The 72089-nt window shown below is 36.6% G+C and overlaps 5 protein-coding genes and 1 long non-coding RNA gene across 9 annotated transcripts; 4 read left to right on the top strand and 2 right to left on the bottom strand.

Annotated features, from left to right (window-relative positions):
* The first annotated feature begins 571 nt into the window (after window positions 1–571).
* On the top strand, window positions 572–1998 carry LOC120283890 (WAS/WASL-interacting protein family member 3-like). Its single transcript, XM_039290681.1, has 2 exons — window positions 572–1511; window positions 1585–1998. The coding sequence occupies exons 1-2, from the start codon at window positions 815–817 to the stop codon at window positions 1890–1892; spliced, it is 1005 nt and encodes a 334-aa protein (XP_039146615.1). The 5' UTR covers window positions 572–814; the 3' UTR covers window positions 1893–1998.
* A 32057-nt stretch (window positions 1999–34055) lies between these two features.
* On the top strand, window positions 34056–37851 carry LOC120250007 (ras-related protein Rab5). Its single transcript, XM_039258735.1, has 8 exons — window positions 34056–34225; window positions 34302–34379; window positions 34463–34630; window positions 34718–34766; window positions 34852–34925; window positions 36300–36393; window positions 36943–37051; window positions 37481–37851. Exons 1-7 carry the CDS (start codon window positions 34187–34189, stop codon window positions 37041–37043), a joined length of 603 nt encoding a protein of 200 aa, XP_039114669.1. The 5' UTR covers window positions 34056–34186; the 3' UTR covers window positions 37044–37051; window positions 37481–37851.
* A 4618-nt stretch (window positions 37852–42469) lies between these two features.
* On the bottom strand, window positions 42470–44520 carry LOC120283773. Its single transcript, XR_005543341.1, has 3 exons — window positions 44387–44520; window positions 43352–43411; window positions 42470–42578 (listed from the first exon to the last, which is right to left on the bottom strand). It is a non-coding gene; the product is annotated as an uncharacterized LOC120283773 (long non-coding RNA).
* A 12397-nt stretch (window positions 44521–56917) lies between these two features.
* Window positions 56918–58178, top strand: LOC120283696 (defensin Ec-AMP-D2-like). The gene is made up of 2 exons (XM_039290412.1): window positions 56918–57080; window positions 57668–58178. Exons 1-2 carry the CDS (start codon window positions 57008–57010, stop codon window positions 57832–57834), a joined length of 240 nt encoding a protein of 79 aa, XP_039146346.1. The 5' UTR covers window positions 56918–57007; the 3' UTR covers window positions 57835–58178.
* Window positions 58179–58509: 331 nt separating this feature from the next.
* Window positions 58510–59310, top strand: LOC120250296. Its single transcript, XM_039259095.1, has 2 exons — window positions 58510–58913; window positions 59052–59310. The coding sequence occupies exons 1-2, from the start codon at window positions 58735–58737 to the stop codon at window positions 59212–59214; spliced, it is 342 nt and encodes a 113-aa protein (XP_039115029.1). The 5' UTR covers window positions 58510–58734; the 3' UTR covers window positions 59215–59310.
* Window positions 59311–62062: 2752 nt separating this feature from the next.
* On the bottom strand, window positions 62063–67491 carry LOC120249813 (beta-catenin-like protein 1). Of its 4 annotated transcripts, none has more exons than XM_039258477.1 (9): window positions 66357–67491; window positions 65251–65335; window positions 64614–64710; window positions 64438–64501; window positions 64303–64359; window positions 64147–64184; window positions 63948–64029; window positions 62691–62833; window positions 62063–62599 (listed from the first exon to the last, which is right to left on the bottom strand). In XM_039258477.1, the coding sequence occupies exons 1-8, from the start codon at window positions 67428–67430 to the stop codon at window positions 62738–62740; spliced, it is 1593 nt and encodes a 530-aa protein (XP_039114411.1). In that variant the 5' UTR covers window positions 67431–67491; the 3' UTR covers window positions 62063–62599; window positions 62691–62737. The 4 variants fall into 4 exon arrangements, with proteins under 4 accessions (XP_039114411.1, XP_039114410.1, XP_039114413.1 ...); XM_039258476.1 differs by having other exon boundaries at window positions 62063–62596; XM_039258479.1 differs by having other exon boundaries at window positions 62706–62833.
* Between the last annotated feature and the right edge of the window lie 4598 nt (window positions 67492–72089).

The raw sequence follows: 72089 nt of genomic DNA, 5'->3' as shown, positions 1-72089 counted from the left end.
TATGGCAAGTTCTTGGAGGGGTAAAAGTTGGTATTGTAACAAAGCTAAAGGATATATAATTGATGCTCCATATTAAGTATTCTTCCTAGAGTGCTAGTAACAATACCATACATGGATATATATTATGGTTCAATATGCAGAAATAGTAGCATAGGAGTTTATGCTATTATTTAGCGTTTCAAAACGCCACATAGCAGAAATATATATATATATATATATACAATGAAAAACATATTAAACACCAAACAACTTTGTAACGCTAAAGAGATATATAACTTAACCAGTCATGGTACTGATTAAACAAATGATGTGATGACCCAAATAAGATTATTTTCATAAATAATATGGCCCAAGACTATTTAAATCATTAAAACAATATTATTTAAAGAAATTGACATTGATTAATTGTTTTTTGTGTTCTTTTAGGACATTCCCAAAACGATAAATAAATAAATAAAAACTCTACAAGTTTAACCAACTCTGAATCAAGTACACTCATTCAATAATACAACCAAACACCCAACTCCAACACAAAAACACTACTCGTCCCCTCCTCCTCCTCCTCCTCCTCCTCCTCCTCCTCTCAAATTAACCAACTTTGCATTAAGGACACTGAAACATACAACCACACTCACCTTCAAAAGCAAATTTGGGCACTCACCTTCTTCTCTTCCCACTCTCTCACTCTCTCTCTCTCTCTCTCTCTCTCTCTCTCCATCCACCTAATAAAACCTAGCAGCAGTGTCCACTGAATTCTTTCTCTCTTTCTCACAAACTAAAAAAACCCAATCCTAAAACCGGAACCAATGCCCCAATGTCAGACCCATCATCATCCACCAACATCCCTCCTTCAGCCATTGTAGTCCTTACCGAGCCACCTTCCTCCCCTCCTCCTCCTCCTCCTCCTCCTCCACCTCCTGCTCCTCCTTCTCTTTCCCGTGACTACCGCAAAGGCAACTGGACTCTCCACGAAACCCTTATCCTCATCAACGCCAAGCGTCTCGACGACGAGCGCCGCTCCCGCCCTTCCTCCCCCTCCCCTTCTCCTCGCTCTGCCGACCTCCGTTGGAAGTGGGTCGAAAACTTCTGCTGGAAAAACGGCTGCCTTCGCAGCCAAAACCAATGCAACGATAAGTGGGACAACCTCCTCCGTGACTACAAGAAAGTCCGTGACTACCAAGCTCGTATCTCCTCTTCCTCCCTTCATACCTCTACTGCTACTACTAACAATAATGCTTCATCTTCCTCCTCCTCCTCCCTTTCTTACTGGTCCATGGATAAGCACCTCCGCAAGGATCTCAACCTCCCTTCCAATCTCTCTTCTGAGATCTTTGAAGCTCTCAACGACGTTCTTTCCCGCCGTAACTCTCTCCGTTCTAGCTCCAACCCTTCTCCTTCCCCTCTCTCCTCTCGTCTTCCTCCTCCTCCTCCTCTCCCTCCACCACCTCCTCCTCCTCCACCACCACAACCGCAACCACAACCACAACCACAACCACAACCATCCGTTTCAGGTACGTACTAATATGAAGTTTGGAATATATTATGATGGTTTTGTATATAATGTGAATTATTTTGTTCTTATAGGAGAGTTGTCGGAGTCGTCGGAGACGGCGGTGAATGAGCCGGAGGGAAAGCGAAGGAGAAGAGGGAGGGGAATGCTGCAAGGAGCGAGAGTGCTAGCCAGAGCTTTGCTGGAGTGTGAGGACCGGCGGGACAAGCGTCACCGTGAGCTAATGGAGTTGGAGGAGCGCCGCCTCCGCATGGAGGCGGACCGGACGGAGATGAGCCGGCAAGGCTTCGCTGGACTTGTCTCCGCCGTCAACAACCTCTCCGGCGCCATCCACTCCCTCGTCTCCCACCACCTCCATCACTCTACCTCCGGCCAACGCTAAAACACACCACCACCACCCTGGCTTATCGAGTTTCGGGTTTCGGATTCTCTGTAAAACGGATTCGGGTAGAGATTTTTAATCCCCAAAAAAAATTAATAATAATAATAATAATTCTTGTCAAATCCCTTTCGCTTTTTCGGGAGGTGGTGCAGTCTCTCATGTGTTCGCTCAGAGCCCTCTCTCTCTCTCTCTCTCTCTTTTTCCTCACTAGGCCCCACCAGCATTAAATGGACTGAAATACCCTTGTTAATTTAATAATCCGGGATCCGAATCGAAATTGTCCAAGCATCCGAACCCAATGATTTGGGTCACACTTCGCTCGTTCGGTCAAAAAGACGGGTATACCCTTGGGAACGCTGGCCTTTGTCGGGTTGTTCTAGTTGCTGCATCGTTTTGTCACTATCTGGGTGGTGAGGGTCAGTTTGGGGATTTCCTCAGCCTTGGATGAGTGGCGTGGGTTTGTTTTGTTTGCTTGTGTGGGTACTGGGCTGACATCGTTGCAGCGTCCTCGGTCAAAGCCCCTCTTGACCGGTCTCCCAAGATCCCCTCACTCACTTGAATTTCCCAAACTACCCTCCCTTTTAAGTTACATTCACAGTCCCGTCCCGCCACAGCGTGGGCCTTGCACCGACGCCAATAACGGAAACGTTACCGTTCGTTTACTTTCGTAACGGACCAGTTACATTTGCACTTTGTAACATTGGCGTTTCATGATGATGGCGTTAATGTTGTGCATTTTTTGCGTGTACACCCTCTGAAAAGATACAAATTGTGGTTTTTTTAAATGCTTTCGAAAAAGGTCCCCGAAGAAACTCAGATTTATTTTGTCAGGTTTGTAACTAAAGGCTTGCATTGAATGCATGGCAAGCTGGCTTCTAAGTACAAAACAAATGGAACAGTAATGAGACACAGTAGATGCCAACAAGTTGCACTGTGATTTTTTGTGTTGCAATAATTTATTTTTCGTAATAAATTAATTATCATAAATATATTTTTTTTAAAAAAACAAGGTCTTTAATTTTTCTGAACGGAAGAGGGAATAAAAGGAGAAAAAGTAGTGAAGTATTAAAATCAGTATAACTTTAGCTCTGAAAGTGAGAACAAGAAGAGAATCCTTTTCAAGCATGTGAAGCGTGTGTTTGTTCTTGAATGAGAAAAGTGTGGATCACAGTCATTTGTATTAAATGGGAAAATGATCACAAAGTCTAATTTCTTTTTATTTTTTTCTTTAAAATAAAAATTTTAAAGAAACAATGGATGATTGAGTCAAGAATTGCCCTACTGTACTTTCCCAAAACAAAAAAACTTTCTTGTTGTTGATCATTTATACTAAAAATATGTTCTTTTAATTTATCAAGTTTATTTTGATGTAGTCCCTGAAATTTGAGAAAGTTTGATCTAAAGCCTGTTTAATTAATAGTAGGGAGTTGGGAGTGGTAGGAAGAGAGAGAGAGAGGGAGGAGCAGAGAGTGGTGCTGTCTCTGAGGATGCAACAGACCAAGCTGCCAGAAAATGCAACAAATGATGTGAGTCTTTCTTGGTCAAATGTGCCAGTCATTTCCCCACCAATGTATCCCCACTTTCCTTTCTTTTTTTTTTTACCCAAATGCCCTTCTTTAGGGACCTCTTATCTCCTGGTTGGCTGAATCCTTTTTTGTTCTTCCCCAATCAATAATAATATGCATGAAATTATTTTATTTGATTTTTCCGATATTGTAATTTTCTTTTAAAAAAAAATAGATAAATGACTAATTCATTACTAAAATAAGAGGGAGAACCGAATTACAGAACAAGAGAGAAGCAATAAAGAGGAGTCAAGGACCCAATTGTTAGCTGATAAAGACCATGCATGGTCTGTGCATGTGCCCATGACTTACGCACCATGTAACCTCCGGAGACTATGTCGGTACAGGAGATTAGTTTTCCAGTTTAGGAGATTGTCTAGCGATTTGTTAGACAACCATTTTGGCATATAACAACTTAGTTACCAAACCGATACACCCCTGTACTCTATATATGCTAATCACATCTAATGAATTTAGTGTGTGTGATCATCCAATTCGCTTTCATGGCATCAGTTAGACTACGATCATGATCTCCTTCCCCAACCTACTTTTCTACTCCCATCATGACAGGCATCTTCGACGAAGCCACGACCGCGCTCTGGGTGTAAGCCATCGGCATTCTAGCGTCAAGGTTCTCATCCCCATCACCCTCGATCTCCAAGCGGGCAACTATGCCCAATGGCAAGTCCTATTCGATGTTGCCCTTGAGAAATACGTCCTCGACGACCACATTCACGCAGCCTCTTCATCAACTCCTGATGCGCAATGGCTTCATCTTGACACCCTCGTCCGTTCGTGATTGTATGATGCCGTCTCCGCCGATCTTCTCGCCATTGTGATGGATTCCTCAGCCATTGCATATGACTTTTGGACCCGCATCGAAGGCCTCTACCGCGATAACACTGACACATGGGACATCTACCTCGAACAAGAGTTCCATAGTCTTATGCAGGGATTAATATCCGTGGTTGATTATTGGCGCAAGCAAAAGACCTCGCCGATGAACTCACCATCGTGGGCACACTGATCATTGACAAAAGCCTCGTCCTCAACACCCTACGTGGCTTGAATAAGCGTTTCACTCACATGCGCACCTTACTGTCCATGCAACGCCCCATGCCGACCTTCCTCGCCACGCGTTCCGCTCTTATCCTCGAGGAACTCAAGTTGGGCTCCATAAAGCCCCCACCATCAGTCTTCATCACCCACACCGGAAAATCCGGCTCCAGCAACTCCAAAAGCTACACCAGCAGCTCCTCTTCTTTGGCCACTGGCGGTGGTCAACTCCAAGGCACCTCCACCAACTCCACCTCGTCTTGCTCTAACGGCAACAATCGTCGCCGCATCACCAACCGGAGCAACGGAGGTGGTAGTTCTTTCAACAGTGGCGGTGGTCGCAATGCCGGACCTTCTAGCAGCCAAGGCCTGATGTCTTGGCCATCGTTTTAACACCCTTGGGTTAGGTCCATTCACATGTGGCCCGGACAGGGCCCCCGGCTGACACAGGGGATTCTCGGCCCACACCCACCTGGGGCATTCACCGCCACAGTCCCGACACTAAGCTTTAGCACCATGTGGACACAGCCCAGGTTTGTGTTTTCAAAGGACTATGCCACTGCACCGCCCCCTATTTTTCAGCCTACGTCATGGGACCAAAATCAACTGATGCAAGTTTTCAACACAATTACACTGGCCCCACCATCTTCCAATTGGTACATGGACTCTGAGGTGTCCACACACATGACCTCGGACCAAGGTAATATTTCCTCCTTTTCTCGAATTCCTTCCTCTACATCCCTTTATATAATTGTCGGCAATGGGTCTCGCATTCCAATCACCCACACCGGCACAGCCTCCATAAATATTCCTCATCATTCTTTCCAATTAAATAATGCCATTATGACCCCATCTCTCATTAAAAACCTTATTTCTTCATCGTCTCACCATAGATAATCATTATTTTGTTGAATTTGACCTCTTTGGCCTTTCTGTGAAGGATCTTCACACCAAGAATGTGATCATTAAGTGCAATAGCCGTGGCGACCTCCTACCCTTTTAAATGGCCGCCACCTTCTCCTCGTGCCCTTTTTGTCTCTTCTCCATCCTCCACAATATGGCATCATCATGTCGGACACCTCGGCCAACAAGCTTTGTCCCATCTTGCTATTGCTACCTATACATCATGTAAAAAGATTGTAGCATACCCTTTGTGCCATGCATGCCAACTAGGAAGACATGTACGTCTCCCATTTCATCCTTCACATACTCGCACTACTAGGAAAATGCGGTTTTCTCCTAAATGTCCACATATTGAACCTGAATATCAACATTCCATCACCAATTCCGCGGACATATCACGTGGCCCTCAATGATGACAACTAGCACCTCGCTATGGGCAAGAGTTCGCCGCCTTGCGCGCTAATAACACATGGAACCTTGTTCCATGTCCCACTAGTGCTAATGTGGTTACAAGTAAATGAATTTTTTAACACAAGTTGAATCCTGATGACTCCTTGGATTGATACAAGACTCGTTGGATCCTCTGGGTTTCTCTCAGTGACCCGATGTTGATTTTGAGTAGACATTCAGTTCGGTCGTGAAACTGGCCACCATGCACATCGTCCTCACAATTGTGCTTGCCAATAAGTGCCTAATTCATCAACTCGAGGTCAACAACACCTTCCTCAATGACACGCTCGAGGAGACAGTCTACTACCAACAACCCTTTGACTTCGTCAACCCTGAGCTCAAAACGCATGTTTGCCACCTCAATCGGTTATTGTACGGCCTCAAGCAAGCTCCCGGGGCTTAGTTTCATTGTTTTATGACTTACCTTATATTCCCAGGATTTTTGGCTTCAAAGGCGAACCCTCGCAGTTCATCTATCATTGTGGCATGGATACTATCTATTCCATGCACTTCTTTCTCAGTGTCGCTATCCAACGCACAGCAGACGGGTTCTTCTTGTCACAGCGGCAGTACACAGAGGACATCCTTGCCCGCATTGGTATGACGAATTGCAAACCTTGCAACACACTTGTCGACACCTGCGCCAAGATTTGCTCCGTCGGTATCCCTGTAACAAATCCCACTAATTACAAAAGCATCACTGGCGCCCGTTAGCACCTGACGTTTACATGTCTGGACATCACCTACGCTGTGCAACAAGCATGTCTTCACATGCATGATCCACGTGAGCCGAACGCCAATCTCCTCAAGCGTATCTTTCATTACCTCAAGGGCACCATCAACTACGGCTTGTAACTACATCGGACTACCCCGACTTCTCTCACCGCTTATATTAATACCAACTGGGCCAGCTGTCCCTATACTCGGAGGTCTACATCAGGTTACGTCGTCTTCCTTGGAGATAATCTCATTTAGTGGTCCTCCAAACGACACCAAACCGTGTCTCGCTCCAGTGCCGAGGCTGAGTACCTAACTGTCGCCAATACCGTCGCTGAATCCTCTTGACTTCGTCAGCTCCTCACCGAACTGCACCAGCTTCTACCTCAAGCTACAGTTGTCTTCTGTGACAACATCAGTGAGGTCTACCTCTCGACTAAACTCGTCCAGCATCAACGGATGAAGCATGTCGAGATTGGCCTTCATTTTGTTCGGTAAAGCGTCGCTTTAGGAGAAGCTCTCGTTCTTCATGTGCCGACGAGTTCACAGTATGCCGACATCTTCACCAAAGGTCTTCCTATAGCCATCTTCAAAGAATTATGTTCCAGCTTGAACGTCCACCTTGCTCCCGTTCCCACTGTGCCGGGGGAGGTGGTGGGGGGGTGGTTAGGGGGTTAGCTGATAAAGACCATGCACAGTCCATGCATGTGCCCGTGACTCACACGCCAAGTAACCTCCGGAGATCACGTCGGTACAGGAGATTAGTTTCCTTATTTAGGAGATTGTCTAGTGATTTGTTAGGCAACCGCTTTTGCATATAACAACTCAGTTACCAAACTGATATACCTCTTTACTCTATATATACTGATTGCATCTAATGAATTTAGTGTGTATGATCATCTAATTTGCTTTCACCGATCACCAAAGGTGAAGGTCGGAAAAATACAAAGAAATTTTCTTTTCTTTTCTTCATAATACGGATAATCTACTTCCACCGCACGCTATTTATTGTTACATATGAACCATGCATTAAGAAGGATGGCAAGGCTATTGTAATTTTTGTAAACTATTTTTTTAAAGATGTGGACAAAATATTTATATTTAACTTTTGATTAGATAAAAAAAAAAAAAAGAAATATTAACTCTCTTGTTGTAAATATGGTATTTGTAAACTATTATGTTAAAATTAATTTTTTTGATTGCATGCTCTTTTGCATCGAATAAATAGATTAATTCAATGTAAATTTAATGTGAAATATGAAAGTTTATGGAAAAAACCTCAATCTATACATGTTTAGTGAACTCAATATATATTTTTAAAAATAATTATTTAAAATCAAAATTGGTTTTATTTTTTAAAATTATTTTATGTTAGTTTGGTTAATTACAAAAGTATATAAGCAAAATTTAGATTTTCAAGAATATAAAAATAATTAATTAGAATATTTTGAAGATCAAATAAACAATTGATGCATTCAGATTAGTATGTAAAAAATGATGGTGTTATAAAATGGTGAATTTTATGGATCAATCTTTAAAAACAACTTTCATGTGTACCACCTCAAAAATTTGGTTTTTATTATATATGTCTTTAATAAAATTGCATGTAACCTCATTGATTACTATTTTTTTTATTTAACCGCTTACATAATTCAAACTATTGAGCATCTAGAGTTTGGGGCCATTTCATAGTAAAATATTATTTTATTAATGAAGGAATGAAACAGTTTTTGAGGGAGTATGTAAGAAAACCATTTTTTTAAATATTGTAAAAAAAATCATCGAAATGTGCATGTTCTCTATTATTTACGGAAATTTGTATTTTGGGAAAAATGAAAAAAAATTTCCTGTTTTTTATTTTTTATTTTTTTAATTATTAAATAAAAAAAGGGAGAGAGAATCCCGTTTTCGGTTTTTTTTTAAATAAAAATAAAAAGTGGAAAACGGGATAATCCCGTTTTCCACTTTTTATTTTAAAAAATATAATATATACTTATATATATATATATATATATATAATTAACCCTCTAACAGTTATGTTAACAAATATAATATATAGTTATATATATAACTCTCACTTTACTTTACGAATGGCCATATTAACGGCTATAAATATTATTATTTTTTTATATATAATACCCACTTCCCACTTTATACTATCACCCTTTATTATCATTTTTTCTCATTTTAATCTTATTTTAATTTCTGATTGTTCGGGTGTTTTATACTTATATGTGTATGGGATTTTTGTTGATAATTTTCGATGCCGTTATTAAAATTTCAGAGTGATCACATTTCATCTATTTTGCCGGAAAAGGTAATATTTTTTATATTGAGATAATTTTTAAATTAATTATTTATTAATAATTGTATTAAGACATTAGTTTCACATAATAATTTTATCATGTCATAATTATTAATCGTATTAATAATTATCTTATTAGCACCCCAAGCATGTTTAATTAGATAACTCACTATATTTTTAGGGTAATTTTTTTATTATTAATAATTGTATTATGTCATTAGGTTTATGAATAATTTTATTATATCATAATTAATTATTGTATTAATAATTGTTATATTAACCTCGAAGCATGTATATTTAAATAACCTAGTATATTATTTGGTTATTTTTTTATTAATAATTGTATTAAGTCATTATTTTATATTAATAATTGTATTATGTCATAATTATTAATCGTATTAATAATTATCTTATTAGCCCCCTAATCATGTTTATATTAGATAACCCACTATATTTTTAAGGTAATATTTTTACTATTAATAATTGTATTATGTCATTAGGTTTTATGAATAATTTTATTATGTCATAATTAATTATTGTATTATTAATTGTTATATTAACCTCGAAGCATGTTTATTTAGATAACCTAGTATATTATTTAGTTATTTTTTTATTAATAATTGTATTAAGTCATTATTTTATATTAATAATTGTATTATGTCATGATTATTAATCGTATTAATAATTATCTTATTAGCTCCCCAATCATGTTTAATTAGATAACCCACTATATATTTAGAATAATTTTTTTATTATTAATAATTGTATTATGTCATTAGGTTTTAGTGAATAATTTTATTATGTCATAATTAATTATTGTATTAATAATTGTCATATTAACCTCGAAGCATGTTTATTTAGATAACTTGATATATTATTAGGTTATTGTTTTATTACTAATTTTGTTAAGTCATTATTTTATATTACCAATTGTATTATGCCATAATTATTAATCGTATTAATAATTGTCTTAGTAGCTCCCCAAGCATGTTTACTTAGATAACCCTACATATTTGTAGGTTAATTTTTATTTATAATTGAATTATGACATTAGTTTTTATGAATAATTGTATTAAGTCATAATTACTTATTGTATTAATAATTGTTATATTATGGCCGAAGCATGTTTATTTAATTTAGACAAACTAGTATATTATTAGGTTAATTTTTATTAAAAATTGTATTAAGTCATTAATTTATATTAATAATTTTATTATTTTATAATTATTAATCATATTAATAATTACATTATTAGGTTAGATAGATGATGTATTATATAAATAACACACCAATGTTTATGGTTTAGTGTGCAATCATATTTAATTTTTTGATGACATATGTTTCGATTTATGATTTCTTTCGTGTCTTATATTTTTTTAAGTCTACCTATTTTATTTTTTATTTATTATGAAATTGATTAGTTTATAACTTCTTACAGCTTGATCGGGTTCTAAGGTGTAGACATGTATCTATCATAGAGCCTCCTCCAGAAATCATAAGCCTTTTAAGAGAAGCCGGGTTTTATCATGCGGCTCAAATTCTTAATTTCCGAATTGATGTTGCCCTTATGAGCGCATTAGTGGAGAGATGGCGGACTGAAACACACACGTTCTACCTTAAATGTGTTGAGACAACAATCATGTTGGAAGATGTGGCATTATTATTAGGCTTATTTATTAACGGCCACAAAGTCATCAGACTTCCGGCTTAAGGAATGTTGTCTGTGCGGAGTTGCTTGGAGTGGTCCTACAGGCTGATCAAAGGAAAGGTCAGAGTATGACTCTAATGTGGCTTGAGGAAACATTGGGCATGTTGTCATACGATGCAGGTCAACGAGAGATAGAATGTTATGCACATGCCTATATCCTAAGTCTTATCGATTGTGTCCTTATGCCAGATATGTCTTTGAACAGGGTTCATCAGAAGTGGTTACCATTTCCGAGGGATTTTACAGAAGCAGGAAGATACAGTTGGGGTTCAGCATGTCTAGCAACCCTGTACAGGTCTTTGTGTTGTGCATCCAACAAGGATATGAAAAGTATTATTGGATCTATAATATTACTTCAATCATGGGCATGGTACAGGATTTCAAGTATATCCCCTCGAACCTGTGCTATGGTATCCTTTCCTCTGGCTCGTAGATGAGAACAAATTAAATTAATGATTCATTTTACACTCAATTATAATGCATTGAAATTGTAATTCATTCTCATTTTTTTAGGTGGCCGCACATTGAAGTGGATGATGATAGTCGTAGCAACAAGCACAATGTGAAGGTATATAGGCAGTTACTAGATCACTTAGAGATGCAACAGGTAATGTTGTTAAAAAAAAACTAATAATTCATGCATATATTTTAGGTATTAATAATCGTTGATTATTTGGTAAACAATTTTGAACACTTTATATGGCGGCCTTACAATGTGAACGAGATAATCACACAAGTTCCACACGACATTTTCGTGGACAGACCTTTATGGACTACGTTTATATCATTGAATTGTTTCGAAGTTATTGAGTGGCACCAAATAGATCGAGTGACAAATTAATTTGGCTTCGCCCAAGGTATTCCCCTCAATCCAGTTTGCATTAGACCGACCCATGATCATGATCTACATGGCAGAATTGACACAGATTAAGCATTAATGCACAGAAGATGGATTTGATACTGGAGAGATAGAGCATCACATTGTCTCAGCCTCCATGTTCCTGTCAGGAATAACGTAATGTCGAAGGAATATTATGAATGGTATACTGCTAACACCATACTATTTTTGTCGACAGATCAAGACTTGTTGGATCATCGTATTGGAGGGAACACTCTTCCAGCGCCTCTCAGAGCGTTTCCAATAGTAGTTGTAAATGTGCCACCACCGAGTCCTCCTGTACGAAGATGTCGGTATAGTTCTTAGGCCTAACACGATGAGGCACATATTCCTCAACAACCACATCACGAAGGGTACCAGTCATTTCACTCATCAAATGATATCAACGTTACTTGATTATCTCATCTCCATGGATTTCCTCTAGTTGAGCCCAACAGATACTCGGTTGATTTCGGGATGGACTTTGTGGGGAATTTATTTGAGTATCAACCTCATCCACCTATGGAACACGGAAAATCTAGTTGTTCAACTTTATTTCAGCAACAAAACTGGGAATTACCTCCAAACCTTTCGTACTTTGCTGTGAACCTGAACACTCCAGCCTCAGCAATACATGATTTAGACAAATCATTTGATGACCACCCGCCAACTGAGCAAACACGAAGACCTAGGCCATGGGCACTGCCTAATAGAGATATCCATCCACCTCGATGTTTTATTGAGAGGTGGCAGCATAGACAGTAAAGTAGACTCTTGTATTAGTTGTTGTTTTTCTTTATTGTGTGCTCAGAACCATCTGTAGTATTTTTTTCTTGGTGTTCTGTGTTGTGTATTTTTATCTTTTTTTTTTTGCATTTGTTTTTTCTTCATATGCTTCAACAAAAGGCTTTAATGATAAGTCATTGCATGTTATAAATATATGGAAAGCTTACATCATAAAAACATTACAACAAAGAAGACATTTAGAGTACATTAAGACCGACTACTTCAACCGGCAATGTTGGGACAATTTCGGCGACTATGTCCTTCATTGCGACATAAACCACAATATTTTCACTGCACACCTTCCCTAATATCCATCTCATTGTGAATCCTTGTAGATTTTGGTTGTCCCTTCCTCGGTTTTCTCATCATAATATCAGGACGTAGACGTGGACCATTATAAGGGTTCCAATATCCCTCATTTGATACCGGCTCAAACTCTTTACGATATACATTAAAAACTGACTGAAGCCTATACACGTTGTCAACATATTCCTCCCAATGTAGATGAATATGCAAGCATCCTACAAGGACATGGTGACATGAAAAATATAGCATCTGAAAAGCACCATAGTGACACCAATGGGATCTTAGGTTGATACGAAACTGCTAGCTTGTCACCCACATTGCAGGGGTGACATCTCATCTACCATGAAAGACTTCTCTTCACGGTCAAATTGACGAACGTAAATGCTAGATGCTGCTTGTTGATTTTCTTGGATTGCTTTCATTAGTGATTCTGAGAAGATAAGGCATGATGCAATCTACGCTTGAGCCTGTACACCTTTCCTCACAAATAACTCAGTAAGTCGGAAGTACGTTGATTTATCCATAGCTGTTATGTGAAGGTTTCTTGTTCCCTTAAGCACTGAATTAACACATTCTACGAGGTTGGGTGTCATGTGATCATACCTTCTCCCTTCTTTATCGAACGCTTGAACCCACTTCTCACGCGGTATGTTATCCAACCATCTCATCGCCTCTGCATCATTGTCCCGTAGTAAACTGTAACAATAGGTTAAAATCTTGAATGGTTTTTGAATAACCTACAACAATGAACTTAAAAAGTTAAGATAACTTCAATAATTAACAACAATGTAAGAGTTAGATTAAAAAAAATGAATCTTGTAACTTGCCAATATTAACAACTATCTATTGCATTTCGTTTGTTTTTGAAACGACGCATGAAATTGACCGAGATATATCAGCTGCAGTAAACATGGTATGCACGGGGAGCACTCATCTAACGGCCAAGTGATCTAAAAGATGATTTTGATAGATTCATGGCGGTTAGATATGAAGCATATTACCTGCTGAGGTGTTACACCGGAACGTAAGTTGCATTAGAAGAAAGTCCATGCAGCCAACGTCTCACCTTCCACGATGGCAAAAGCAATCGGCAGGATATTTTTATTACCGTCTTGTGCGATCACCAACAACAAAGTATCTTTGTATTTACCATAAATATGGGTGTCATCCATCTGGACGACCGGTTTACAATATTTGAAAGCCTCCACACACGCGGGGAAGCTCCAGAAAACTCTATAAAAGATTCGAGAATCACGTACCAGGTAAGGTCCATCGTATGCCGGCTGGCTCTCAAGATCAACTATTATCCCAAGAACAAACTGTTGTAACGCTGATAGCCATCTTGGTAATTTGTTATAGGGCTTCTCCCAATTACCAAATGCTACTTTAACCGTTTTTTGCTTAGCTGTCCATACTTTCCTATATGTCGGTGTGTATCCACATCGATTCTTGATCTCCGCTATTAAAACTGATATATTAATGCTTGGCTGCTGTTGGACTAGTGCTTGTATTTGGGCACAAATCATGTTTGAATCCAACTTCGAATGATCCTGCGAGATCATTGTTGATGCACACGTGTGAGGCCAGTGTACTTTGTAATTTCACAAAGATGTCTCCGCTTGCTGTAGGATGCGCGAACCCTCTAATTGCATCCATCACCATATGACTTGCATTTACAGAAGTATCGAGTTGGATCGGACTCGATAACTTTGTATTCGACAGATTTAAGTAAACACTAATACTTAATTGCGGTCACAATATCATCTTTGCTTCAAAATCTCATGCCTACATGCAGATCTCTATTTGTCGTTGCTCCGCTTAATGTGTCTGCATATAATAAAGGGTGCTTCGGGAATTCTTGTACGGCCATTGCTTCCAAATTAAGGGTCCACATATGTGCTGGAGGCTCCATTGGTACCATCGTGAAATTATGGCCAGGCATAGGAACGTCTTTGATATTGCATTCTTCTAACTGAATGTCATCAACACTTGCTTCACTGTTCTCCCCAAAGTTGTAACTATTATCATCCTCATCGTCTCCACTGGATTGCCCATACCGACCGAATTCGGTTTCATGAGAATCATGAAAAGAACTTGTTCCGCCTTGTAGATGTTGTCAATTAGTAAAATCAATATTAGGTGGTGTATCATCTTATGCCCTCCACTTTGTGGAGAGCCTTTCAGGTTCATTAGCTTGGCATAGTGATAAAATTCTCTCCCGTCCCATATTGCGTTGAACTTGGTCATCAGTGGTGGTTTGTTGTTGGGAAAGAGCACCCACGAAAGTTGCAGCGCTAAACTCCACGTACAATTCAATAATGCCAATATCTGGATTTCTTTTGTGGCATTTAAACATCTTCCGAACAACTCGGTCATTACGCAATTTAAATGACGTATAGCAAATCTTACCGGATCTTGAAGAAATTGGGAACCGGTATTTGATACGTGAAACTCCTTGGTTGTCAGTAATCTCAATGCTTTCTTCAATGGATCTCTTTAAATTTTTATAAAAGATGTCGTTTTCGACATAAAAATATAATTGATCCTCCGACGAAAATATAATTGTGTCTTCGCTGGCAGTGATTGAACCATTGTATTAAACAGATGCAAGTGAAGTCTTTGCCATTGTTGAAGACAAGAAGAAAAAGTACGAGTGAGTGAGTTGAAAGAGAGTAAATAGCATGCAAGGGTGAAAATGGGCTACTAATGTTGGTTTATATAAAAAGCTCGAATTTTGAAAATTTCATATATGATCATTGCAGGTTTGACAATCCTAATTACTAACTGGTGCAGGTTTGACCAACCTACTTTATGCTAAGTACTGACCGATGCAGGTTTGACCGTCTTACTTTGTGCTAATCACTGAGTGGTGCGGGTTTGACCGGCGTACTTTGTGCTAATCACTAATTGGTGCAGGTTTGACCGATGCAGCTTTGATTGACCTACTTTGTGCTAATTACTGATCTGTACAGGTTTGACCATCCTACCTTATCCTAATTAATTACCGATACAAGTTTGACATGTCCTAATTACTGACCGGTGCAGGTTTGACTGACCTATTTTGTACTAATTATTGACGAGTGCAGGTTTGACTGACGTACTTTGTGCTAAGTACTGATCGGTGCAGGTATAACCGTCTTACTTTGTGTTAATTACTGACCGGTGCAGGTTTGACTGACCTACTTTGTATTAATTACTGACTGGTGTAAATTTGAACGTCCTACTTTGTGCTAATTACTAATGAGTACAGCTTTTACCGACCTAATTTGAACTAATTACTGACCAGTGCATGTTTGACCGTCCTACTTTGTCCTAATTAATTACCGATGCAAGTTTGACCAAACTACTTTGTACCAATTACTGGCTAGTGCATGTTTGATCGGCGTACTTTGTGCTAATTACTGATCAGTGTAAGTTTGACCGTCTTACTTTGTCTTAATTAATTACTGATGCAAGTTTAACAAAACTACTTTTTACTAATTACTGACCAGTGCAGGTTTGACAGGCCTACTTTGTACTAATTACTGACCGGTGCAGTTTTGACGGACCTACTTTGTGCTAAGTACTAACAGGTGTAGGTTTCACCATCCTACTTTGTGGTAATTACTAACCGCCGTCCTACTTTGTGTTAATTATTGAACGGTGCAAATTTGACTGACCTACTTTGTGCTAATTACTAACCGGTGCAGGTTTGACCGTCCTACTTTGTACTAAGTATTTACCACTGCAGGTTTGACCCTCCTATTTTGTACTAATTAATTACTGGTGCAATTTTGACCAACCTACTTTGTACTAATTACTTATCAGCGCAGATTTGACTGATCTACTTTATGCTAATTACTGATCGGTACAGGTTTGACCGACCTACTTTGTGGTAATTCCGTATAGGTGTAAGTTTTACAGTCCTAATTACTAACCAATGCATATTTTACAGTCCTACTTTGTACTAAGTATTTCTCATAGTAATTTTTTACTAGTATAAATTTGACCATTTTATTTCTAATTTTCTTCGTGAGTCGTAGTTTTTTTTAAATAAAACATTAAATGTATATATATCAACCGTTATATACCCGTTATTTAAAACTTAACAGTGTAGCATGCATCCATTAAGTTTTAAAAACAAAAAAACAAAATGGAAAACGGGAGTTAACTAATTTTTTTATTAAAAAAAAATATAAAATTAAGAAAACAGGATAAATTCTCGGTTTTTAAAATTTTTTAATTAAAAAATAAAAAAGGGAGAAACTCTCTCATTTTTATATTTAAAAAAATTTAAAAAAAATTGAAAATAGGGAAAGTTTTCCTATTTTCCCAAATTTATGTATTTTTGTAAATAATCCCAAACATGCAATCTTTTCAAAACATTAAAAAAAAAAAAGAAAAAAAAAGTACACATTAGTTATTTAACTGGATGAATCAAGAGTATTAAAACTATGTACTTTTATAAGATTTTTTTATTATACGATCTTTAATGATTTCAGAACTACATCAAAAGGAGCATCTCTGGGTAAATTTTTCATGTAGTCACTGTGTTATGGCGGATTTCCACTTTGATCATCGTGTTTCAATTTGTTTCTTTTTGGTCATTAGTTATCGATTTGTTTTCACCGATTGGTCACTTGGGGCTTTCCGGCCCAATTTGAATGACGTGGCCGCTGGAAATGCCACATCACTATTTTTTTAATATTTCTCTCATCCCATCTCGAGAGAGGATGCTGACTCGGCTAACATAACCCCAGCCAGGATGCTGACTCAGCTCATTTAATCCTAGTCAGCATCCACCTACTCTTCTCCTTTCCCATTCTATGCTAGGGTTCATCCTTCCAAACCGAGAGAGAAAGGGGAATTCGATCCAAGAGAGAAAGACATCCGATCCGAGAGAGGAAGGGGAGAGAAAAAGGGAATTAATTTATATTCAGTTTTTTACCTCAATTCTGTAGAAAAACTAAAAACAGAAAAGTTAATGTTCTCTTGTATATGCTGACAATTGTATTCAGTCAATTTTGTACTAGAATTCCTAGGAATCAATTGTATATTTATTTTGATTGTATAAAGATAATTGTATTCAGCTGATGTTCTATTCTACATTCCCAGGATTCATTCTTATTAATTTTTATTCAGTTTTGACCTCAATTCTGTAGAAAAACTGAAAAACAGAAAAGTTAATGTTCTGTTGTATATGCTGACAATTATATTCAGCCAATTTTGTACTGGAATTCCCATGAATCAATTGTATATATATTTTGATTGTATGAAGACAATTGTATTCAGCTGATGTTATCTTCTACATTCCCAGGATTCATTCTTATTAATTTTTATTCAGATTCTGACATCAATTCTGCAGGAAAACTATAAACAACCATTTGTCATTCTAGAAAAAATTATTTACATGAGAAGTGAACCATTTGCCGATCCACAAAAAAATAGTTACGTGAAAAATTATAAACAACAGAACTTGAGGCACATATGAACAAATTTCTACACTCGTCCCTCGGCTCCGGGATTGAGGTTGTACACTCTCCTCGCCCTACTGACGATAACATGTGGTTCCACTCCTCGCTTCAGCGCTGATGGAGAAACCGTGTGGTTCCTCTCTCGGATCGGATGTCTTTCTCTCTTGGATCGAATTCCCCTTTCTCTCTCGGTTTGGAAGGATGAACCCTAGCATAGAATGGGAAAGGAGAAGAGTAGGTGGATGCTGACTAGGATTAAATGAGCTGAGTCAGCATCCTGGCTGGGGTTATGTTAGCCGAGTCAGCATCCTCTCTCGAGATGGGATGAGAGAAATATTAAAAAAATAGTGATGTGGCATTTCCAGCGGCCACGTCATTCAAATTGGGCCGGAAAGCCCCAAGTGACCAATCGGTGAAAACAAATCGATAACTAATGACCAAAAAGAAACAAATTGAAACACGATGATCAAAGTGGAAATCCGCCATAACACAGTGACTACATGAAAAATTTACCCGAGCATCTCTATTGCAATGTGAATGAGCTCTCAAAAGTCATGACTCACAGAGACGATCTATTATTTAAAAAAACAAAAAATCATGAAATTTCTCATATAATAATATCAAATAAAAACATTATTATTTTTTTATTTACAAAACAACAAGTACTATATATCATGCAATGATGCTATCATTATATACACCAGGCAGTGGTAAATCTACGCGAGGTCACCGCTCCCCTAAATTTGTAATCCTTTGAGTATATATATATACACACATATACCTATATATATAATTCAGAAGATATATACATAAATATTAAAATATACATGTTTCTATAGAGAATTCAAAGGAATAACTACGAGTTAGGAAGAAGAGTCTCTCCCCACTAACTCTCCCATCATGAGTAAGTATTCTCCATCCCCATTCTGATTGGGCACGGAGGAGAAACCCTCATTTAATATCAGCACGGAAATTCTTTTAGAAATTATGAAACAATATAATAATAAATATAAAAATTTTGATAAAATAATAATTTAAAAATAGCAATGATAAAAAAAATAGAAACTTACCATAAAATAACAATAACATCAATTTTAACATAACACAATTAAAATATTAAATTTTAACAATATATATATATATATATATATTAAAAAAAACTTAACAAACATATAAATAAATATTAATATTTTAATGCACCCACTACTAAATATATTTATATTTATTAATAAAATTAATTATTTTTCTTTTGATCACTTTATTAAATTTATATTTATTAGTAAATTTAATTTTTATCCGTGTTGGGGTTCTCATGAGGTGAAAGTATTTTTCTCGTCCTAACCGCACTATAAGGTCTAGGGATTTTTTTCCTTTCTTACCTTATCTAATGTTTTTTACAAGGTTGTCAACCGGCCCGGCCGGTTCAACCGGAAAAACCGGGAACCGGCCATGTGGCCGGCCCGGGTATACCCCATTGACCCGGGTATTAAAAAATCCGGTGTTAACTCGGTGACCCGGGCGGTTCAACCGAGAACCGGTTGACCCGGCCGAGTCAATCGGGTCACAATGTTTAATTTTTTTTACAATATTTAATAATTTATTATTATTTTCTAATTAGAAACCCCAAAATCGTGTATATTTATTAATATTAATTTATAATTTATAATCAATAAATAGAATTATAATATATATATATCATAAACATACCAACAAAAATTAACATTTAAAAATAAAATATATTAATGTGTTATGTAAATACTTTCTAAAAATTTAATTTATTAAGAAAATAAAACAATAAATGAGTGTAATTTTATTATAAAAATATAAAATTAAAATATTCTAATTAAATAAAAAATATAAGAAAATTTAAAACAAAATAAAAACTCAATTGAGATATAAGAATTAGTGAATTAAATTTTATATTTATTTTAACAAAATTAATCAATCAATAAATAAATAACACAGAGAGAAGTTCGATAATTATATATTAATATATTAAATTTGTAAATATTTAAAAAATGTAAAAATAAAAGACATAATTAGAAAACTCTATTGTATATAAGGTCATTTGTCAATTTAAATATCAAATTTGAGTAGGTTTTATATCATAATTATGGGTTTAATATTATATTTGCTCATTATTAATTATTATAATATTTTTTATATTTAATTATTGACTCCGGTTCAACCCCGGTTCGTCCCGGTCGAACCCATTGACCCCTGATCCCTGGGCTTAGCCGGGTCATTGCCAGGGCCGGGTCTGACAACTTTGGTTTTTTAGACCGCAGTTGACATCAGAGATATGAAATTGATCATCTACTCCGGACAATCTCATTTTTCGATATGAAATTTGGACATCAAGTATACACTCATAATTTAGAATCTATAATTATTACTGTGTCTAGTGAGATCCAAATTTAAAATTTTTTAAATGTCTCAATTTTTTTTAATAGAATTGCTATTGCTAGGCTCTTAGCCCTATAGTAAAATAATAATAATAATAATAATAATAATAATAATAATGAATTTTAGTTTATAGATTTTTTTTAATAAGTTAATAAATTAAATTTTGGGGAGTTTAATGAGATGGTCAAAGGAGACGTGTCAGCTTTATAATGGTTAAAAAAGGTGTGATGGTGTGTAAGGGCAATGTAGGGAAAGGGGTGTCAGTATGACATGCATAATGATTGACCATGTTGGTTCGGACTTTAAAGTTGAAACAGCAGAACCAGCACGTGAAAGAAACGATAGGTGGATATATCAATATGAGAGGCCATGAAGATTCTTCTCATTTTAGAATTAGGGTTAGGCTTTCTAGTGTTACGGTACATTTGAAAACACAGGGCCAAAACAACAGAGAAACCGTGAAAAGAATTAAAAAAAATATTTCAACGGTAAAACTGAGGCCTTTAGGTTAATTGGCATCAACATCAGAGAAACTGTGAAAAGAATTAAAAAAAAATATTTCAATGGTAAAATGAGGCCTTTGAGTCAATTGACATCGAGTCCCTTGCTTAAGGTGTTCATTTCGGGGAGGATTCGGGATCGAACCTCATAGTCTACGCAAAGGTAAGGGCATGTGGGTCGGCGTTGAGCTTTGCTCCCCACACGTGCACATCCCTGGGTTCTTGTACTTGTCACCTTTCTAAAAAAAAAAATATATTGTAATCAACTGGGACATGTCACTGGTTTTTTATGTGAAAAATTGAGAGTTTAATTTATTATTATAATATGATTAAGAATTTAATATATATGAGTGTGGTGGCTCATTTACATTATGAAAAAAAAAAACGTAATCATAAAATTAATCAACTTTGATAGATGATAAATGAACAATATTAATCTTGACTAGCTTATATGATATAAGATTTAATGCAATGATGGATTTTCTATAAATTTATATTTTTAACAATTTGTATGTATTTTTTTATAATATTTATCATTGTTTATATGTGTATATATATATATATAATTATAGATAAACAATAGATTTAAACTTTTTGATTTGAGTGTAAAATAAAATACTAACTCTGATGTTATAAAGTGATCATAATACATGTCTATAATTTATAATTTTCAAAATAAATATTTACTATTTTTTAGTTGATTTGTGACAATGTCATTTACATATATCAATTTAAAGTTAAAGATACAACCAAGACAATCACGCCTTTCTTGGTGCAATGATTGAAAGGGTAAAATAAAGAGTGTGACAACTATATAAAAAGAAGGGAATATTTAAACATGGGACCATTGATGTAGCTAATAGTAATAACCAGATACGGTTCCACCTTCAAACAACCACTATCTTATTTTAGTAGTTTATAAATTCTTAAATAGTAAGAAGATGAAGCCTTTTACCTGGTCTGCTTGGCGGTAGAGTTAAATTTTTCATTTGGCTTCTCATGCATGGTAAGGCCACCCCTTATGATTTTTGCATACTCTCTCAATCTTGGCCATGCAACAATGTGTGTTTTGTGACCTGGATTGGGAAAACATTGAGTATTTGTTTGAATCATATTCCAAATTAAAGTGACATTTGGTTGAAAGTTGTTAAAAATATGGTAGATTTTTAATTATATTGTAGTTGTAAATTTTTGTATTTAAAAATACGGAAGATTCTAATCAAATATTTGGTTGAATATATTTAGAGTGGTAGATTATAAAATTGTATTAGGTTGAAAAGATTGTAAATATGAATTTATAAAACTCATGTTTAATTTGATGTATTTAGAGGTTATGGATACCTCTAGTGAGATTAGACCATGAAGTTTTACTAAGTAAAGAATACCCTATTAGATTTTGTTAATTATAAAATAAATAATTAGGCATGCATTTAATTAATTTTATATATGATTATGTTTTTTTCTTTAAAATTTTAGTTATGTCTAATATTTATATTAAACATTTGCATAATATGTGACTTTTTTTAAGTGTTTTTTTTTTACATTATTTTTTGTTAAAAATTGTAGTAAGAGCTAAAAATAACATAAAACTCATTGCTCGAATCATCTCAAGAAAGTAGTTGCAACGGAGATCTAATAGAGAGGAAGCTATGGAGATGAGCTCTTATGAGGGAAAGTGGATGGTTGTACAATGAACCTTGTGGCATCATCATCTTAGCCTCACATGACACCGTATGCTATTTTTTTTGGATTCCAAACTCTGGGAGAATGAATTACCCCCAATTTAAGTATAATTTTTTAATCCAATTAAATTGCTTAACAGAGTAGTTGGGACTCCTTAAAACTTTTTAAATTTAGCTAAGCAAATATAAGATTTTAAAAAAATTTGTTATTTAAATTACATGAATTTTTAAATCCAGCCAAACAAACATACTTTAGAAAAATTTAGGACTCAATTTATGAGTTAATTAATTGTTATATTGATTTTGAAAATGGGGTGACATATGGCAACTTCAAGCGGACTCAAGTTTTTATCTAAAATCATGCGATACAGTTTGGCTTGACCCATGCCCGTGATCTGAAAATTAAAGATTGGTATTCTTCATTGATTGTGTTTACTTATTAAAATTGGCACCTTAAATAAGATATATTGAATATACAATAACTACTACAAGATGTTGGCAATATAAAGTTTGATTTGGTTACAAGAGATTGAAACATTATATTTAATCAGCTAGGCGGTTTTTGGGGCAAGATCTTCAATATCATCATTATATTACATGGGTATGAATATGGCGAGATAGCTCATGGAGGCAACAAATAGCATTGGTTTTTGTTTTTGACACTTCAGGGCCTCAGGCTCTTGAGCCAATATAGTTAACTTGGCTTTCACAGATACATTTCTTGTTAAAAAAAAAGTTGAAAAAAAAAATCTATATTTGTGCATGATTGGAGGAAAAGGATACAAAGAAGAATATATATATATATATATATATATATATATATAATTTTCTATGAAAAAGCAATATATTATTTAATTAATCCAAGTGCTATTTATGAAGATAGGCAAGGTTCATACTATTTTCTTTCATTTCACATATATATATATATATATATATATATATATATATATATATATTGGAAATTACCAAAAAAACCCTTTAAGTTTGTAAAATTGCTAAAAACACCCCTGTTAGTTTTGCAATCCCCAAAAATCCCTCCTTTTTAAACTCTATGTTTTTCAAACCCCCAAACCCCAGTAACGGATGTGAGCGGAGTGAGTTTCAAATTTTTTTGGACGAAAAATGCCCTTGTATGGGGGAGTCGTGGGCTGCAGACCATCTCGGCGATTTAAGAGGAAGTGGGCGGTTTTTCCGTAGGGTAATCCCGAGAGACAATTTATTAGAGCCGCTTTTGCTTTTTTTCTCAACTCACGTCTTCGACTTTTCCATTTCAAGTCGTCTCCAAAGTTGTCTCTACTGGCGAAGCCTCTCGTAATTGGCATTTCATCGCCTTTTTCCCTTTCCACCCGAGTATCTCGAAGGAGAAGTCCCCAGCAACTAGTTGGCATTTCATCGCTTTGCAATCTAAGGTATTGAGTATGGTTTTATGTTAGCTGCTCATTACAAAGAAAGATTTTTTTCGGTTTTGTTTTTGTGCTCCCTGCTTTTTGTTGGAAGATATTGAAGTCTCGAGGGGATTTCTACTGGGGTTTTTGTTAGTCTGCAGGGAGATTTCTCAGTGGGGTTTTGTTTTGTTTTGCATTTTCGTATGTATACACTATCGAAATAGTTTTTCGATTGTTATGATTTGTGTAATATTTATAATGTACATTTCCCCTTTCGTTTGATATGGTTGCGCTTACAAAGGAGGTTGACGTTTAAGAAATGAGATGTTACAGCTTTAAAAATTTGTTGTCTCGTTTAAGTATTCTCGTCTCTGCTTAACAAAATGGGTCTCTGCTTTAACATGTTATATCTCTGTTTAATAACCGAGAGTTTACTGCTTTAAAAACCTTATATTTCCGCTTAAACTTTTTGTCAATACTGCATGTTGAATGTGTTGTTATTGTCGCAGGCTTGTGATTATGGCGGTCAACCTAGTTAATGGGCGATGCTATTTGACACCGGTTGTGGAGACCTTAGCTGAATTGAAAGATAACATGACCCCTCGACATCTGGGGAGATTATTCGAAGGACACCGCTTGCAGCTGCTCATCTGAGTGGAAGCTATATACCAAGAGGGGCCCTTCTTGATTCTCTTTTGCAAAGGTACGATGGTCGCACCAATAAATTCGGGATCGGGGAAAGCCTGCTGAGTTTCAGACCTCAAGATGTGGCCCTCGTTCTTGGTCTGCGTTGCGATGGCGACGCAGTGGTCTTTTAGAAGAAGAAAACCGGTCGGTCGAAGGGCGGTATCTATCAAAGACTTACGAGAGCACAGAGACTCCATCAAGAGCACTCGGTGCAACTTGTTCGACGGAGGGAGAAGAAGATAATTTTTGTCAAACTCCCGATGGTGTACCTCATGGGGACGATCTTCTTCCCAAATACATCATGCTCGGTTCCGAACCGGATCGTTGATTACGTCGATGATCTACCGACCCATGGGGCGACTACGCATGGGCGCGAGCGACGCTAAGTGGCTTATGGAGGATATTCCACAGCGGCCGCCCGAGTGCAAGATAGATCGCCGGGAAGAAGACCAACACGAGAGTACATTAAGGGGTTGCTCGGTCGCGCTTAACGTCCGGTTTTACGAGTGACCGGAGCGGGGAAGAAAGTCCGCTTCGGCAAGATCCCAAGGATCTCTGTGCTTTACGGTGAAAGTACTTACCGAAGCAAGCGACGGTAGAAACGAGCTTGTCATCGCTCGATGGAAAAGAGGTAATAAATCATGGACAATGTTTAACATAAGTTTTTTTAATGTTTAAACATTTTATTTAGCGCTTTAACTTTAGTATTTACCGTTTAAAAACTTATTACATACTTGGTTTAAATATTTTTGTTCTCCGTTTAATTATATTCTATAACGTTTAAATATATAAACACTCTGCTTAAATATAGTTTTTATAGTTTAAAATGAATGATTTCGTTGAAATTGTTTGGTTTTACATATGTTAGTTTCCTCGAGATGGTTCGGGCGAATCTTTGAAGAAGAAATATTTGTTGGGGCCAACCGAGCGGATGGATGCCATTACTCCGGGAACCACTTGCTCGAAGACGGGGATGAGAGGCGGCCTCTATCGTGCGCTGCTGGGCGCCGTTCTCCTACTTCCACCCACCACGCCGCACGATTCCTCGAGCCGGAGAAGCCCTCCCCTACCCGGCGGATTGCAACAACCCCCTACCACGACAATGGCAGGTCCCCCGATTGTGGCGGCCCCGACCATGGCAGCCCTCCGACCAGTGGCGACCCCACCGGTGACATTAGGCGAAGATGTCACCGCAACTCTTATGCGTGCGTGCGGATATTGATAACCGAGTTTCCTCGGCATCGCTCGTGTTGAGCGCTGGAAGGGACGTTCTGACAAACTGCTGCGCCATCCTCGAAAGAATCGAAGCACCCGGGATGAGCGAGGCTTCGAATTTGACGACGAGCGACATCATCGGGAAGGTCATTCCAAAGGCGGCCACATTCGTAGAGACTTGCGAAAAAGAGGAGAACAATATCGCCTCTGTCTCACGCTGCGGGTGACGATGAAACAATAGCAACACCATCGGCGGCTGATGTTGTTGTTGAGAAGGACATCGTAGATGATGTGGTCGTTGCCGCTGTTGAGAAGGTCGTTGACTTTCTTCTCGATGAAATCCTCGACCCGGTGGAACCCAGTGCCGAGATGCGGCATCAAAGATGGACACAATCCACGAAGATCAAGAACAAGTTAAGGGTGTGTCTCCAAATGATCTTTCGTTGTCATGGCCACGGTTGAGAAGATCGTCGAATCCGCTTGCCGTGATCGACGCATCATGCACCAAGCGAGGATACAATCCCACCACAACAAGAACCATGTAAGGATGTGTCTGCGGTTGATGCTGTCGCCGTCGTCCCCGCATCGAAGGAAGATGCTTCTCTGGAGACCCCGATCGAAGCAGACGAGAGAGATGATCAAGGCCAATCAAAAAAATTAGACCAAACGGCTCGGAAAGCTTTTATTCGAAGAAAAGCGAAATGGGTTGGCTCGAGTCGTCTTAACAAATCTGACGAGGGAGTTGATGAGGATCTTCCTCAACCGCTTCTATGGACTGGGTAAGTGTAAAGTTTTTATGATATTGTTTAAAAGTTTTATTATAGTGTTTAACTATTACCTAATAGTGTTTAATACCTTTATATTATCATTTAATTTGTCTACTTAACGTTTAATTATATATAATATCATGTAACAATTGATAATATTATTTAAATATTTACAATATGGTCTTATTATATCTCATTATCGTTTAACCTCAAGCATCTGTCGTGTGAAAAAAATGACTTTGTCACGACCATCACGCGACAAATTATACATCGTTTGCTGAGGGGAAGGAGATGGTCACCGATGATGTGATGGGACGCTTTCATATGCATAATACAAAAAGTCGTCGAGCAAAGAGCCATATCCTTACAGAAGCGTGCCTCCATCACCGGAACCGCTTACTTGCTTTATGTCAAAGCGGGGACGACGCACATGACACAATTATGGCTATGATCGGGGATCTTTGTCGCAAAGCCGCATGAAGTTCAAATTGTTATCCTCACGATAATCATGAATGGCCACTTCCATGTCGTCATCCTGGATAATGATAAACAAGAATACATGCATTATTCTTCATGTCCGGGGTACGGTAAGGACGCGTTGGACATGGTAAGTTCTTTAATTATGTCCGATTAATATCTGTTTGGTATTTAAATCGGTATTCTAATCTCGACTTACATATCTCGACAGCGGAATCTATTCGACATTTGTGTCGATATGGAGTTCGGCGAGTCGGCGACGACAAAAGTACCCACTGCGTGCACGACATAGAAACCCCACGCCAAAAACAAGGAAGCGTCGATTGCGCCGTCTACGTCATGCGGTGTATCGAGCAATTACTTTGGGGTGAGAAGTTACGACTACCGCATGACGGGACGTTCCTTACCTCAGTTAAGGTATAAGATATGTTGCCGCGATACTTAAGGAGGGAGGCGGTACGGCGTCCATGACAAAGGGGGGTCGTCACAAGCGGGTTAAATTTTGTTTTTGAAGAACATGTCCTGTATATCTGAATGTCAATTTTGTTTTCGAATGTAAATCTGGACAAATTCAATTCATTGTTTTCGTGTTCGAAGAGCATGACTTGTATATCTTAATGTAAATTTTGTTTATTTTGAATTGTAAAGCAGGTTAAATTCCATTCAGTTTCATTTCATTGTTTAATTTATGTTCTAATTGTGTACATTTCACTTTCATTGTTTAAATATACTATATATCGTTTAAACATCAGTTGAAATGTTTCAAATTACAGTGTATCCGTTTAAAATAACAATGTCTCTGTTTAAATACATTCAATTCGTTGTAAAGAGTAAGAGTTTAAATATAGAAAGTTGTCCATCAATACACAATGTTTCCCTGTCATCGTCGACTTATTTACAATGCCTAGTCGGCGATAGTTTCATTGCAAGATCTACGATTGTGACTGGATCCATGGCAGCGGCTGCAATGTAACTTGCGGACATCAAACGCTTGCGACTCGATCCTCTTTCGTCTAGGCCGCCCGGTCGCCTTCTGTCAGCGGTGGTCGCAAAGTGAAGCTCACGATTTCCGTCCCGAAGGCTCGTCATCGTCGGGTATGGGGAATATAGCTTCCTTATCGCCCGATTTGTAATTATCGAGCGGTGAAGTACCCGCTAATAAATCGATGTACGTTGGTGTTTATCCGCATTATTGCTGCGCAAGCGTGTTTCGCGAGGGATACCATAAACTTGCCACCTTCGACACGAACAAGTTCGATGGCGAGATCCACGGAGTTCGTTTGCACCGGTCGATCACTCGTAACGATCATCGACATAACGACCAACACGAAGATTTCGTTTTCGTCCTCAACAATGATCTCTACCTTCGAATGTATGTACGGGCGTAAATAGGGTCTCCCGTTTGTTCGACTTGTTCCGCCGGGTTTACATAACATGCGCATCAACTTGAACTTGGCAAATAAGGTTAAACAAAGACAGTGATGGTTAAATAATTCGTAAACATGGTTAAACATTATTGTAAATATTTAAAGCGAAAGGATTAATATTTAAAAGTCGGAAAAAGTTTAATTAAACAAAGATTGAGAATGTTTAAAGGGTAACACTAAATGTTAAGTGTAAACCACATTCGCAGACCTTATAGAGTCGATCATTTTTGACATCGCGGTAAATGACGAGCTTCCTTGATCCAAGCATTGAGCGACTCAGCTGACGTTTGAATACATCTCACCCCAACGATCACCTCCGAGCAGATAATTCGACCAATGTGCCATATCCGATTTATTAATCAACCCGAGTGATGAGCTTTCGGGTGATGTGGCTGCGAGTTCATTCACGATATCATCGAAATCTTTAGCCGTGGATGCTCACGCAATGCGGAAGCATATAGACCGAGACTCCTCCCTCAATGCCTTCCCAAGTCTGACATTGGCTTTCATAAAATTGACCTCCAAATGTCGAAGACAGTATGCATGTGGCGAAGAAGGGAAGACTCTCGCAATTGCGCTCACTAGGCCCTTGGACCTGTCCGAAACGAAGGTAATTATCTCATGATAATCTCCATCCTCGTATAAGGCATCCCCTAACTTAGATATGAACCAAGTCCAATTGGCATCGATCTCGTTGTCGACTATACCGAAAGGCGACGTGGAAAAAAACCATTATTTCCATCTTTCCCTCGTGGCACGCAAATGAGTGTACCCGATATTTTTCCAAGGAGGTGGGTACCATCGAGAAAAGCAATGAGGGCACCGCAAGCCCTCTTGAATCCCACAATACACGCTGAAAGAAAAGAATGCACGTTTAAAACGATCACCGTCTCTTTCCACGATCGCAACGCTGCCGGGATTTATCTCGACCACCTTATCCACATACCAAAGCAAGCGATCGTAGTCGGAGATGTCACTGCCATCGAGGACCATTCGGGCATGCTCTTTTCCCAACCAAGCCTGATTGTATGGTATGTGGACACCATGTTCCCGCAACATGTCCTTTTGAATGTCGATGGCCTTGCATACGAGGGGACGGTCCTCGAGCTTCGAATCACTCGTGCGCTAACCCATTTTTGGGACGCTTTTCGGATGCGGCCGAACCTATGCCACCACCGCAAGTGTGTGACGGGTTGATTGTCTTGATTCCGAAAGTATTTTTGTTATACTCTTTTTGATGCATGAAAGGCGTAATGACAACCATCGGCAGCATTCCACGATCACTCGATGTTTTTCGTTCTTTATGAATTTGAAGTCAAAATTCCTTTTGATTGCATGATTTCGAAGTACATCCCTGAAATGTTCGACGCCGTCAAAACGTTGTCCAATATCCAACGAAAGCACTTCAGAATGATCTGACGAGGAAGGAAGACATCCCACGCCGTCAGGGTCACCATGGGAATGAACTGGAGCACTCGCAGAATCTGAATTCCTGCCAACACTTCAGTCAAATGAAAAGATCAATATGTTAAGCGGAGAATATAATGTTTAAGTGATAATGACAATATTTAAACGTTAAATTAAATACTTAAGCAGTTAACTAATAACGTAAACGACTAGTACAAGATTTTAACTAGTGACGGACATATTTAAACACTAATGACCCCAGACAACTGGAACAATTAAAAGAGAAGGAACTTACAACGAGTAAAACTCATTTTCATTATGATTCGGCAATGACACATTTTCTGTCTCGACGACAAGATCAACTACAGCACATTTGAAGATGGAGTGCACGTGACACATCCGCTGGAAGTCAACATCGTTTTCTATTGGGCAAACTGTTTTATATCCATCTGGTGTGATGAACTTAACCCTGACAATAGAAACTTTTAGACCCCATCGCTCACAAATCTCAGCTAACACTAACTCCCAAGAAGTCTGAGCCGTGAACATTAGCACTCTTCCCTCCCCGTTGAATCTAGCAATACCACAAAAACTCTCCATAATATATCGGCTGAAAACCAAATCGTATGAAAACCAAATGAAATGAAGAACAAAAAATAAGCCGAAGAAGAAGAAGAAGAAGAAGAAGATGTAAAACAACAAATAGCGATCGGATAGAGCAAACAAAAAAGTGCATATATATATATTACTGTCGCGATGAAGATAGAAAAGTGCATAGAGGTTAGACTAGAGGTGATGTGATTGAGCGGTATTTTTCCCTCCATCCCAAGGGCAAAAAAGTAAAAAAATATATGTCATCTGTCGCGATGAAGACATATTATCGTACGCTCGACATGAGTATCTGATTTAAGCGTCATGGTATTTTTATGTTTAAAGCGGATAGATATAGTGTTTAACATAGCGATTACCGGGTTTAAATAAAGTCTATATCATGTAAATAATACGTAAAATCTGTTTAAATAAAGTTATTTAAGCTGTTTAAAAATATATATTATTGTTTAAATTGAATGCTTTCAGCTGACATCGCGTTGAAGATGGGTACCTCCTGGGCCACTGTTTAAACATCTTTACGTATTTTCTTAAACACCGTTGTCATTGTTTAAAGAGTAACTTTTTCTTAAACACCGTTGTCACTGTTTAAACATATTTACATATTTTCTATTGTTTACTAATGAGCGTTCTTTTTGTTTCCCACATTGTTTTTTTACTAGGTCTCTGTTTAAATTTCGGGAAGTTCACATTCAAATAAAGCTTGTTTCGTTTTATTTATAAAAGATTTACAACATTTACAACATTTACAACGTCCTCTCGGACTTTGATCACTCACGACTCGACCCTCGTATAACAAAAACAAGTGTACATGACATTCGAATGCTCACGACGGTTGCATAACATGCACATCAACTTGAACTCGCACTAGCGTCTAACATTAAAAAAAGGTTAAACAAACACATTCATGAAAAGCGACTATTAATCAATGTGTCATGGTCGGGACTTAAGCAAAGATCACGATAGTTAAACACGGAGCGTAATAGTTGTACACTGGCGTAATGTTCTTAAGCGGTATGAGAAAGTCTCAAGTGATAAATATCAACCCCGTCTTAAAGGATGTTTCTGATCTCCTCCTCTAGAGAATCCTCCCATGATCACGAAATACGTGAAAACTTTCTTTTTCTTACCCAAGTCGAAATGCTCGCTTAATTGTTTGTCCAGTCGTCCACGTGAAGAATCCTCGCATTCGAGGCGATTATGAGAGCATTTCGACTAGGGCGGAAAAAGATAGTTTAACTTGTTGCGTGATTGCGGCTAAATGATTCTCAAGATAAGGAAGAAGGTTCACGAAACATCCTTTCAGATAGAGTGGTTGTCCATGGGAAGAGGAGGACGAGGAGGAGGAGGATGATGAGGACGACGAGGAGTGGTTGTCCATGGGGAGGGTTCTTCACAGTTATTTATGGTGTGAATTCCACAAGCGGTGACTCTTCATATCCGAGAAAAAGTTAAATGCACGAGTGGCCGACATTGGTGATGAGAGCGAGCGGGTGTTCGGATATTTATATTCGCAGTCGTAAGAATTAATGACGGCATTAATTCTTATGCACGGGATACTATAACCTTGCCACTGCCCGTGCCACCGCCAACAATTCGGATCAAGCGAAAAAGATCTCCGTTTCTGCAGAGACTTTTGATAATTTACACGTTAATATTAATAGTTATACATGTAAAGATAATGTTAAAGCGGAGATGGCAAGTATTAAGCGGATATGACAATTATTAAACATATTAGTAATATATTTAAGCGGATAATAGCAAATAGTTAAACATTATTTAAACAATAGTTCTTCTCGTCGTAATACAACTTTACAACCATAAGCGAGAAGGCGAGCAATGGCATCGTCTGTGCCCTCGACAATAAAATCGACTACAGCTCGTTTTGAAGATGAAGTGCACTTGACCAATCCGATGGAAATCAATTTCATTTTCTCGTTTGAGAAACCGATTTATATATTTCGGGTATGATAATGAGGGAGAACAACAAGATGTAATGCAACTCCTTGGCATTGTCTATCGAAAACCAAGCGAAAGCGCTTCGAAAAGGTTGAACATGATGTTATTTGGCGTTTTTCGCTTTCCCACCATTTTTCAGGCCAAAAATGGGATTTCACAACATGGACCCATTTGAAGTGAACAGTAGGGGGTAAAAGGGAAGTTAAACACTAACGGAAGGGCTGTCCGGGGTGTGTAAAAGTAGGAGGGGGTTTTTGGGAAGTTTTAAAAATTACGAGGGGTGAACAGTAATTTTCCCATATATATATGTATATATATAAACAAACAATACCCCACTAAACTCATTATAACATAAGTACAATGTGATGGGTAATGTTTATTTTTCACTTTTTCATGCATGTCTCTCTTTTCAATTCTCTCTCTCATGTTTTTTTTTCCTAGGGTGTTCTCCCGACTTTTTTAATTGATGTTTTGGGCGCCGGAGGCACATATGTGCAAAACCGATATTTAGAATTTGGTAGGTATAAAGTATAAACCCAAATTTTTTTTTTTGCACGAGATTTAAATTTTAAAATAGTTATTATTTTTAAAAATAGTTAATTTAGTTAATATTAATCGTATTAAAAATTAGCTACTTTTTAGAAAGTTCCCAATAAATTTTTATAATATTTTTTTTCATTTTTTTTATCCCCACCAAACGCCAAAATGAACTATCTAACCTGAATTCAAGAAAAGAAATCCAAATTCTATAATTTATTTTTAAAATCATTCAAATAACCCAATCCATTTAACTTAAAGCAAAGATCAAGAGCTCAATTTTCTTCCAATACATGACACATATCAAAAGTTCCACTCCCTTTCAATATATGATTGAAATTTTCGTATTAAAAAATTTTTGTCCACATTATATTTTCATATTAAAAAGTGTAGTTTCTTCACATTATAAAAAAACTTAATAAAATGTTTAAATTCTCATTTTAACATTACATATGTTTGGAAATTAAAAAAAAATAGATCTAAATAATAAAGTCATCGCAAATAATAAATTATTTATCCAATAACTTCTTTATTTATTGGCACATAATCCCTTACATAAAGTATTCATATTCTTACTGAAGAGACGAGTTCTAATTTCAATTTAACATGAGTGAGTTGTTGAGGTATTAACTCCTTGCCATTGCACATTCATAAAAAAATAATAATAATTTTTACAATTTAGATTACCTTGTTATTGAAATTCTAAATCTATTTATAATAATTTTTTTATTAAAAAACCAAAACGAATAACCACAAGAGACGAAAAAAAAAAATAATAGAAAAATCAAGTGAAAAATATATAAATATTTTCTAAATATTAATTTTCATCCTGATGATAATCCCCTTCTAAAATCTACAATTAAAATAATTAATACGAACATATTTGTAATTATATTATCTTAAGGGGTGTCTTTTGCAAGAAAAAAAAAAAACCAATTTTTCATATAAAACAAAAATTATTTAATTGCAAGCTAAGCAAACATTGTCATCTTTCCTTTCTTTTCTCGCCATTCTCGTCTCTCCTTCTCGATCTCCATCTTTGAAGAAACCCTCGAAGAAATCCTCGGTTTGAGAGGATCCATCCATCATCTCCTCTCGATCGCTGCTCCAATGGCCACCATCGGGAACAACAACCTCAACGCTAAGCTCGTGAGCAAACCCTAGCTCCAAATCTCTAATTTTTTTAGATGTATCCTGTCTCCTCATCGATCTCGATGGTTTTCAGGTGCTTCTTGGGGACATGGGTGCCGGCAAGTCGAGCCTCGTCCTCCGCTTCGTCAAGGGCCAGTTTCTTGAGTTTCAGGTACCCCTGATCACTCTGCTCTCCGATCTGGAGGTTTTGTTCTTGTTTGTCACTTTTTTTTTTTTTGTGGGATTTGATCGCAGGAGTCAACGATCGGTGCCGCGTTCTTCTCGCAGACCCTGGCGGTGAACGATGCCACGGTGAAGTTTGAGATCTGGGACACAGCTGGGCAAGAGCGGTACCATAGTCTTGCTCCGATGTACTACCGCGGCGCCGCTGCCGCTATCATCGTCTATGATATCTCCAGCACGGTGACATTCCACTCTTTGGCGGTTGGATGATCTTCCGGAATTTCGATCTTTTTATATCATTATTGAAACCTTTGTTTTGGTTTATAGGAATCATTTGAGAGAGCGAAGAAGTGGGTGCAAGAGCTGCAAAAACAAGGTTGTGAGTGTTCATTGGGCTATGTTTAGGTTGTTGGAGTTTGAGATTATTGAATTTGTGAGCTTATTGGGGATTTTGGTTGCAGGTAATCCCAACATGGTGACGGCACTTGCAGGAAATAAGGCTGATTTGGAGGATAAAAGGAAGGTTTCTGCCGAGGTAAGTGGCTGATATTTAAGGCTTCCTTATTTTCGTCACAAGTTTGATTGAAATTTCATTCTTTGAATTTGGCCTTTACCTTTGTGGACTCTATGTGCATGCACTTCTCTTATGTATTAATTTGAGCAATTGCTCCCACATAAATTTGTGAGAACCACTATTATTTTTTGGGCTCAACCTCCCTTGTGCCTGGATTTTTGTGGTATCACAATTTATTTTGCTTCAATGCTCATATGTTAGAATATAAAATTGGAAAACTATCTTCTTTGTCTCTCTCAACCATCTTAATGTATTTATAACTTCTAGTTGGATTGAATATCTACATTCGTTTTGTTATGATTTTGGCGTTCATATAGTTTGTCATCTGCCATGAGGAGAATGATTTTGGAATTTGGATCTTTTAGAACTATTCGTGAACCGACCTTGTATTCATTGACCTATCAACTGAAAATTCTTTTCAGCTCAGAGTCAGTGACACGGTCTTCCAGCCATCTTGTGTATTCACTGGTGTACATGGGGCTGTGTAGACATGAATTAGGCATCTCAGGTGGTCATCCAACATCAATTTATCCTTTATAAACCTTAAACCTAACATTGCTAAGAACCAATTATAAAACAGCTAATATTTCTTTTATTATCCAAGTGCATTATGTTACGTATTTTTTCCTAGTGTAAGATATTGTGCTTCTATTAAGCAAACATAAATAAATCAATAAATAAATAGATAAAGTAACCCTATTGTTGATTTGCGCTATTGTAGGTCACCTAAATGATTAACATCAATGTTACCTATTTAAGTCAAATACTACTTATAAAGCATGTAGCATTAATTTCTCCTTGCTGCAAGTTCTTTTCATAGTGCATTGGTGACATTCACAAGGTCCATCTTTGTAGGCCTATGGCAATTATTTTCTAGTAGGGTTAGAATTTCATGCAACAATCGGATGCTTTCTGTGGTTTATCCACATTTAAAAAAAAACAATCAGATGCTTTTGTTCATTCCCTTCTTGGACATGTTCATGCTCTTCATTATATATGCTGGGGTTCTTTTTTTGGATTTTTTTGTGGATGTTGAGCTGTGGACTGAAATGCCAAGTGAAGATTTCATGTGATTTCTTGGAGTGTAACTTGAATTCTACCTGTGCAAATAGGCTACCAAAATCAGGTCCTTTGGTATAAAACTTGCAATTGATATATTTTGTCTGTTGCGATTTGTTTGTTATTTTTTAAATAAAAAATTAGTTGCCAAATATAATCTTTTATTTACTGAAGATCAGTCAGATTAGAAGTGCAGGTCTTGCTTCTTTGGTATTGGATATACCATTTTATGTTGTTAAATATCAATTTACAATGGCGTTTGATGTCTTGGTGCAGGAAGCACAAACATATGCACAAGAAAATGGCCTTTTCTTCATGGAGACATCTGCTAAAACTGCCAAAAATGTCAATGAAATATTCTATGAGATAGGTACTGATCCATTCTTTCTTTCGTACCAGGGTATTGAGAATTTACAGCAAGTCGTCTGAAGTGATTATTCTTGAATTATTAGGGGGTTTTGTGAGTGGAAGGGAATTTTGTTTAATTCCCTCAGAAAGTTGACATGAAACAAAATTTCCAATTCACATTGAAGAAAACTTCCAATCAAGATTAACAATCTGACTATTAATTGAGTTTGCCTGTAATAAGCATTGCACATCAACTAAGGCATCATATATAATTGAGCTTGTAATTTGAACATGACAATACTTCCAGTTATATGATAAAATAATTTTACATGGAGAAATCTATATTTGACTATTATATTTCACTATAAAGTTGGAATTCATAATTTGGCTAACAGCATATTTAAGGGCAGGCCGCTTTGTACATCCGAAGGCCCTTAACATCTTTTTTATTGCATCTCCTTTCCCCTTTGGATACCCCCATTTATATAGACAACAATATTTTCTCTTCTGGAATTCGTAATTTTTGGTAAGCAATTAAATTCTCAGATCTTTATGTTTTGGTTGTACACAGCTAGAAGGTTGCCGCGTGCACAGCCAGCTCAGAATCCAGCGGGGATCGTTCTTGCAGATAGACCAGCTGAGCGAGCACAAACTTCTGCTTGCTGTTCTTAGGAGTACTGGTAAATAACATAGTTGACCATGCACCTAGCATGGAAATCACATTAAATATTTCAGAGAGATGTTATGAAAAGCCTAGTCTTTTTAATCATCTGGAATTCTACTTTTAAAAGTTCAAAAGTTTATATCATCAAAATAGATGCTAATAAAGCATAAGTATAATGGAAGTTTCACACATCTTTTAGTTTGATGTCTTGTACCTTTCCAATAAGTTGCTTTTAAGCAAAGAAACATTGCTTGATATGTTATTGTCACCCTATAAACTTGTTTGCAATGTGCCTTAATCCTTGATTATGACTTGGAACTTCTGAGTTTTAAACCCCAAATTGGTTTATGCATTATGTTTCATCAATATTTTTTTGACTTCTGTCAGCCTGTGGATCACCATGCATGTGTGTTTATTTCATTTGTTTATTTATTTATCTGGACAGGTTTCTTTTGCCCTCAACTCCTGCCACTGGGATTCTGTTGAAATAGCCAGAGGCTTTTGGAAGTTGAACAGGAATAAGTGATCAAATGAGGAGTTGAGAGCAGAATGATGTACATTCAGTTTCTCCCAAGTCATTACCTTTTCTACTTAGAATTATGTCTCGCCTAAACTCCCGTAAAATTTGTACCATGTAGAGATCTCTATGTGCTGCTCCAAACATGACTGCATCAGTATAAAATGCTCTAGTATTCTCTTCAAAATGTCGCTCTACTGCCAAGTGTGCTAAATTTTTTTTTTTTTTTAAATTTTATATTTCTAAAATAAATGAATGTATAAAAGATTCATTTTTATGGCTTATTTTCAGTTTGCTGATATGGCCGGAGAACTATTTTCCTGGCAGAGCATATTGTATCTAACTGCTTGTATGCTTCCAAATATTAAGTGTTATATATATATATAAACGGGCTTGGTATGAAATGTTACGATCTTTGGATTCGAGGGTGATGGTTATCAGTTACTCTTTCCGTTTATTTTTATTTGTCGTGAATAACCAAATCTTATATACCAAGAAAGTTGGTTATTTCACATAATTTAATAAAAACTTACTTATCTTTCCAAAATTACCACTAATGTATATTTTCACATTTCTCTCTCATATTAAATTTCAAGAGGAGAATTAAATAGTGTTAGGGTAATTTTGATAATTTTAAAAAAATAAATAAATAAATGCTTCTTGATGTTTAAAAATGACAGATAAAAAAGAACATGTGTTTATGACAGATAAAAAAGAACGGATAGAGTAGTTTTATGGTTTTTTTATTGAATAAATTAATATCCAACACTGTTTATTGGTAGCATTTTTTGTTTATGTTTGTTTATTAAACCTTTTAACTAGCTACCTTTTAATTTACGACTGCAAATGAAACGAGCCGAGTCAAGTTTGGTCATATTCAAATTTGATTTGTCATTAAGGTAGCGTTTGGTTAGATGTAATTCTAAATACAGTGCAGTCAAATCTTGTGTTTGGTTGGATGTAACTGAAATTACTGTATTATAAAAATTTCATATTTGTTTGGAAGGATTTGTAAATTTGGAATTAGAAAACATGTGTATATGTGTCTGTAAATGTATATATATATGCATATATATATGAGTATATATATATAGATATATATGTATGTATTAATATATGTATATATATATGCGTGTATATATATACATACACATATATAAGTATATATGTATATGTATCTATATCTATATAAGTATATGTATATTTATACATATATACATATACATATATATATGAGTATATACATGTATATGTGTAAAAATAACTGTATATGTTTATATAAATATGTAAATGTATATGTATGTGTATGTGTATATGTATTTATATATATGTATACATGTATGTATATATATTCATTGGTTTTCAACTCCTGGGATTTGGTTTTACGTCCAAATACACCAAAAAAGCTATGGTAATGAATCCCAATTACATCAGGGTTTGCAGATACACCCAAACTAACAATGAATTTCATAAAGTTAAGTATTTGGTTTTGCATGTAAAACCAAATACACCCAAACAAACACACCCCTAAGTTTGGTCATGTTCAAATTTGATTTGTCATTAGTTTAACTAACGCCAAAGAGAGCTTGAGCGTACTATAACCAAGCTCAAGTTCAATTTGTGCTTCAATTGAGCTCGAGCAAAGCTTTAATCTACTTCGAGTTTCATGAAATCCAACGACTTAGATTTGTTCGCTCGACAAAGCTCGGTTAATTTTTTTTTCTCATTAATAATATATTATTATTTTAAATAATATATTTTAAAATATGTTGTTTAAAAAATAATATTAAATATTCTTATAATAAGAATTATAAGTTAATTCTGTCTTTTATTTGAATTTTTTTTATTTTTTTACTAATAGGTAACAAGACCTCCTCCCACTTAGATTGACAAAGGGATAGTCAAGTACAAAAGTGCACCAATTGTGGTGGACAAATGAAACCACTGTTTCTCTCATAGGGAACCCATATCTAGACCGTGAAAAGTATTGATGAATAATATTGGACACAAGCGTACTAATGAGTGTATAACATGCATGTATTTTATATCACTTTGTGCACTCATTCGACATGTATTAGAATCGTATTATGGAATGCTATACTAAATCTATTGTGTTTCGCATTCTCAGGCTTAGGGCAGCATTTCAAGAGAAGAGAGAGAGAGAGAGAGAGAGAGAGAGAGAGAGAGAGAGAGAGAGAGAGAGAGAGAGAGAGACAAAAGAAGCATTTCAAACCTTAAACAATGAAGTTGGAGCTCTCTCATCATCATCTGAACAAAGAGAAGGCAAACTGGGTAGCTTACGGCCAACCTTACTGCTGTAAGTCAATTCTAAAGGACCTTGTGGCCATGTTTATGCATGTAAGAGGGATTCAGAGCCAATTCAGAGAACCTTACGGGCACGGGTTATGCCCGCAAGGATGCCCGTAAGGATCATCCAAAGAAGCTTACAACTAAAGCTTATGCCCATAAAGGCGGTCATAAAAAGCAAAACAAGTGAAGCTTATGGTCCATCGCTTACGGCCATATTTTGGACCGTAACACAAACCGAAGACCTTACGGACGTGACTTAATGTCGTAAGTGTTCCCATAAGGCTTGCGGTCATCTTCTCCAGCTCCTTTACGGCCATGTCCTTGCGCCCGTAAGTAGCCCTGAAGCAGTCAAGTATAAATAGAACTTATGAGGATTTTTAGGGCATTTAATACTTTTCTTTTGGGTGTTTCTTGGAGCCGAAGTTAGTGAAGATAAGAGACAAATTTCCAGCACTTAATGGGCGATTTCAAGGGCGATTCAGATAAACATTCAAGGGGATTGAAGATCATAGCTATCAAGTTCACTTTGGCGGCGTGCATGGAAGCTTTCCTAGGGCTTCTCCAGTGATTCTTCATTGGCACGATTGAGAAGGGGTTTTTTATGGCTTTCATGTTTTCTCCTATTATTTGTATCTTGGATGCTTGCCCTCCATTAATGGAGGGCTAATTTGTAGATGTTTGGGCATAATTGAACTCAAGGGCTTATACTTTTGACATTGATTGTTGGATCTTTGATGCTTTAATTGTTTTCTTATTTTTAATAATTTCTATTTAAATCTAATTACGTGTTTGAATGCTACGTGACAGAAAATTTTTTCACCTAGCATAGACATGCCGCAACTCGAGAGGATAATGAGTACACCTTTGGTTATGGTACTTTGGAGACTTTGTCTCTCGCAATCCTTCCGAGTGGGTTAGTGATAATCTCCGTGTTCTTTGTAATCATGTGGTGTGGATTTTAGGAGAAATCGTATCTTTACTCTTTATTCAAATTAGGGATAATCTCTCTCTACGTGGGAGATTATCTATTTAAGAGATTGTCATTAGCTCACAATAAGGTTTCATAGAGTGTTAATGTGATTGTGTGAATGCCTGTTTTAGCTCTGTACCTATTCAATTACTTTTCGCCTGAGAAATTAGGGTCTAGTATAATTATGCAAGCCTCTCGGTTCAAATAGTATTACATGCTTAAATAACCTTTGTCATGCACTTTATAGCCCTAGAGGGATGCTATGCCTGGACATCGTTTTCTTCCTTGACTTCTCTCCTATTATTTTTCGTATTTTCTTATATTTGCTTGCTTTTGTTCACACACACACAACATTTGATCATTTAGGCTATTTTTTGAGTTTAGGATTACTACTAGTATTCACTTACTTCCCTGTGGACAAAAACTCTGCTTTTACGCACACTTTATTACGCGATCGGTATGTACACTTGAGTCCTTATCGCATACAGTGCATTAACACATTATTATTATTGATCTCATTAATAACTATTTAATATTACTATAAATGAATATATAAATGCTTTATATAAATGAGCTTGTAATGATACTATAAATGAGTTTTTAATGATTTTTATAAACGAGCCTTTAATGATACTATAAATAAGTTGTGCACGAGCCTTAATAAACCGAACTTAGTGGTGTTCAAGCTCTGCTCATTTACCTTGTGAGCTCAGGAATTGTTCTTAGGAATTGCTCGTTTACCTTAATAAAGAAGCTGAGCAAATCAAAAGAGATTGCATATCTTATGAATTTTTGTTTTGGGGGGTTTAAAAGCCCACTCCATTTGACTTGTGCTACTCTTAATTGCCTTAGCTAAAGCATGAGCAGCTTGGTTGGTTGACCTTCTAACAAAATGAATGACAACATCATTAAAAAAAAACAATGATAAGCAGTCTCCCAAAACCACTGCTAATAATGAGTGTTCGATAGGCAAACCATTATTAAGCGCTTTAACTATTTATTGTGAGTCCGATTCAATATCTAAATCTTCAACCCCATTTGCAAGCAACCATTGCAAAGTGATTTGCAACCCTAAAGCTTCCGCTAGTGTGGGATCTAGGGAGAGGAGTGGCCCATGTATGACCTTTATAAATTGGCCTTCATCATGTCGTATGAGAGCACCAAAGGTGGATTGTGTCAACTGTGCCTCTCATGTTGCATACACATTACATTTTACTCATCCACATTGAGGTTTAAACCATCTATGAATGTCAATTCCGGATATGGATAGCTTGAAGGTGTAACATATAAGGCCTGCCATTGATCAAACACTACCTTTTCTTGTTGAACAACACGTGCTATGGGAGACAATTTTCTCCTTTTTTAGAGAAGCTCATTGAGATGGTTCGAAATACTCCACATCACGACTACACTTCTACCTTGTTCTTCCTAGGTAGCTTGCTCTACGAACATGATCCAACGCTTCTTTAGAGATCCGGTTTCTGGGAGTGTTGCTCTTAAATTAACCAAGGCTCATACCTCGCAAGCAAAGAAGCACTCCAATAGGGCATGTTGTATTGTCTTTGCCTCTTCATGACAGACCGGCAGTGTCTCTCTTCATTTATATGTCGCCAATGTTGGGTGGATCTGGTTGGTAGTGTCACGTCCCAGCCCCACAGCCGGGCCCGCGGACAGATCGGCCGCATCCAATGGGACTGGGCCCCACTGGGTGCAAGGCCTCAGCTAAAAACCTGGTCAGAGTCAACCCTAACAAGCAGATATGAATAGAACACAAAAGCACAAATAGGATACTGGAAACTGAAATACTACAAGTACGGACTTTAGCAGCCCTACAGAATACAAATACAACCCAACAGTTCGCAAATTACAAATACAATCAGAATACAAGTCTTACACTCACAAGCAGGTAATAACAAGATACTGATAACGCAGACAATACGACTCTCTGACACCCCCCAGACCTAAACTTGATCTTCTCTTGCGAAAACAGAATACACAGAGTGCATGAGCCACAAGGGTCCAGTAGGATCGCAGATAAACAACAAGTATAGCAGATATTGCAGAATAATAGCTCATGCTTCATACAGAATACAGAAAATACGCAGAATACTGGAATAATCCAAAAACACGAAAAACACGCAGAAATACATCTCCATGGCTAATAACAGAAATCAACAGCACGAGGCTGGATCTTCGACTATGAAGTCGGAACAGAACAGAACAGAATATCAACAGCCGTAGCCGGATCTTCGACCGCAGTCGGGGGTAGCGCTACTACAGAAAACATGTGCACATGGCTAGGACTTACTCCTCCTAGCTGGGCGAGCCAGAAATGGAGATGTACTAAAAACCGCAGAAAATACGGAATACAGACAGAGGAATTACTGAATAAATAATGCAAATAAGAAAATAAATAAATAAACATAAATACCACGCAAATAAATAAAATTATCAAACAATGCAATAATTAAATAATAATTATTGCCAGAAATACGGAATTATACAGTGCGAGAGCCTACCTGGCCTCGAGCTACAGAGTTGGGTTCACCAAGTCCCGCGAACTACAGCTCGGTATGGATCTACCCAAACAGAATAATCTAACTTAGGTTACAAAACTTGGGCCGGGCCTAAATTACAATTATAGCCCGAGCTAATTCAACAAATAAAAGAGTTCATAGCTAGCATGACAATAGAACAACCATGCACCTTAAAAGAAGCTTGTTATCCTACCAAAAATAAAATACTTAACTCACTTGCCAATTAACAAACCAACACAATAGCATGCCAAAAATGAGTACACGGTTCATGCTAGCAATTAAAGGTTTTCACAAAAACATTTAGCTAAGCAATTAAAATTCTCCATAAAAGCTTTAAACATAACACCAGCACAATTAGCTTTCCAAGATTAAAATCAATACAATCCCATGATTCTGAATATAAATTAATATTTCTAACATGCACCACAAGCATTTAAGCAATACTAAAAATAAAATTAACATTAGCATGGACACATGATTTGGACGAATTTTCAATGAAAAGAAATTTCTAAATCATGAAATGCATGCATACCCACACACATACACATATATTTATATACATAACAACAAATAATCAACTAACTTATAACATGGCTGGATACTCACAATGTCAAGCTTACAAACATGAAAACCTATATTCAAATAATTTAAAACATGAATGCTAATTTACCTGTCCAAACTTACAAGATGCATACACAAATATTATAATTAAATCATAGGCATCCCTTGGTAGATACAAGCTTGCAAAGTCATGAGAGATAAATAAAATCTTAACAAAATAAGGCTGCAAATTCCAAACCTCTCTATATTGCAACATGCACACATGGAATTTAAGCTTAAAATTACAAAGGCATGCTACACATAATTATTCAAAATGACCAAAAAAAAAAACACTCAATGACATGAAAAACATGCTCAAATAAATTCTCAGATAAACATACATGCTTGGCACTAACAAAACAATTAAAACAAGACAATACAAAAATCTCAGAATTCTAAAGAAAATAACAAGCTTACCTCTAAGCTTGTTGGTGACAAGTTCCACTCAAAAAAACCAAGCATAAAAAGAAAAGAAAATGACACCAAAATTCGGCCAAGGTTGAGTCGTTTCAAGGATAAGAGAGTTTGGAGAGCAAAAAAATTGGTTGCACAGCTAAGCCTATAAAAGCAACCCAAAAAACTCAATTAAAAGCCTCCACTAATCAAAAACAGGAAAAACCAATAATCCACAATCAGGCAAGATCCGGAAATTAAGGCAATGAAACAAACAGTGGGGCCCACTCACCAAACACCTAGTCAAACCAGTCAAAGAAGAAGAAAAGAAATTTTTTTACAAACCTTACAGGTAGGATGTTGTGGCATGCTCTCCAGATGAAAAGTCATATCTTTGCCGAGATTGATAGCTTCCATATATGCTGCTATATTTGAGATATTTCAGAAGGAGGATGTTGAGATCGCACCATCATAAGGGTCCTATATGCGCTCTTGACTGAGTAAGCTCCATTAGTTATGAACTGCCAACCAAGATGATCCATGAGTGGCTGCATAGGGAGGGGGATTTGGAGAATAGCTTGTGCATCTCTTAACAAAAGATAGATTGGATTAGAATTGTATTCCATCCTCCGGTAGGCGTAATGAGATGTGGACCCCAGTTATTATTATTATTATTATTATTTATAGTTTTTTTAAACCTCTTGTTTTTTAAACCCAATCTTATCCTTTTAGCAACCGTCAGCCACATTCCATGCAACCTCTCACGATTTGTGATCCTTTTATTTTTTAAAAAAAAAACAGATTATTTCATAGCTTTTTATCTCTTTCATTGCTATAGTGATGTGGGTGGAAGGGACTAGAAGTTCTCCGTGAGCGTGGTTGTCAAGCATGGGTTCAAGTGGTTTCTGAATTCAAGGTTAGCCTATCACCCTAGTTTTGTTGACTTGGCTATGTGTCTGAAATTTTGTGCAAATGCTTAAAATCTTAAATTTTAGAGTGTTGTCAGTTTCACTAGATGCTATAATGTCTATTTTAATGCTTAAAAGCATGTGTGTATACTTTTAAATATTCGTCGGTCATGATCATACGTCTTCATGCAAATCTCTCTAATTGATTTGTTTAAAGGAGGTTCTATTGAGTCTCCGTTGCATTTGTTTGAATTTAGGGATGCATGTTGATGATGGTTTAACTATTCCAAAACTTTATTAGTGGGTGGTCTTTGTACAGTTAAGTATGTCATTAGGTGATTCGGATTTAATGTCAGTGGAGAGGAGATTTTAAACAAGCTAACATTAAACCTCTATTTTATGTGTGTGTTGTTATATGTATATATATATATATATATATACATCCTACGCGAGTCTATTAGTAGGTGTCTACCATGTCAATTATTCCATGTTTCCATTATGTCCTTTTGAATAGTGAGTTGTTTTTTTTTTTTTCCAATCTTCTATTGATTTCTACTTTCTTGGGTTGTGTGTGGAGAGGGGATGCATTTGGTTTTTTTTATTAATGTTTTGTTTTAAATGTGTTAGAATGATTCATGGGTTATGTTGCTGATTTTTTTAGGTTTTTTTTCCTAATTAGTGGTGAGATCTGGGATAGCTTGAACGAGAGACTGCCACATGCTTTATCAGAACTACCATTTAATAGACTAGTTTTTATGAGTGAACTTGCTAAGTTTTCACCAACAGAGACTAAGTTGGCTTGATATTAGGATTATTCAATTGATTTTATGTCTATAGGATCTTTTGTGGAGAGTTGAGTTGTGAGGACAGAAAAAGATTGCAATCAGTTTGATAATAATCGAGTGACATTACTCGAACCAAAGAATCAGTTAGATATGATGCTATGGATCTTGTTCTATCGTTGATCAGAGATTTCAATATGAAAAATACGAATCAGAGTTTGAAGAATGGGAAGGAGAAGGATCCCTCGACTGCAACAGATAAAGGGGGATTTATTCAATCACATAGTTTGGGCTCCTAGAATATGGCGCCCGTCTGGCAATCTATTTAATTGTATCGAAAGGTCCACTGAATTGGGAGTTCCCTATTGGGCTGGGTCATTTCGGGGCAAGCAAATCATTTATCATAAAGAGGATGAGCTTTAAGAGAATGATTCGGAGTTCTTGCAGAGTGGAACCATGCAGTACGAGACACAAGAGGTTGAGGAAGAATTACTCGAAGTAAAACACAAATATGCTGATTCGCCCATCCAGTATTTAACCTGGTTGGGGAATAAAAGAAACTTTTGTACAAAATAAAAGAAATAAGGCATCCTATAGATCTTTTGTTGAGAGTTTAGTTGGGCTCCAATTTGGATTTTGGAAATTTAGCGAACAGTAAGTAACCACATATAAATTATACCTATGTATATACATCTTTTGACACTAGCTAAATTTGTGAATTTAATTATTTTATTTATTTAATTTGGATAATTAGATTACTATTGATTAGTCAATTAGTGTTTCTTTAATTATTATTATTTTCAAAATTATCTTTTAATTATTTAAAATTTTGAATTAATGATATTTTTTGAATTAGCTAAATTATCTGAAATATTTATATATTTATTTGTTTTTTGATTAATTATATTTTTGAATTATCTGGGTTTTTCAATTATTTTATAATTTTTATAAATTATTGGTTCAAGTGTAAATAATTGATTATTTTGATATTATAAAAATGGGATCATATAATTGTTAGGATTTTTACTAGGCGATTTATTCCGTATTTGCTTGGTCTGGACTTTGTTAATTATTGTTTGCTGATATGATATATTTTGTCATAACAATTATAGTCTCCAATTAAGTATGCGATAAATCTTTCACTGGGGGTTAAACATTGACTGTGTCGACATGTAACTATATTAAGAAACTATAGTTTTACACCATTCTGTCAGTGGAAAATAACGCCTTTGGCAATCTGTCCGGATCATTAAGGGTAAACAAATGAATTCTGAACCTCTGACTCGGGTCACCATGTTTAAATAAATGATTTTTGATATTTTGTTTTGGCAATAATGAATTGGGAGACATATATTCTATATTATTTGACATAGCTTGTATTTTTGCTGAAGTATTCTGTTTTGAATTATTTTTTTGTAAGTATTGTGCTATGTTATAGTACTTGTACTTAAGTGTTGAGTTTTTGAGAACTCATGTGATTCCAATATATTTAGTGGTTACTTATTGAGCTTTTGAGCTCATAAATGTGTTCTCGCCATTTTTTAGATCAGGCATAGGGTTTGTTGGCGGATAGCTTAGTGAGGGTCGTTGAATGAAGCGTCGTCTAGTTTTCTTTCAGTTAATAATGTTTTGTCTTCTAGTAGACCTAAACACTTGCATTGTACTTTTGTTGTTTTTTTTAAACCTTGTTAGTTTGATTTTCTTATCTTGTATCTAGACGTTATAGTTTTGCCTTAAATAGGTACTTCTGATAGATGTATATGCTACTTTGGGATAAGTTTTGAGCCATTGCATGCTCACTTGGTCTCGACCTTGTGGGTATGAGGTTGTTTGTCAGTGTGCTGGGGTCGGTAGACTGGGTTCGAGGCGTGACATGAGATCTTTTAACCTCATGTCTTCACGTCCCAATATCTACTGGGTTTTTACATATGGATTACTCACCACTAGGAGCCAAGGATCATGCCAAATGTTCACATGCGCTCCATTACCTACTAGCCAAACTAGTCCCTTTCAAAGAGTGTCTTGCCTTGTAAGCAAACTAGTCCTTATGAGACTCAAGTTAGCTCCTCGTTTTGGCTGCATGAAAGATAAAGATGGGTAGTATCTAGCTTTGTACAATCTTACAGCTAATGTGTCTGGATTCTTAACTAGTCTCCATGCTTGCGTCCCTTGCAGAGCTAGGTTAAATTCATGAACCTTTCTGTAACCAACTCCACCCTCATTCTTTGGCCTACATAGTTTTTCCTTAAGAATGGAAAATTACACAGTTCTCTGTTGATCCATTCTTACCTCACCAGAAATAGTTGAGTATGGTCTCAAGTTCCTTGTACGTAGCCTTTGGAAGTAGGATAAGCTTAATCGATAGATTGAGATGGACTGTGCACTAGCTTTTAGCAACATTTCTTTGCCAGCTTGTGTTTCCAACCTTGCGACCTCCTCCATATCTTGTATACGATATAGTAAAACACCTCCCTTTTGTGTCTTCCAATAGTTGCAGGCAACCCCAGGTACTTACTTGGTTGTTGCATTACTCGAACTAGAGTAAATTGCCCAAGTAGTCTCTGTATTCTATAGTAACATTCCTACTGAAAAGGACTTCAGATTTGTTGTAGTTCACTTATTGGCCAGATGTTCTCTCATACTTCTGTAAACACTCCAACACTTAGATACATTCCTGTGGTTTTGCTTGGAAGAATAACAAGGAGTAGTCAGCAAAAAATAGATTTGTGATTAATGGTGCATGCCTGGAAATTTGACATCCATGTATTAGTTCTTGTTGTTCAAGTTTTTGCAGCAAAATGGAACGACCTTCGCACAAAGGAAAAACAATTATGGCGGTAAAGGGTCTCCCTGACAAAGGCCAAGCGAGGATTTAAAAGGTTCAGACAATGTCCCATTAACCAGAACCCGATTTTCAACTGTAGAGATACCCATGTGAACAAGTTTGATCCAATGCTCTGTTAACGTAATTCCCTTAGCATGAAGTTTAATAATTCTCACTCAACTTGATCAAAGGCTTTAGCTATGTCAAGCTTAAGAGTAGCTAAACCTTCCACACCTATGGTTTTCCTCTTCAAGTAATAATAAACTTCATGTGTGGCCATTATATTATCTGAAATGACTCTTCCCAGAATAAATGTCGATTGACTGTCTTGTGAGGTTCATTATCAGATTTATTTAAGCTTGTGAGTAAGCTCGTTAAGCTGGCTCATGAGTAAGCTCATTTAGCAGGCTCAGTCGTAAGCTTGTGATTTTGCTCACGAACTTGATAAATGAGTAGGCTCGCAAGTCTTAATGAGCTGAATAATTTGTAGCTTAAGCTCGGCTAAATTAATTCTTCAAGCTCAAAAGTTAAGCTTGAGTTCGGCTCGTTTACTTTTTTTTTTTGGCTGATGGGAGCTACAAAGTTAACAAGAAACTAGAAAACAAAGCAAACAACAAGAAAAAACAAACAACAAAACGTATTAAAACTTGAGATTGCTGGCTACTGCTGCCTCCACCAGCCAATTTGGAAGATCAAGACCTTTGTGGAATAAGGAAATGGCTGGGTTAAATAACACGAACTTTGCCAGTTTATCTGCCAAACAGTTGAGATTTCTTGGAATGTAGTCCAACTGAACTGAACTGAAACTTTTTATTTGTCTTCTAATCTCCACAATCTGTTCTCTTACTTGCCAATCCACTGCCAGATTGTCTCTGTAAATCAACTCTCATACACATGTGCAATCTGAATAAATATGACTTCGTTGGAGATCTCTGTCTAGGCAACTCCTTATCGTCTTCTCCATAGATTTCATTTCAATTTGAAGACTCTATTCTTCCATGCTGCTATTTGCACCTGCAAGGATTACAACCTTATCACTATTAACGAGAACTAAACCTATGCCACAACAATGAGTTCGTTCAATCCAAGCAGCATTAGTGAAAAGAGAGTATGAAGTAAAAAAAAGGAAAATGGGTTAACTTACCTAAGTTGTTCTTTAACTCCCTTGCCATTTCCTCTACCATAGTTATTGCCTATTGACCGATGATGTCAAAGTTTGGAGCCTTGTTACTGAATACCTTATTGCAACAAGCTTTCTATAGTAGCCAAGCTCCATAATCTAACACTTCCTTCAATTTTTTTATTTCCGCATTTGGTTTTCCACCTCCCCGTTAACCAATTCCCATCAGTGAATTGACTAATTCCCGCAAGATTCACCCCGAGTATCTGCTAATAATCATCCAAGTCCTTTTACTTTACTAGCATTTCCATAGTATATGTTCATCCGATTCCACCTCTAGTCCACAGAAAACACACTCCCTAGCCGGACCAATGTTAAGCTTGTATAAATAAGCAAAAGTAGGAGTTCTATCATGCAGCATCCTCCACATCAAGCATTTAACTCTAGGGATACAATTTAATTTCCAAAGAAATTGCCATCCCTCCCACGAGTTATCCTTATTCACTGATCCTTGGTTAAGCCAATTTTTTGCTCTCTCTATTTATGTACCACTTGTTCATAAGAGATCAATCAACATTGTCCCTGAACAACAAGCTGCACATATGATAGGGACGCAAGTTTACATTCCAATTGTGTAATAAAGTGTGCGTAAGTGCAGAGTATCGGTCCACAAGGAAGAAAGTGAATACTAGTAATAACTCTAAACTTGATAAATGACCTAAACGATCGAATGTTATATGTGTGAACAAAAGCAAGGAAAGATAAGAAAATACAGGAAATAATAGGAGATAAGTCAAGAAAGAAAACGACTTCTGGGCCTAGTATCCCTCTAGGGTTATGAAGTACAAGATAAAGGTTGTCTAAACATGCAATCCTATTTGAACTGAAAGGTTTCCAGAATTATATTAAACCCCAATTTCTCAGGTGGAGAGTAACTGAATAGGTGCAGAGCTGATATAGACATCCACACAATCACATTAATGCCCTAGGAAACCATATTGTGGGCTAATGACAATCTTTTAAATAGATAATCTCCCCCAGAGAGAGAGAGATTACCCCTAATCCGAATACAAAGCAAAAATGTGATTTCTCCTAAAATTCACTCCACATGATTGCAAAGAGCACGAAGATTATCACTAACTCACTTGGAAGGATTACGAGAGACAAAGTCTCCAAAGTACTCTAACTAGAGGTGTATTCACTATCCTCTCAAATTGTGGCAAGTCTATGCTATGTCGGAATTTCTTCTCGTCACATAGCAATACCAAACATGATGGCTAAGGCTTTCGCCTTGTTAGTAATCAAGCATTCAATCACATAATTATATTAAAATAGAAATTATTGCAATTAGGAAGCATCAAAGATCTAACAACCAATGTCAAAAGTATAAACCCTAGAGTTTAACTATGCCCAAACATCTATTAATTGACCCTCTATTAATGGAGGGTAAGCATCCAAGATACAAATAATAGGAGGAAACATGAATTCCATGGAAAACCTCCTTCTCAATTGTGCCAATGAAGAATCGTGAGGAAACCCTAAGTAAGCTTCCAAGCACCCCAACAAGGTGAACTTGATGGCTACGTTTTTAAACCCCCTAAGTGTTGAGTCAAATCCTCCTTAAAATTGCTCTTTAGGTGCTGGAGATTTGTCTCTTATCTTTCTTAAATTTGCATCTAACAATCACCTAAAAGAAAAGAATTGGATGCCCTAAAAATCCTCATTAGGTCTATTTATACCCCACTGCTTACGAATTGCTTATGGACGTAAGGGCAAGGGGATAAAGGAGCTGGAGAAGATAGTCGCGAGCCTTACGGAAACACTTATGATGGTAAGTCATGTCCATAAGGTCCTCTGTCTATGTTGTGGTACAGCTTATGGCCGTAAGCGCTGGGCCGTAAGCTTAAATGTTCTGCTTCTTGCAACTTCCCTTATAGGCGTATGTTATGGTCTTAAGCTCCTCTGGATGGTCTTTGCGGACATCCTTACGGGAGTAAGCCTTGCCCATAAGGCCCTATGACTTGGCTCTAAATCTCCTATACGGGTATAAGCATGCCCACAAGGTTCTCTGGAATTGACTTACGACCGTAAGGTTGGCCGTAAACTGCCAGTAAGCCACCCAATTTTGCCTAGTCCTTATTCAAATGATGCCGAGAGAGCTCCAACTTCATCGTTTGAGGTATGAAATGCTTCTTTTGGCTCTCTCTCGTCTTAAAATGCTACCCTAAGCCAAATGAGTGTACAAAGTGATATGACTCTAATTCATGCCAAATGAGTATACAAAGTGATATAATAAATATGAATGTTGTACACTCATCAATATATCATAGTTTACAGAGTGGTGATTCACACAATCCTCTATTGAGATATTGTCCAACTGAATGCTTATTTTATAAAAGTTGGTTTAAAAGTAATTGGGATATCAAAAATTAGGGACTAGCCAAAAAATTAGTATTGCTAGGATTACACTCCTTGATCTAGCAATTGGATTTGATTTTGGAAGCGAAAGAATAAAGAGTTTGATAAAAACTAGATGCATTTTTGATAATTTTTCCATTCCAGTTATGAAAAGCCCCATATTTTAAATTAAAAATGTGTACCCAAATTTTATCTTCAGAGTTTAAAAGCATAAAAATAGTTTTGCCCATTAAGGAAATTTTTGCATTCCTTACATTTTTTATACGAAGACCCCCCATCAGTTTTGGTAAACATAGTAGTGCTCCATCCCATAGTGTGGAAGCTGCTACAATTGCAACTCCCGCCCCAAAGGAAATTCCTAGCTATCCTAGAGATTTGATCTAAAATTGAATCCAGAACTGTGGGGCATCAACACAGCACGGTAGGCAAGGATATAGGATTGTGATTCCACGCTTTAACACAATCTTGAGCTCTATCAATCAATAGTTGAAAGCAGTAATTACTAATTCTCATAGGCCCAATCAGGAACCCCAAGTTCTTGAAAGGAAAAGAACCCAGTTTCATATGCGAAATGGCAACTATGGCTCTACAAACCTTTTTATTAGTCCAACTAGGAAAATGGATAGTAGATTTACTCACATTTGGAGTCTGCCACATTAAATCTTTATAAATAGACAAACAAAGCCTACAATCCTCAGCCACCGATAGGGAAGCCCTCGTTACGACAATCAAATCATCCGCAAACATCATGTGATTGAAATTCCTACAAAGTCTATGGTTAAAGCCCGAGATCGAATTATGATAAAGGACATGGTTTAACAAAGCGGACAGATTTTGAGACAAAAGAGGAAAAAAGTAAGGGGAAATTGGATCCCCTTGCCTCAAACCTCTACTGCTAGTAAACCAAGTAGAAGCTTGACCATTGATCAAAACAACAAAATAAGCACCAGAAATGCAAGCCCTGATCCAATTAATCCATATTAGTGGAAACTTAATTAATAAGGTAAAAAGTTGCAAGAACAGCTTCCCACTTAACCATATCATAGGCCTTAGCTATATCAACTTTCAATAACATCCTAGGGGGCTATTCTAAGGAATGCACAAGTTCTTGCACAGCAATTATGTTGTCAAAACTGGATTTCCCAACTAATAAGGCACTTTGCTCTGGCCCAACAAGGGAATGCATACCATGCTTCAAACGAGTAGTTAAATTTTTTTAAATGATTTTGTAAGACTCATTGCATAAAGATATGGGTCAAAAATCCAAAACAGCCTTTGGGTTGTCAGATTTATGAATAAGCACGATGTAATTTTTACCCCACGAGCTCGGAAGCTTGGAAGTATGAAAAAAAAAATGTGAGAAATGGCCTGATAGAGATGATCCTTGATAATATCCCGATAAAAGAGGTAAAATTCTACATTCAAGCCGTCTGGCCCAGGGATTTTACCTTTAGCCATCGATTTAAGAGTAGAAAGGATCTCTCTATAGGTTACTGGTTTAGTCAGGAAGATGCTACCCTTAGTAGAAATGGTTTTGTGATCAGGCAGAAGGGCTTTGGTTAGGTCCTCAAATGACCATTTACAGTTAGACCTCCAAAGGTCTTGAAAGAAACTGGTAAAACAATTTTCAAAATCTTGTTGGTTAGATAAGGAATTACCAGAGTTATCAATAAGGACATAGATCCTATTCTTATGGCTATGGATGCGGGCCATGTTGTGGAAGAACTTAGAGTTTAGACCCCCCTTGCTTAAGCCATAACATGTGAGCTCTTTGAGCCCAGCGAATGTTATTCTGCTTAAGTAGAACCGAGTGTCTATTGCTCAAAGCTTTGAGGCTCCTATCATCCAAGGAATTTGGGTTGGCAGAGCTTTCTAGCTTCTCTAACATCATGATATCCCTCTCTATATTTTGAATGTCAATGTCCAAAGAAGTAGCACTTGAAGCTCTCCAAGAAATTAGGTGGTTTTTAGTATAGGCAAGGAGGTGGGAAAAGGTATGAAGCGGAGAGGTTTTAGGGTCAAAACTCCAAGCTTTAATCATTTAATCATGACAACCCTTGTAAGCCAACCAAAAATTTTCAAAGCGAAAAATTTTATTTTTCAAACCAAAACAAAAACAAATTTTAAGCAAAAAGGGGGCATGATCCGAAGAAATATGCGAGAGATGCAAAACATAATAAGAAACAAAAACCCTAACCAGTTGAGTTTGGCAAGAAATCTATCCAGCCGTGCCCATCTCCTAGCACACCCCCCTGAACATTGGACCATGTAAAGGAAGACCCCAAAAAAGCCCAAATAGAAAAACAATTAAAGAAAATAAAGTCATTAAAGTTTTTCGACTGAGCTATGTAGTGAGTGAAACTCCCCCCTCTTTGCTTCTCCTCCGAGCTAATGCCGGCATTGAAATCACCTACCATAAACCATGGCAACCAGAGACTTGAGGGTTTTGAGAGTTCGGTCCAAACTTTAGCTTGCGTTGAAATAATATGAGGATTATAAACAACTGAAAGAATCCAACCATCAATAGAGTTCGGCTCATTTACTTAATTAACGAGCTTTTTTCAAATCGAGCTTCGATTAGCTTGCGAGTGGCTTGATTTGTTTTTAGCGCTATATTTTATATAACAAAACATATCTAAATAGTCAAATGGCATTTTTGGCCTTAGTTATGTGCATTTCTTTAAATATATTACATATATGACCTATTTAACCATTGCCAAGTGAAGTGATCGAATCACTTGATTTAAAATGCACTCAGCTTTTTAATGGCTAAAAATACCAAGTGGATAGATTTAGATACAGTGGTTTTTAAAATTAGTCCAAATAAATCTTGCTATTTAGATATAGAAAAATAGTAAAAGCAAAGATAATTAGATAGGGAACAAATGAACCAAGTCGCTCGCGAGCTACTTGAAGCTTGGTTCGGAAAAAGCTCATTCATTAAGTAAATGGGCCGAGTTCGAGCTAAACATTTGAGCTCGAATTATTAAATGAGTCGAGCTCGAGCCACATGGTGCTCGGTTTGGTAAGGCTTGCGAGACTACTCACGAGCATGCTTGTTTATCAAGCTCATTACCAGGCTCGTGAGCTTGGTAAATGAGCTTTCTTGCCAGCCTACGTACTAACAAATATGTTAAACAAACCTAATAATGAACTTAGCTACTAGTTACAAACCTACTAAACGAGTTTGCTAAATATGCATTTTTCCCAAGTATAAATGGATTCATGTATTAAAAATAATTTATTAATAAAAGTTCGAAGCTAGTTCGAGCTCAAGCTTGGCTCGTTTTTATCATAAATGAGTTTTTTTCGAGCCGAGCTCGAAGCGAGCTCGAGCTTAATTTTACTATCTTGAACCAAGCTCGAGTTTACAAGTATGGGCTCGAATCGAGCTTGAGCATGTAGCTAATTCTGTACAGCTGAGCTAGAACACTTCAAAGTTCGGCTCAGTTCGATTCGATTGCACCCCTATATTTAGATACATGACAAGAGGAAAATAGTGGGAAAATAATTATATCAAAAACACACTTTTTCTCAATCATTCCATTGGACTTTAATGCACTTTAGCGTAAAATTCATTATTTAACTTTGATTAGAAATGGATGAATCTAAATATGTAAATACATATCGATCAAACATATAATTGTTTTTTATTAAAATAATAAAAATAATTATATATATTTTTTCCTATTTTTACGTTTACCATGTTCAATTTTGATAAAATCTAAAAGTGTGAAACATATATTTACTATGTCACAGATATCAAGCATATATGCTTCTTCATATAATTTTTCTCAATAAAAATTATAAGTGCATGTGCAGATAGCCTTATTTTATTTATTTTGATAAAATAGATAACCTACAAAGAAACAGAGAAACAGAGAATAGCCTTATAAGTATTAGCCAATAAACAAATTAACTATATATATTCAAAATAATGTCTCACTTGAATTAAATCAAAACATTACAAAAAATAAAACATTACAAATAATAAAACCCGGACTAATAAACGAGAAACAAATAAAAAATATTCCTTGGTTTGTGTTTTTTTCTTCCTACTATATAACATGGCCATATTATTTTGGTCCTTTTGATTCTTTTTAACAAATAAGCAAGCTATATATATATATATATATATATATATATATCAAATCCATACCTACCCAAAGAATTATAATATTCTTGGACCAAAAAAAAAAAAAGAACGATCTTAATATAAAGAAAGCAGCCGCTCACAACTCAAAAGACATTGCTTTGGTGTCATAATGATATGATTCATATGAAAGTCCTGTAAAATATTCTTTTGTCCAAAAAGAAGATCTGCTCACCCATCTCATCTTTAGACATCTCAAGATCTTTATTAACTTTATCATCAATTAATACATTATCACTTCTTGAAAAAAATGATCCATGCTTCTCCTTTTTTAAAGAAATGACACATTGGTCACGTTCCATGTCTTCACACTCAAGCCCTTTGTTTTTTTTTTTCTTTTCTCTCTCCTCTATTTAAGCCACACTCATCACCAGTAATCTCATAAGTACTTCATTCCTTGGGTTTATTTTCTTAGTGTGTGTGTTGATTTTCATATAGAAATGGAAGGAGGATACTCTCCAAGAGTGATTTCAATCACTGTTCTCTTGTTCTTGTTTCTCATGATCTCCTCTGGTTCTATTCTTTCATCCCTACTTTATTTTCCATGTATACGTACCTTTCATGAATTACAAGCTTCTTTGCTTTTTTTTTCTTAAATTTTTTTTTTTAGAAGTTTTGAATGAAAGGTTCATTGTTATAGATTTTGATCATTAAACAACCAAAATCTCTTCAAAGATTTTCTAACAGGAATAATACTTAGTAAATAGAGAGACCTGATCTCCCTTTATCCTCCTTCATCATAAAGTTTATATATATGTATATGTATATATAACCTCAACATACACTATATTATCTTTTTTTCTTTCTTAATTATAATCTTTATAACATCCAGTGATATCTGAGTTGGTTCTCGTTATTAAGCTTGCTTTATATTAATATCTAACCTCACACACACACACATGCACACACACACACACACATGAACTACATACAAATTAAAATTTCATTTGGTTTACTCTAACATGTAGTAATTATTGTTTAATTTCTCCCTTTCTCTTACATAAACTTTATATGAAACTCAATTCTTTACCCTGACATGCAATAACATGTGTTTATATATATATATATATATATATATATATATATATATATGTCTATAGGGACAGTAATGGTGGTGGAAGGGAGGACATGTGAGTCACAGAGCCACAAGTTCAAGGGTACCTGTCTGAGGGAGAGCAACTGTGCTAATGTTTGCAAGACGGAGGGCTTTCACGGCGGTAAATGCCGCGGCTTTCGTCGCAGATGTTTCTGCACAAAGCACTGTTAAAACCGGCTGCTATTCACTGCTCATCCATAGATATATTCCCCTCCATTTTCATCCTTCTCTACGTTCCTCTTACTTAGTATATATGTTTGCTCATGGACTAAATAATTTATGTTCTTAAACCCTTCTTAAGGACTTATATATATATATATATATATGCATGTATTTATGTATGTATGTTTGTCTGTATGTATGTATGAGTGAATGAGAGATGATGACTTTATTGGTTTTCTTGTGAGTTTGTGAGCCAATGGAATGAGGTTTGCTCACCTTGTTGGTATAGCTTCGAAGTTTCATCCTTGGGTATTTATTTATATGTAGTTAACCAACTTGGGCTTTTTCTTTAATTTTGTGGCTAATATTTATTGAGATGCTAAACTTGAATGCTATTATATAAATAATAATGTTGTTCTCAAGGGGTGTTGCTTATAAAATATTATAAAACTTAATTTATTGTAATAACTATCAAAAGTTAGTTCACAGACTTATATGGTATATATAATATTTGTATTACATGTCTATCTTGTAAAAAGACTTATAAACCCATTATAAACTCTTCACAAAAACTTGTTGGCCATGTGAATAGGGGTAAAAATGTCAAAGAAAAATCAATATCAATTAATTAAATTAATTGACAATTTGAAACCATGGATAACCATAACAAGTGTGCATATGCTACAAGAGGATGTGGAGGTCTTATCCACTCTCTTTTTTCCCAAAGTACAACTTCCTTCTATCAATAGTGCAACATGGATTGGATAACATGGAATCTTCCCTTCTTTTCTTGCATGAAAACATTTAAACCATGATAAATACCTGCCCTTTCATTACCCTTATCTTCTCCTTTCCTTCTTCTTCTCTTCATACATTCAAAGAGTTTTTCAGTTGATTTGGTGTTTGAGAATGGAGGATTGTTCTTCTAGTAATTCTTCAATGTCTAACTTCATGGAGGATTCAACAACAACAACAACTTCATCATCTTCTTATTCTTCTTTGCATTCTTTGTCTTGTGACAAGCCTGAAGAAGAAGAGGAAGGACATCTCTTTCATATGTCCTCTCTAATGGCTCTTCTTCCTCTCAAGTTAGTCTCTCTTTATCTCTCTCTCTCTCTCTCTCTCTCTTTTGTGTGTGTGTGTGTGTGTGTGTGTGTGTGTGTGTGTGTATATGGATGTTTTTCTTTTCAATTAATTTAAAGTAAATTATATTAATTGAAAAATAGGAGAGGGTTATCAAAGCATTTCCAAGGGAAGTCCAAATCATTCACAAGTTTAGGCAATGCAAGAAGCTTGGAGGACCTTGTAAAGCCAGAGAGGAAGAGGGCTTACAAGAAGAAGAAGATCACAAAGAAGCCATCAAGACAAAGATCAAGTAGAGTCCTTTGATTGAAAATATAGCTTCATTTTAATGTTCTTTTCTTCGGTTGAAAACTTGAAATGACTGAATGAATATATGATGTTGTGTGCTTTGATGTGCTTCAAGGATGGAAGCCTTTCATTGATCACATATATATATATATATAAAAGATGGCTAATAAATACTGTTAGCAAAAACATTTACAAAATAACAAAAATATAAAATAGGAAAACTCAATGCCAAATATTATTTTATACATATTCAACAGTGTTTTTTGTAATAATTACTAATTTTCGGTGTTCAGTGCCGTCAAAATTACATGAAACACAAAGATTAGAAGAATAACTGATATGTTAAATGAAATTTAAGATTAATGTAGAAATTTATGTATAATTTTTAATGTTGGTGTGAAGATCCCAAAAGTTTATGTGAATGGGTGACATCTAACATGTAGTTAGGTAATGAGGACTAGGTAAATTAGACAAGATGGCGTTGAGATTAATTATTTGAAAAAAATCAAAGTGTTATTTAAGTCTATATATCCACTTTTAGTGTTGGATCCTCTGTCAAACGATCAAACTCCGCTTTGAATTTTAATTTCAAATAAATTATTATGTCAAATACTAATTAGAATTAATATAGAATTTAAATAATAATATTAGGGATTAATTTAAAAAATAGATGGCCAATGAATATATTATGCTTTTTTTGCAATAATTAATATAAATGAACAGTGAAACCAAGATGTTGGAATGTTTCCCGGCCCTTCAATTAATTATGCCTCTTGCAATAATTAATGTGGGGAGTGAGTGCATAATGAGGGTTCAAATTGTTGGAATGAGAAATTGAGATAACAACTCCATTTATGCTCTGCAACATTGTCTTTGTCAAGCCAGAGGTAATAATGAAATTTATAAATGACAACAAGCATGAAAATGACGGACGATGAGATGAAGTGGACCTGGCATGCTTAACATGTTCTTTCTCATTTTTTTTGTATATATATACATCTATGGTCAAGTTTGAGATAAATGTACAAAGATAATATATATATATATATATACTTCAAATAACCTTTTTGGATTTACATATATAACCCTAAAAAAAAAAATCATGTGATAGAAGAATGGCAAAAACATAGATGGGCAATTTACTCAATCAAATTGAGTTTAGTTGTGTGGGTTTAATTGGTGGAATGGGAATAGCGGTAATGGGTTTGGAAATAATAAAAATAATGATAATGAAAATAAGATAATAGAAATGGTAATGAAAATTACCTTTCGTTTTAGAGATAGTGATTTATGTATCTTTATATCTTTGCATTAAAAAATTGATATTTATATAAAATATAGGGAGTTATTTATAATGACTTTATAATAACTACATTTTTATTTATAAATTATTTTAAATATTATTATTAATTTTAGTTAATATAATTAAATATTTAAATTAAATATCTTAATTTAATAATTCATTATTTAATTAATATGTATGAAGTAAATAATTTTTTTATTTGTAAAATATTTGAGTATGAATTTTATTTTAATTGTTATAATTAAATTATTAAACATTTTACTTTAATATTTATTTTATTTAATAGTTATTAATTAACTTTGTAAATTATATAATATATAATAATATTTGACATTTTTTGATATTTTTATTATAAAATATTTATATAATATGAATAGAGTGAAAATTTAAAAAAAATTTGAGATGTAAAGAGATAAAAAAAAAAAAAAAATTTAAAAAAAGGAAAAGAGATAAAAAAAAATTTAAAAAAAAAGGGAAAGGGGGTGGTATAAATGACATTTGAAATGGAGATAAAGACCATTGCCCTATATGAGGGTAGGTCATTACTCCTGTAAAGGAAATGGTCACTCATTATTTAGGTATCTATCACTGGATCTAATACCTCCGTAAATAATTTCACTAGCATGTAATGATTCCGTAAATAACTTCACTAGCGTCTACCCCACAATAGTGATTGGTATGAAAATACTGAGCTGCCACAATGATAGATTGATGACTCCTATCATCTAGAGACATACAAATTTAAATAAATATTTTGTTAAGTTTCGTATCCAATTTTTCCATCTTTATATTCATTTATGCCATTTTAAATGGAGATAAAGACCATTGCCCTATATGAGGGTAGGTCATTACTCCTGTAAAGAAAATGGTCACTCATTATTTAGGTATCTATCACTAAATGTAATAGCTCCATAAATAATTTCACTGGCATGTAATGATTCCGTCATAACTTCACTAACACCTACTCACAATAGTGATTGGTATGAAAATACTAAGCTGCCACAATGATGATTGATGACTCCTATCATCTAGAGATGTACAAATTTAAATAAATATTTTGTTAAGTTACGTATCCAATTTTTCCATCTTTATATTCATTTATGCCATCCTTAAAACCAGAGGCTGTGGGTTTGAAGTCGGTGGGAATTCTGGTATCTTTCAGGTGCTATCTCCAAACTAAATTACCAAGTGCGGCTACAAAACACATTAAAAAAATAAAATCAGAAAACCCCTATAATTCCATATATATATATATATATATGTACTTATTCCTTCAATATATATATATATATATATAAAACATGGCACTAGAAAAGTATGCCACCAAACAGTATATTTGAAAGAAACCTGCTTCTAAATCAGCGTGCAAGCAATTACAAATTTTACAAAGGTAAATATGCAAGAGAGTACGGAAAATACACACTTCATATATGGCTCACTAATAACAAGCTAATATAAGGATCTATTATAACAAACGCCCAGATAAAAGAAAACAGAGCACTTAAGATAAGCGGCTTGCTCGACTAATGTCATTAGAACGTGCACAAATCTCAGCTAGGCAAATAAAATAAGACCCACACACATAAGTGCTGGAACCATCCGTATATTAGCACAACTCACTCCAGAAAAGAAACAAAACAATTACTATAGACCACAAATATCATGAGGCAAAAATTGAACTACCTTGGGCAGGCTGGTACAACTCAGATACTAATTGAAAATTATCAACAAATTCAACACACAATCTAATGAGCATGGTCATTTCCACGAACTTAATTTTTACAATGCTAATTTTTCACATAGATAAGCATCATCTCATTCGACAAGTCTCTCTTCTAAAGAAAGTAATGCTCATTCTTCCAGACATTTTAGTGATCTCTTTAATGTGCAATCACCTTGGCAGCTTCTTGACCACAGAAAATAACACCTACAATCAAAATGAAAAGAGGAAGTGTTGGGAAAAGGATAACAAAAGAGAGATGTCTGAAAAATTGTGTTCCCACAAGTTCCAGCATATTTTAGATGGCAAATCCATCTGCTTCCCAAGAGTTGAGATGAACTTGTCATGTGAGTTCAACTCATTGCAGCAACATCCATCTGCTAAAAAAGAATCCACACGATTAATTATCTAACAAGGGATTAATGACTATTCATTAGCTCTCTAATTGGAAAAGCTTTAATTGTGATTTACCCTTGGTTCCTTAACTGCAATTCTCTTTAATTGTTCCATGGGGGGCTTTAGGTTCCGAAGGCTGTAATGAATTTTTGAACTTTAGCTTGTGCGCGATCCTTCTCTTCAGGTCCTTCCAGATCTCCGATATTGTCATGATACTCCTGCAGTATCAAGAGAGAAAAAAAAAAATAGCTGTGGTAACACATATCTCATCATGGCAGACCAATTAATTTGCATTGTTGCTGTGATAATACTAAAAGCACTGGCTTTTCTTATGGGAATCTTTATTTCTTTCTGAATTAAGGATCACTTTCATTTATTGTGCACCATTATTGTGCTTGCATGCAGTAGCCTCTTCCAACCATTTATTGTTTGTGGATATCTCCACAATGGTTGTACGACACTGCAGAGACTGAATACAATGGCGCATGGTGTCTAACCCACTATTGTATGGTAATGGAACCATACATGGAGTTATGATTTATGTGTCATTAAAATTTTAAAAGGAATTCAATCACAGGCAATATTCCAAGTCCAAATTCTACCAGTATAAAAAAAAATAAAAACACATTACATAGTCTCCAAAAGAGTTAATAATATCTTCTAATGAGTTTATCTTTTCTAAAACAGTTTTTTTTTCTCCCTTGCCTGACGTTGACCAAACAAAATATTTCGTGCTAACAAAATGGGAGGTAGGGAGTGAACACATGGACACATAATGATGGTACACCTTTTTGCATGACAGATTATAACAGGCACTAAGAATATCATTCAACAAAATAATAAGTTTTAAGCTAACCAACACCGACAAAATTACTAATATTGCCAAATGTAGGACTATAAAAAAGCAACAGACATCCAGGTGATAAGGCATGCAATCTGAACAAACACATATAACAAGAACAACCCCATGTCCTATGAAATTTGGATGCTACAAACATATTAACCAAGAATGGCAACAGGCAAAATACTCAAGACACACATAAATCCTTCTGCTTTGTTGAGTAATCAATCTTAACATGCGTAGAGATTCAATAGTAAGATCATATTTTCCTCTTTAGATTTATTCTAGCATTTCAGTTTAAAATCACATGGAAGAAACTGCTGCAAGACCAAGACCATAAAACTTCTACAGGCCTTTGAAAGTTAGGTTAATTCAAAATTGGCCAATTTTGAATTACTTTCAAAGCCTATATAAAATGCAGGGTACTTCAAATTAACTATTATCTAATTATCAACATTCATTTTGCAACCAAGGCTTCCAAAAAAACATACCACAAGTATATCTTTCACATCCTTCTTACTCAATCTTTGTTGTCTAAGAAGTAGTTCGATTCTAGATTGCATCTGGGGGTGCCTGCAGTCAAGGTCAATCCACAAATCATATTCTTAATCAAATCTAAACAGGGCCAAGAAAACATCAGTTACAGACAATTCGATTTGGAGTTGAATAAACACAATGAATGATACATACTCGGATGACCAAAGATGTCCCAAAATAACTGCAATCAACTGCAGGGGTAACGGAAGGATAAGTTTGTTAAAAAACAGAACCAATACACTGAATTTTAGACAGATGAAAAAATAAAGAAGAAAAAGAATTAGACAAGTAAACCAAGAAATTACCCACCTGAAGAGTGTATAGACCAGCTTCCAGTCTCCGGTTGTAGCGCTCTTCTTCATCCATCTGTACAAATACTCAAGCAAGATAAATAATTAAATAACACAAAAAAATTGAAAACATACAGGGAGAAGGGATAATGACCTCTAAGTCATCCAATTCAAGTTCATCCATTCTTTCAGACTCAACTTTAACTCTATCAGAATATCTGTGTATCAAAGTAGTCCATCAGAAGAAAACTCAGAAAATGACACCGACTTACAACATATCAAGCAAGAGCATGTTTTGTAGGGTTCACATGAACACCAATCACAATTTACCTCATATAGAGTTCCATAAGACGGTCAATCTTCTCACATTCATTCTCTACAAACTTGCTTAACAACCTGTCTCTTCTTGAACCCCTCACGATTCCACCTGATTGAAAATGGGGCGGAATAGTAAAGATAAACCATATATAACATGACGAAAGAACCTTATTGACGGGCAATGACAGCATATGTAAAAGAGCAAGAATCTAGCCAAAGCAAAAGATTGAACTCTTGATTTTTAAGAGACGGTTCGGTTGTCATCAAGCTTTGCAAGAATGAACACACTTGCTGATGAATTTGTTTTAATAGGAGAAAATGATATGCATTATATAGTTTATATTGTGTAGGTGGCGGAATTAGCGAAAAAAGTTCACTGCTCAACTATACATGGAAATTTTCAGAGCACCAAAAGATTAGTCAAGCTCGAGTTCAAAAGAACAAATCATCCCAAAGCCACCGAAAAATAAATATAAGAATCAGAATATCCCTGCATAAAACATGTTAACTTTACAGTGTACAAATCCACAGCAGTCCATATGGAAACGCACAAATCAGTTATAATATAAAATCTCCACACAAATCAGTCCATGAAAACAAGCCTACCCTAATGTAGAAAACAAAGATATAAATTCACTTGCCTTCTTACCAAATAATGATGCAATGAGGGAGATAATACGCTCTTCTAGCTCTTCTTGATACCGCTCTTTTTTATTTTTCTTGCTCATAGGAATCTAAACATATAAATAATTTCAAAATCAACCACAGCTAAAAAACAAAAATAAGGAAGAACTTTGAGGGAGAAAATGAACAGGATATCAGCATCACATGAAGCAAGTAATGCAGGCATTTAACAATTTTAGTTAGCATTTTTTTTGCTCAATGAAGAGTAATGAGGATATGAGGAGAAAAAAATTATTGACAATTGACAAAAGAAATTGAAAAGTAGACATGAACTATGAAATCTTAATTGACCTTTCATTTATTTTGCTTAGCAAGAAAATTCTCCTGCAATGTAGCTATGTGCTACGTCTTGCAAATTACACAATATGGTGGGAAGTAATATGCTACATATTGGTAAACATAGAGCATTCAAGCGGCCTTTGGCCATCTTTTGGTACTGGAAATGAATTCGAAGAAAGTGCAAAAACCAAATTTAAGAAACCAATTGCTTGTCAAAACTGAAACTTGAATCCAAATATAAATATCCTAGGCAAAATTTCTTCAAAAGCAAGACTATTTGCTAGGTATAATACCCTAGTTGGTCCCTCTACTTTTCTCTCTCTTCCTTTTTGGTCCCTCTACTTAGAAATGCTCCCGACTAGTCCCTCTACTTTTGAAAATGTGCACTACATCTAAGTGGGCACATTTTCAAAAATAGAGGGACTAGTTAGGAGCATTTCTGAGGGACCAAAAGGAAAGAGAGAGAAAAGTACAGGGACTATTTTGGTGATTATACCCTATTTGCTAGGATAGTTTGTTAATACAAAATCCTTATGGTAGACCTAATAAGAAGAAATTGAGAAGAAATTTTATTTCATATCAAATCTTATCCAAACTTGCTGATCATCTCTTATTTCATTGCATGCACTACATCTATATTTCAAACCATTCTTGAACCGGGAAATTGGTGAAGCTTGTAAGAGCTACATTATGATCACTCTAGACATGTAAGATATCCATTTGTTTAAAATAAACAAATAAAAGTCAAAACTTTAGCAAGCAGAGAAGATAAGTTGAAACTTTGTCACTTGCCTTACCCATGAAAGCCGCAAATGCCGTCTTGAGGCCTAACACATCCACAAACCGTTCACAAGCGGGAGGATACTTGGTCATTGCAAAATCAAGAGCTCGGATAGCAGACCCATAAGCAGACTTCTTCTGCTTCATTATAATGATCATCAGCTCCACCCCCTCCGACTTCATGAACCTTTCCTTGTTCTCCACTGGCATCAACAAACAACATAAACAATCAAACAAATTCTCAAGCATCTCCTCCTCATCCGAGCTCTTCGGATCCTTAGACTTGTACATAGCCACGGCCTGGAGCACTGCATCAACACCATTCATTTGCCCTAATCTCTTCTGATTAGCGGGGCTGTTCTGCAGTAGGATTGCGAGAATCTCAGAAGCATACTGCTTGTTGCCATCGAACTCCCGGACCTTGATCCTCCCCAGCAGCCAGCGGAGCAATTTGGTGCGCTCGCAGACCATCTCGGCAACCGCAGGCTTGACCTCGATCATGTTCTCAATGATGGCGAGAGTGTTGTAGATAGCGGCGGCTTCATCAGGGTCCGCCTCGGAAAGGCGGCCAATGTTTTGGACGAGAAGCTCAAGCACGTTGTTGGTGAGCAAAGAGTCGATAAGGGCAGCGGCGGGCTCATCGTTATCCTCAAGAACGTCGGCGTCAGTGAGGTCAGTGAGGAGGTTGACGACATCAGAGGCGATGTCGGAGTTCTCGTGGCCAAGGAGACCGACAATGGAGGGGACGACGTTGAGGGCGACAAAATCAGCGTATAGCTCCGGGGCGCCGGCAAGGGCCTTGAGGCGGTCGAGTTCTTCGTGAAGCTCAACCTCGGAGTCTGCGAAGCGATCGGGCTGGTCAGGGTGCATGACGCGGGCTTCAAGGTTGTCTCGGAGGCGGCGCTCGAAGGAGAGGACGAGTTTCTTGAGGCCTCGGAGGTCGAGGACGGCGACGGTGCCGCCGTTCTGGGCGGACTTCTCGATGGCCTCGAGGAGGGAAAGGTCGACGCCATTCTCGACGGTGGCGTCGCCGGCGTCTAGAGGAGGAGGAGTATCGTCTCGTTTGCGCTTCTGGGGTTTCTCCATGGCTTCGATCTATCACTGATAAATTAGGGTTTCAAAACTGGGGTTCAGAGTCACTAGAGAGAGAGACCTGAAACTTGTGGCAAGACTAGTTTTATGAACATTTTTTTTTATAAAAAAATTAAAAATTAAAAATTAAAAATTAAAAAATTATTATTATTATTATTATTTATTATTATTATTATTATTATTATTATTATTATTATCTATACTCTATATTAATTTCATCCCCTAATGTTCTTATTAAGCGACACTTGGTGCATTCTTATGAAGAGGTGTGGTGTCAGGCATAAACACTTTAATTGTTTTTCCCTTATACGCCTTAGCACTTTTTTGTCTTTGTCTCTAATTTCCCATCTCCAAACCCTAATCTTCATCTCTCTCTTTCAATAATTGTCGCAGCTTTTCTCTCAATAATTCTACGGATGAAGACGATGTCGCTGACGCAGGCGCCAGATTCTGATCTACAATCTCACCCTCGAACGATGCCGACACCTTCACTATCAGGAGTCTTGTCTGTATCTCCTCATGTCCTCCTCCCAAACCACTCGCAGTCTCCGTCTTTCCCTCCATCGCCCTTCTGTCTCCTTTGCCAACCCAATCCTCTACTCCAACTCCATCTGCACCATTTGCTTGCTTCTCGTCCTCTCGACGGACACCATCCTCACTCTTCGCTCCCTCGCCCACTGCATTCTCTCCTCCGCCCTTGCCTCCTCACCTGTCCACCAAATCCTTGACGCCTGCACCCTTCACGGCACCTGTTGAGGAATTGAACATGTTTGCATTACATTATACACACATACAAGCACGTACCTACTTTGACTCTTTCATGTAACAACTCTACCTTAGTAGCCTATTTTGTTTTATTTATTGTTAACATTCAAACTTTCAAATGATGTACATGTACTCTATAAAAGACTCAAGATACATCTCATGAGGTTTCAATTTTATTACATGGTATCAGAGCCTCATCCTAGCTCTTGCCTTGCCTACCCAAAGCCATGACCACCCTGTTGACAAACTCTAGTACCACTTCTTCATCCTCCTTCTTCTCTCCTTATCCTGTTCCTTCAAATTTTACTCAAATTCTTGTTGGCAATGGTGCTTCTATTCCTATCACTCACACTGGAAATCTCTCTATTCCTTCCTCCCACTCCTCACTTCTCTCACACAATATTCTTGTCGCACCAAATATTAACAAAAATCTTGTTTCTATCCAAAAATTCACTACTGACAATCAATGTTCTATGGAATTTGATCCTTTTGGCATATCTGTGAAGGATCTACTGACCAAAAACATGATCCTCCGTTGCAATAACACTCATGGACTCTACCCTCTTCGGTTCAACTCTTCTTCCAATCCACCTCAAGCTTTTGCTGCCCTTGATGCCTCTACGGACCTGTGGCACCGTCGTCTCAGACATCCTGGATGTCATATTCTATCTTCTTTGATCACAAACTCTGTCATTAAATGTAATAAAGCTGACTTTAAACTTTGTCATGCCTGCCAGCTCGGATGACATGTTCGACTTCCCTTTTCTTCATTGCATGCTCCTTTTGAGATCATTCATTGTGATGTATGGACATCAACAGTTTCAAGTTTTTCTGGTTATCAATATTATCTACTTATCTTGGATGATTATTCCCATTTTCTGTGGACCTTTCCTCTCCGCCATAAGATGTTTTTCCATTCTAAAAAATTCCCATGCCTATGTTCACACACAATTTCAAACTCCTATTAAATCTGTGCAGTGTGACAATGGTAGGGAATTTGATAACCATCTCTCTCATGCATTTTTCGAACAACATGGTATTAATCTCTGTTTCCCTTGTCCCTACACTTCCCAACAAAATGGAAAAGCAGAGCGTATGATTCGAACTACTAACAATGTCATCTGCACCTTGCTCTTTCAAGCACACATGCCTGCCTCTTTTTGGGTCGAGGCACTCTCCATTGCTACCTATTTAATAAATCGCCTTCCAACAACATCTCTCAATCTCTCTACAGCCTACGCAACGTTGTTTCATTCTTCTCCTTTCTACTCGCATCTTTGTGTCTTTGGGTGTCTATGTTACCCGATCTTTCCGAATCTTCTGCCCATAAACTTGCACCTTGCTCTGTCGCTTGTGTGTTTTTTGGGTACCAGAACAATCACAAGGGTATCGCTATCTTGAGCTATCCTCTCGTCACATAATCATCTCAAGACACATTGTGTTTGATGAAACTGTCTTTCCTTTTACAAAAGATGACCCGCCATCTTCTTCTTCTTTGGATTTTCTTCTTGATCTAGTTACCACCAGTTCATCTCCTAATGTTGTTGTGCCACAACTATCTTCCGCCACACCAACATCCTCTTCAAATGTGACACCACCATCGTCTCCTACTGTGACACCATCATTGCCTGTCACTCCTACATCCTTTTTTTCTCCTGTCATACCTACCTAGTTGCCCACTAATCATCACCCCATGGTCACACGGGCTAAGGATGGCATCCGCCAACCAAAACCTATCTTCAATCTCGTCACTGGCACTTCTGTTATCTCTCTTATTCCTTCTTCCACTCGTGCCACCCTCACTAATCCGCACTGGAAGCAAGCTATACAAGAGGAATACGATGCTCTCTTACAAAATGACACTTGGTCCTTAGTTCCACGACCACCTGATGCAAATGTGGTCACCGTCAAGTGGATTTTCTGCCATAAACTCTACCTGAATGGTTCTCTCGCACGATACAATACTAGGTGGGTCGTGTGAGGTTTTTCTCAGTAGCACAGCATCGACTTTGATGAAACTATTTCCCCGGTCATCAAATCGTCAACCATTCGAGTTGTTATTAGCCTTGCTATCTCAAATGGCTGCGCCATTCATCAACTTGATGTAAAGAATGCTTTTCTCAATGGCTCTTTGAGTGAAACTATCTATTGCTAGCAGCCCTCGGGTTTTGTCGATGCCATTCACCCCAACTATGTGTATCGCTTGAATAAGTCCCTATACGGGCTTAAATAAGCACCACGAGCTTGGTAGCAACGCTTTGCCAGCTTCATCACTACCATTGGTTTTGTCCGTTCTTGTTCTGACAATTCCCTCTTCATCTTTTGCCATGGCTCAGACCCATATACCTTCTCCTCTACGTCGACGACATCATTCTCATGCGTCATCAAATGTTGTTCTTCGTCGCATCATTTTTTCTCTGCATTCTGAGTTCGCCATGACGGACCTTGGTGTTTTGCATCAATCATTTTCTCGGCATTGTTGTTTCTCGTACACCTTCTGGTCTCTTCCTTTCCCAAAGTAAGTATGCGTCAGACATACTCGCACATGCTGGTATGACAACGTGCAATCCCTGTCATACTCCCATTGATTCTCGTCCTAAGCTTTCTTCTAATGGGCTACCTGTACCTGATCCTTCTCACTACAGAAGTCTTGCCGGCGCTCTATAGTATCTCACAATCACTAGACCTGATATCTCCTATGCCGTGCAACAGGTGTGTCTTTATATGCATGATCCAAGGGAACCTCATATGCAGCTCATAAAATGTATCCTACGCTACCTGAATGGCACACTTGATCACGGGCTGCAGCTGTTCAAAAATTCTTCCACCACTGAATTAATCGCCTACTATAATCTGATTGGGCCGGGTGCCCTGACACTCGGCGTTCAACCTCTAGGTATTGCGTTTTCCTTGGAGATAATCTTGTTTCGTGGTCCTCAAAGCGCCAAACCACTGTATCCAGGTCTAGTGTAGAAGTGGAATATCGTGATGTTGCTCATGTGGTTGCCGAGATGTGTTGGTTGTAGCAACTTCTCATGGAACTACATCGGCCATTGTCGAAAGCCACTATAATCTACTGCGACAACGTCAATGCGGTTTACTTATCATCTAATCCTGTGCAGCATCCTCGCATGAAACACATTGAACTTGATATACATTTCGTTCATGAAAAGGTCGCTCTCAGCGAAATCCGTGTTTTTCATATTCCTTCCTCTTCACAATTTGCTGACATCTTCACAAAGGGACTCCCCACCCAGCTCTTCCATAAGTTTAAGACCAGCTTTAGCATCACTTCACCAATGGTTGTGATTGCGGGGGGTTGTTAAGGAATTGAACATGTTTACATTACATTATACACACATGCAAGCACGTACCTGCTTTGACTCGTTCATGTAACAACTCCACCTTTGTAGCCTATTCTGTTTTATTTATTGTTAACATTCAAACTTTCAAATGATGTACATGTACTCTATAAAAGACTCAATATACATTTCATTTTCTGTGGGGTTTCAATTTTATTACAGCACTATCACCACTACGAGCTCCCTCTTCTTCGGCTGCCTCTGCGACCGCCCCCAACGGGAACGTCAACACCCCACTCACTGTCGTAGCTGCGGGGATGTCCAAGTGGCTTGATATCTATAGTGGGGTTCTTGATGGTTCGGGTTCTTCTCAATTAGTTCTTGAACATACCTTACGATCACCAGCCCCTCTCTGCAATCAAGGATCTGTGTGATCCATACCTTGATATCTCTCAATTAGTATGATACTTTGGATGCGAGCCCATTTCTTGCTTTCTCCATCTTGGGACGCATGGGTCTATCTTGAACAAAACAACCGCGAGATGTATTGAGGAGTCTAAGTTTTAAGAGGTATCATAATTAAAAT

The sequence above is a fragment of the Dioscorea cayenensis genome, chromosome 19 (assembly GCF_009730915.1).
Source record: "Dioscorea cayenensis subsp. rotundata cultivar TDr96_F1 chromosome 19, TDr96_F1_v2_PseudoChromosome.rev07_lg8_w22 25.fasta, whole genome shotgun sequence".
In the NCBI taxonomy this organism is placed as follows: domain Eukaryota; kingdom Viridiplantae; phylum Streptophyta; class Magnoliopsida; order Dioscoreales; family Dioscoreaceae; genus Dioscorea; species Dioscorea cayenensis.
This window is presented reverse-complemented; position numbering and strand designations above follow the sequence as displayed.

What these genes read in the sequence shown, in the direction of transcription:
- LOC120283890 (XM_039290681.1), top strand. Translation starts at nt 815, where the DNA reads ATGTCAGACCCATCATCATCCACCAACATCCCTCCTTCAGCCATTGTA. An exon ending in ACCACAACCATCCGTTTCAG is followed by an intron (nt 1,512 to 1,584) that starts GTACGTACTAAT and finishes TTGTTCTTATAG; the next exon opens with GAGAGTTGTCGGAGTCGTCG.
- LOC120283696 (XM_039290412.1), top strand. Translation starts at nt 57,008, where the DNA reads ATGGAAGGAGGATACTCTCCAAGAGTGATTTCAATCACTGTTCTCTTG. An exon ending in GTTTCTCATGATCTCCTCTG is followed by an intron (nt 57,081 to 57,667) that starts GTTCTATTCTTT and finishes ATATGTCTATAG; the next exon opens with GGACAGTAATGGTGGTGGAA.
- LOC120250007 (XM_039258735.1), top strand. Translation starts at nt 34,187, where the DNA reads ATGGCCACCATCGGGAACAACAACCTCAACGCTAAGCTC. An exon ending in GCCAGTTTCTTGAGTTTCAG is followed by an intron (nt 34,380 to 34,462) that starts GTACCCCTGATC and finishes ATTTGATCGCAG; the next exon opens with GAGTCAACGATCGGTGCCGC. An exon ending in TCTATGATATCTCCAGCACG is followed by an intron (nt 34,631 to 34,717) that starts GTGACATTCCAC and finishes TTTGGTTTATAG; the next exon opens with GAATCATTTGAGAGAGCGAA.
- LOC120250296 (XM_039259095.1), top strand. Translation starts at nt 58,735, where the DNA reads ATGGAGGATTGTTCTTCTAGTAATTCTTCAATGTCTAACTTCATGGAG. An exon ending in ATGGCTCTTCTTCCTCTCAA is followed by an intron (nt 58,914 to 59,051) that starts GTTAGTCTCTCT and finishes ATTGAAAAATAG; the next exon opens with GAGAGGGTTATCAAAGCATT.
- LOC120249813 (XM_039258477.1), bottom strand. Translation starts at nt 67,430, where the DNA reads ATGGAGAAACCCCAGAAGCGCAAACGAGACGATACTCCTCCTCCTCTA. An exon ending in TTGCGGCTTTCATGGGTAAG is followed by an intron (nt 65,336 to 66,356) that starts GCAAGTGACAAA and finishes TTATATGTTTAG; the next exon opens with ATTCCTATGAGCAAGAAAAA. An exon ending in ATGTGAAAGATATACTTGTG is followed by an intron (nt 62,834 to 63,947) that starts GTATGTTTTTTT and finishes TTGATACTGCAG; the next exon opens with GAGTATCATGACAATATCGG.